The sequence below is a fragment of the Antrostomus carolinensis genome, unplaced genomic scaffold, assembly GCF_000700745.2.
Source record: "Antrostomus carolinensis isolate BGI_N321 unplaced genomic scaffold, ASM70074v2 scaffold19021, whole genome shotgun sequence".
Taxonomy (NCBI): Eukaryota; Metazoa; Chordata; class Aves; order Caprimulgiformes; family Caprimulgidae; genus Antrostomus; species Antrostomus carolinensis.
Genome location: NW_010292290.1, coordinates 79,231 through 151,319, shown reverse-complemented (window position 1 = coordinate 151,319; position 72,089 = coordinate 79,231). Strand labels below are relative to the sequence as shown.

The 72,089-nt window shown below is 38.8% G+C and overlaps 1 protein-coding gene across 1 annotated transcript; it reads right to left on the bottom strand.

The window, feature by feature from the left end:
• Positions 1-36,304: 36,304 nt before the first annotated feature.
• LOC104531887 (AF4/FMR2 family member 2-like) lies at positions 36,305-64,162 on the bottom strand (the record flags this gene model as incomplete). Its single annotated transcript, XM_010176913.1, has 4 exons — positions 36,305-36,502; positions 36,696-36,809; positions 55,867-56,757; positions 64,042-64,162. Coding segments are annotated over 4 exons (1,324 nt in total), but the record flags the coding sequence as incomplete, so codon positions are not given.
• Between the last annotated feature and the right edge of the window lie 7,927 nt (positions 64,163-72,089).

Genomic DNA, 72,089 nt, shown 5'->3' with positions numbered 1-72,089 from the left:
TCCAGAGCCAGGAGGTCATTGGTTTAAATCTCAACTAATCTGATGTGTCAGACCAAAGGCTCAGATTAGGCAGTTGGAGAAAATGGAAACATTCCTCTGCAATTTAATATCATAATTAACTACAGATAAAGGATACAACCACTTCAAAAGAAATAAAGCTTTAACAACAAAAGATAGTGGGTCAAATTCACTGTTGGTATAAACTGCCAGAACTATGCTGATCTCACAGATCTCTGCCAGCTTTCACTAGTGGCAAATTAGGCTGCAATTAATGAATTTCAATGATCAAACTCCAATTAATTGTTGAAATAATCCAGCTGGAGATGCATGTATGCAGACAAACACTTTATAATATAATTGCAGTGGTACTTCAGTTATCAAACAACAACAGACAGTCAAACTGCAGCAATAGTTTGGGAGTAATAGGTAAATTTACGTATTAATTTTGTTTTAGTTAAAGTTTTAAGAACAGTCAGATGCTTACTGCTACCAGAAAAACACTCTGCACTTTGGGGAGACAGAAGGGATATGTATTGTAAGGTTTTACCTACAAGTCCAAATACTTCTAATAACTGAGTGGCTTTTATTGAAATAGGTTGGACTATGTCCATCTACAAATGAATATTGGCTGCATGTGCTTTCCTGGAGAGCATGAAATAAAATGACTGGACCAGTGATTAAAAGAAACACATTAGTTAAAATGTCTACCATAAATTTATAATATACCTTTTTAAACCAAAATATCTCTGGATCATTATAAACAACATTAAAAAATGAACAGTAGGACCAACTTCCTACCTTCTCCTGCAGACCTGATTGTCTGAGCTCTTGCCTAATCAGAATGACCATTAGAATTCATTGGAGTTTATCTGTTAGAAAATACAATCTTCGGAAACGAGGTCGTGATTCAGGAAAGACTTTAAACACAGGCTTGAGTGTTCTTCCAAATAGCTGTGGTTTCTATGTTAGGACCTTGATTTCGCAAGTACTTGTAGACTTTTAACAGAAATATAGCTTGCTTGAGTTCAATTCAACAACTTAAATACTCCAAGTCAAGCACTTATGTGGAGTGTTTGATTGGAGAGGGGTCTAACATGTATTTTTTCATTCTGCAAATGTTTGTTTTTTGAGGATATGATACTTGAAACTTTAGCAAATGTGTTAGTCAATTTGTATGACAAGATAAAATCCAGTCTTCTATAGAGCCCTCAGTAAATCCATAATTCAACATCATGCATTTCTGTTCAAGAGAGTACCTCTGGATTGATACAAATAGAATGGGAATAACATTGACATGTTGCCCCTACTTTCTAAATATATTTTGAGGGGGAAAAAAAACCCACCACAAAAGTATCTGGGACTGGCAAAGGTTGATTGCTTCTGAATGACCTTAAATGCCTCTTCCTAATTCAACAGCATTGCCCCCTGCTCTGAGCTACTGCATTGCCTCTTAAATTCATTCTTATTATTTGCAGCAGCAGTCTCCTCTGGCAATTTATAACCACACTTAAAATTTACCCCATAGCGTGTAATTTTCTGTGCAAAAAAACATGAACTACAAAGCAGTCACAGAGCTAAAACAACTAGTGAAACAGTTTCTACTCATGGTTTCTCTGGGAGAATTTAAAATAGTGTCACCCTGAGGCAGCTTTATTTTTTTTATAAAACAAGAAGTAAAGAGTCTCTTCCATGACTTCCGCATACAAAAAATATAATTAAAAATGCATAGTGTAAAAACCGTGGAAACAAATCTATTTCCTTGATTTCCAACTTATTAAATCCTTATTATCCTAGGAGCAAAAAGCTACATCACCACCACCTCCCTGATGTAAGCCAAGTAAGATGGCAGTTACTCATTCCCTGAGCTATTCCATCTCTGCCTTTTGTGGCTTAATAAAAAAAAGGAGACTGTGCTTCCCAGGTAAATGGGTGACAGGACAATTGTTCTTGAGATGAACAATATTAACTGCAGCACAAGGCAAGGAAGAAAAAGTGGATTTTAATGCTGTTGAAAATTATGGCCTTAAGAAATATAGTGGATGACTAAAAGTCCTCTATTCAATGAAGAAATCATTGAGAAGTTCTTGGCAGGATGTCAAAAACTGCATTTAAGAGGACAATTAAAACAGTATAATGCAAACGCTATAATTAGAACCATATCTGGTTGAGCAACATACTATTTGTCTTCCAGGCTGTTAGAGGAAAAATTCCCCATGAATTGTTGCCAGTGTTTATTAGGGTATATACCAAATAATTATTTACCAAATAATTTCCAATACAGATTTAGCAAGAAGATAAATTTTGCTACCATAAAGATTAAGTGAGAAATTGCACACACCCTAGTAGCTCAAAAGATTCTTTTCTGACACTCATTTACCTCCCACAAATAACTTGACTTACATACCCATATATTCATGTTATTTTACAGGGACAAGGACTGAGGTCTCCCTTCTGATTATGCAAACTCAGGCCTGCTCCCATTAAGGTGTCGGAGTTCTGTGCAGTTTAAGCTGGCACAGCTTAATTTGCACCAGTTGAGAAACAGTCCAGAATTTAAAGTAGAACATGGGAAATCTGCCAGAAGTGCTGCAGGGAGCCCAAATTTCATCTGTAGAAAACAAAATAGGGCATCCACATCATGCACTATGATGCAGAAACCATGGAAGCAGCAAAATGAGAAGAATTTGCCTCAAAAATAAAGTTTGCACTTCCCAATCAGTGAGCGCAAGATTTAAACGGGATTTTCATAACATAGGAAGTGTGATAGTTCCACTACATGTAAGAAGAACAATTAAAACCAAATGTGAATTACTTTCACTACAAATCTCTCTCTTTGGGAAGCAGTGAAGCCCTGATTCAGCACGACACTTAAGAGTTAACCAGGTGGTTCAGCTAGTAACTAAATCAAGGACTTGCAAAGCTGCGAACAGTGTGAGCAGTGTCAGCACTCGGAGAGGACCTTTCTACCTGCTCCTCTGAGAAGTCTCTTGTGGGCTGACACGAGCGGGGCTGGCGCTGACAGAGAGCAGACAGCAGCCACGCGTGGTCATCTCAGATAGAAATGAGCCAGATTCTCCTTTCACAACTGACACTGGCAGACCAACCCCAGAGCTGCCTGGAGCACGGTGGCACTCCGATTATTGCCAGCCCAGGCGGGAAGATCCGTTACACGCTGCAATGTGTGAAGCACCTATAGAAGCCCACAAGCCATTGAAACTCCATGTGCTCTGGGGCATGACTAATAAGAGACTTCAAAGCTTTTAAAAAGCTGAATTTCTTGACGATTATCCGAACCAAATTTCAGAAGCTTTTGAAGATGGTTTGTCTCTCAGGGGGTCCGTTTTACAAGGCACTGGGAGAAGTTGCAATTGCTTAACCTCATTTTAGCATGCAATAATTTTACAGTGTGCTTTCCCTTCTTTCTTAGTGCTCTTGTCCCAGCCACAGAAGTTAGGGATCCCAACGTGCTGGGTATATGAGATGGGGGGAACATTAGAAACCACAAGGAAACCGTGAGGGGAGTCTAGCTTTCCACCCTGGGCCTGGGAATCCTGCAATTCAAATACGCTACCTTGTGTTCGATACTGCCTCTGTGGAAAAAATGCTGTTACACATTGTGAAGTTCAATTGTTCAGAGAAGCTTCTGATCTGATTTTGGAGGATAGTTTCTCTGAATTTAAAATCAAATCTCATGGAGGATGTCCTAATATGGAGTTTTATTTTCTATGGGAACACTTCTGTGGAGGAATAGGCAGGGGAATACATAAGAACTAGATGCAAATTCTAGCGGTACGAACAATCATAACGTTCAGAACAGCAATTCTACTGTGCATGATGCAAACTCCAGCAGAGAAAACCCACACATAGGTAGAAAGAAAAAGTAAGTGTAACATTGAAGCTTAAACCTTGCTGGTTTCCCTGTTTCTCCCACACACTGGACTGCATAAACTCTTCAGCATATTTTACTTTTCTTTATAGGTCCTGATTAGTCTAGGTGAGATAGAGGGTTTTTTCCTAAGCCCAAGAAATCAGATATTATTCTCAGAAGTAACACATTACAAAATTAATGGATTGCCTATTAAGAATACATCCCCATCATAAGTAGTGCTGCCCTTTAACTCAGCCTACAAAGAAAGCGAGCAACAAATTTCACAGATACAGTAAACACCAAACTAAATAATAAGTCTATTATCTTCAGCAATGTATTGCCTTATACACATGAACTATAATAGGTATCAGTTAAGATACTTCTCTTTGTACATGACAGGTTACTTCAGATTATTTTAGCATTACTGAGACATCTGGAAGACCATACCAGTTAAAAAAAAAAGAGAGAGAGAGAGAGAGAGAGAGAGAGAAAGAAAAAATATAGCCCAAATTTGTAAAGGTCAGCGAGTAATTGTTAACCTTGGAGGGGGAAGAAATCAGAATTTTTACCGACAGCACTCAGAGCCTCTTATAAATCATATTCATATTCATATACTTAAACATTAATTTACATACTTAATTTCTGACAGGTTGACAACTGCAGTCCTTCTATCCTCTTGGTGTAAAGTAAGAAGTCAATTGTTATTCAGTGTATCAGTTACAGTGGTAGTGCCACTAACTGTATTTTATATAATGTGCTATCTGCAGAAAAGCAGATAAGAATTTGATTTAACATCCAATTAAAAGCCGTCATTGAAAAATTACTTCAAATAAGCCTTTTATTTTCTTTAATCAGTGCTCAATTCAAGCCTTCCTTGGACCTACTGAACCAAGAATCAGGACTCATGAATTTTGATTAAAAAATTTGAGCCCATTTCTAACTTAAGCAGATTTTTTTTGTTGCGCTGTTTGATAGAAATTTAATAAATCTATGAATCCATGCCAGTGTCATTTATCATCTTTTTTTCCGCAAGACTGGCCTATTATGCCTCGGCAGTAAATTATGAGGAAGCCAGCAAACCAAAACTTTTCAGTCCAATACTGAAGAAGAGATATAATCACTTGCATTGAACCATATAATTATAGTAGAATATGAATCTCTGAAACATTAGGTCCTGTTTTGAATATGTAATGCCCATGCTTTGAGAGCCTACAAAGATTTCTAGCTGATCTAATATAGCTCAGTTTAGCATCATATTGAACAATTTGCTGTTAATGAAAATGACAGCAAAAGCCATAAACAACAAACTAGGAGACTTGGTAAGAATTACTAGGGAAATCTCCCTGGTTTTGGAAGAACAAATCAGAAAAATCTAAGTTACCTTTTAGGATTCTAAGTCAACCATGTTCATTTTGAACAAACACAGGGAGCTTAACATGGGGCCATGTTATGGAAGTTTTGCTGGTTTAGGGTCGAAGCCAGGCCATGACTGAGAACGGGAACTTCTCAAAAGCCTTGATGCCGCGGCTCATACGCCTACAAATAGGCATTGCTTATCATTTCCCCTCTAAAAGGCAACCTCACCCACTTCGTGCGTGTGTAGCTCTATTAAAAGCACAGGGAGCCACGTGCTTGGCTGCAATGTAACATCGGGGTGCTATTATGCTGTGGGAGGGTTCATCTAAAGTGTCCCTAAAGACCACACTTTGGTGCCGTGGTTTGACGTTGGTCTTCCCACCTTCCCTAGAGAGTTGTAGGAAGAGAAGCCCCTCCGGGGATGGATTTGGATTAGGAGCTGAATTAACTGCTCCAAATTCACACTGCAGAGATACCCATCTCTTGTTGATACTGATCTCTGGGAGTCAAGGAGACTTTCTTCCTAATTTAGCCACTAAATTAGGGGAGTGAGGCTTAGCGGTGTGAATGTCCCTGCCTCCAGCTGCCCACCACTTTAGGTTGGGATCTCTGAATTTACAGTGAAGGACAGATTGCCCTGAGAACACAAAGCAGCCAGGTACATACATGTGAACAGAGACACAAGACAGAAAAGAAATGGTACTTTGGAAATAGATCCAGTCTAGGTTTTCCATTATTTTTGAAAGGAGGTCCTTTCTTCAAAATTTTTGTTTTCCATCAGACACAAGCTGTGGAAATACCAAGGGCTGGGTTTGTGGCCCCCTGGTCCTTGCACAGGAGAATAATCCAGTATCCCCACACTCATCCTGGCCAGACAGGGCACATACAGTACTGTGCATGGACTACCCTAGAGATCTCTGGTCAGCTAGTTAACACCAAATGTGTGCTACCAAAAACATCGCTCAACTGCTCCAGTTGGTTGGGCTTTCCAGAGGTCTGACAGTATCTCTTCTCTCCCTTAAAAAAATTAAGCAAAAATATCTTTAATTTCTTCAGCCATCAAAAAAAGTTGTTAGGTCCATTTCTGATCTTACCTAAACTGGTTCTTCCACCATCACTTGGGAATGGAATTCTCAAAAACTATCTTAAGACTGACTCTGTAAAATAATCACACTTGTGCAGGTTTGAAGTTTTTTTCTTAATATGAAAATGACCTGGGCTCTAATCTGGCTAATGCAATGAAACACATTGTGCCAGAAGTGCTGTTCGCTGCTGCAAAGCAACATCAGTTTCTTATTTTACTTTCAAACCACATTGCAACTTTTGTGTGACAGTCTGATGATACAAAGTATTAATTCAAAAAAGGAAAAGGCTTGAAAAGAAAGGTTAGGCTGAGCTGTAAGAAAATTAAGTACCAATGCACAAACAAGGACAGATATTCAAAGAGGGAAACCAGAATTTTAAATGAAAAAGCCTGTCAAGTATTGAAGAATTAATTAAGAATAGATCTAAAGTAGATTAATATTCTACTTGAGTGGCTGTAGTATCATCAAACTTTTGCTAATAAAGCAGCCATTTCTTCTGACACTATCTCCTAAACATTTATATTTCTTACATTATAGCTGCTCTACCACTTCTTAATGAAGGAAGTATTTTGTGATCCTGTTGTCAGGGGTGTGCAAATGTGTGTTATTTCAGTACTGTCCTACAACATAAAAGACTTTGCTAAAACTGATGCACTTCTTTACAGCCTGGAGATTCTTCAGAAAACTGAGTTGCAGGAGACCAAAATGTCCCCGTATACCAGCTAGTTTCACAAATTTGTATTATGACTTCTTTACATGTATGTATGTCAAACTCCTGGACAGAAAGCAGTAGGTATGAAGTTGGTTGACAAATATATTGCTTATTCCATGCCACCAAATTAATCTTTGAGAATTCAGCTGGTGTATGAACACTGAGGGTAACCAGATCCAACCATTCTTATGGGACTCCCGACATAAATCACTCCAGCTACCAGCCCCAGTTTATTTTACAGCACTTTCTGATCTCTGTCCGTCAGGTAGAGCTCGACACAACAACAGAGCCTCAGAGTGTGTCTTAGAAAAGCAGTCCAATGGTTCCAGATTTCACAAATACCTGTTCAGGAAAGCATGCAAGTATCTGGCTGGCGGAAAGCTGCCAATCAGCTCTGCAGTTTTAGATATTTTAAGAGCTTCTTAATGTAAAAATAATGCAAATTGTATTTCCTCTGATCCATGGCAAGGAACAAAACTTTTTTTTTATTTTTTTCCTCGTTTAATAAGCTTGCTAAACGAAGTGTAACCATACCTGCTAAATTACCTAACTGATGATCTCCTGGCACAGAGAAGAATTTCTGTCTAATAAAAACAAAACTGCCCATTGTGGGACATTTTGCATTAGACTTAGAGGAGCACGGGGAATAGAGTTTCCTGCCCTGATTTTGATGCTCTCTACAGGAATTGCCCTCTGGCCCCTTGGCAGGAACTCCATGACCCAGCTGAGCTTTCTACTGAATAGCTCAGCAGGGTGCAGGAGCCAGTTGCATGGCTTCACATGGTGCAGAAAGCTGTGGAGCTTTTCTCCTGAACAGCACCTCGGCCATTTTGAAACATCTGCAATAGCTACTATTCATGGGACGGAGGGAGGGGGGAAGAAATTCTCCAGCTGTTACATCTCTACTGAATCTTTTTTTATTCCCATCTACTGCCCTCGTGATGATTTTGAAGGACACCAAATGGTTTCCATTATTCAGAATGGAATAACATCTGCTCAACAAATATTGTTACTCCTTGGGAAGCACCTCATTCAAGCAGCAGCTCTCTTTACAACTTTACAATACAACACAACACACTTTATTTTATGTAGTATTCAGAAGACAGAGTCTCACAGACACACTAGAGAAAGAAAGGGAAGGGGGGGAAGTAGAAATAGCTGCAAACAAAAAGAAAAATAAGATGGTGTTTAAATGAAAGATCTTGTTCTATAGTTGAAGGAGATGGGTAGACCACGTCCTATACTTGTAGGGCAGCTCAAGAGGAAAAATGACCTCTCTTCAGTGCACCAGCTAATATACCAAGAAGGAAAACTGTCACAGGGAGGTGGCCATGCTGGGAGAGTGTATGTGAGCAGATGGACATGAGGTCAGTAGCATGGAATAAGTCCAGAGAGATCAGTTTTGCATTTTATTTAGACTTGAACTGAAAGCTAAGAAAGAGAAATGGAAGTTACAGAGACCTGCTTTTTTAGAGCAAAAAATAAATCATCTCAAAGCACTGAATTTTAAAGATCAGACTTCACATTTCTGATAGGCATGTACCGGGTAGGAGAAACCAGCACTAAGCTGTTACTGACACCAAAATGTCCTTTTTGGCTGCTTGTTCTTTCACAACACATTTGCTAGAGCAGACTAGCTCCATAATCCAATAACTGGGTGGCATCTAATAAAGTAGTTTGGGTGCTGACAAACCACAGCTCAGATACTCGCTGGACTGTACCCCAGGACTTAGCCGAACACACTCACATATCCCTTTTATCAGTTTAATTAAAATGTTAAAAAAAATCACACAAGGATAAGAACATGCCTGTCTGCCTAGCACATGGACACCTATATCTGTTTATTTTCATTTTACTACTATCAGAATCCTTTGGATGAGGAATTAAAGAAAGAAATATGATCACATGGAGGCATATTCCAGCATTAAAAAGATCTAGGGGCATATTTTTTCGCTTTAGAATTTCTTTTTGTTCAGGGGATGAGTGAATTCAGCAACATCACCAACATTTCAATTTACTGAGGCTTCACTAATCCTGCAGTTCCTCAGCACCTGTCAGAAGGGCACTGAAGACTTCCCAGGACTCTGCCTATGGAGATGCAGTCATCAAATTACAAGAGAAAGCACAGACATCTGTACAGCTGACCTCAGAAGAGATCTTTGTAACAGATAAGCCCAGGAGTTATTTATTGTACTTCTGGTGAATAACTATTTAACCAGATTTAGGGTAATTTTTGGACTAGAGATAATATCTATCTAATGCTTATACATATAATTTCTGTGTGATCTCAAGTTGTATCATTTGTACGTATTTGTATAGTCATTATAAAGCGCGTATGTTTAATGTTATCTACACCTTGGTGTAATTTGCCAGATGATGTAACCTGCAGTTTTAAAAGATATTATGACATTTAAAAGTCTATTTCCACAGCTATTAAAAACTGTTTAGAGGCACATAAAGAAAAAAAAGTCTTTCAAAGTTTTTTTTTTTTTTAAATGTTGATTCTATGATGTTTTGCCAATTCTTACAGATTTTGATTAGTGAACAGGGGAATAATAAGTATTTTACTTGGTAATTCATAGTGTTTTCAGCCTCAAAAGGAAAGCAGAAGACATTCTCAGCTGTGTGAAAACCACAAAATTTCTAACAGATATTCTACAGTCACCTCAAGCTTTTGTTTGTTTCAACATCTAAATTGTATTTTGAGGGTGGTAAAAACCCTCAGATGCTTTATGAATTTTCAAAATAATACTTTAAAAATGTTCATATACATTTCTGCTAGCATTTCATAGTCATATTTCACCTCAGATTACATTAGAGTATATATCTGTGCCACATTATTTTAACATTACCGCTGTGTTTAGAGGAACAGCTTAAAAATGATGTGTTCAAGGACAGCCTACTGCAAAGGAAGAAACTTGGCCCCACAAACACATAACAAACTAGGCTGCTGGAAACCTCAAATTCAACACCTAAACAAGGCTCGTTGGCTGGCCCTACCAGGAAGGCGTGTGCCTTTATCGGCTTCAGCCTCTCCTCCGTGCAATGCATACAACAGCAGAGGAACCTCATTAACAGCAAAACCTGGGGACAGTGCTGCCAAAATTCATCCCGTGGTGCCTGCTTGTGCCAGCACACATCCTTTAAGTCGCGTACTAAAGATTTTTCATGGCGAATGACTATTTCAGGACAAGACAAAACAGAAGAAACAATAACTAAAGCAAGGGCAGGAACCACAAAAAACCCTGCAGAGCAGCAGGAGCAGCAGGCACAGCAGAGGCAGGAACAGTCTGACGTTCAACTCTCCGAATCATTCAGATTAATGAGCTCTAGAAATGTGGGGTCCCACTGTATTAATATCCATTACATAATGTGCTTCCTACCCCAGTAAATAGAGGATTCAGGATGCCTGGGGTAAAGGCAGTCTTTTACTGAAGATAATGGGCCCAAACTGATTTTAGACACAGGTCCCTTTCCCTGGAGACAGTTCCTAATGATCTCCAATGTTACAAAAGCATGACAAAAATATAAAGCAGTCACATCAGCCCAGATAGATCTTTTACAATTACCTTGACTCCTGAAAGTAGTCCATCATATCTTATTCATAAAATTTGTATTTTTCTCTGTTTGCACTTACATAGGCTTTCCACTTTAGTCCATTGTCCTATAAATGGAATATACATTTATTTTTCATGGGCACACCTAACTGTCTTAAATAAAAGAAGCTAATGCTTCTCAAAGGCTGTTCTTAATTTTAGATTTCTTTCCTAATAGTTAATTGTACCATGAGTGTTTTATCAAATTATACTGCTTGAAATTGCTAATATTACAAATGCATAATTATAATGGATGTGGATGTTTTCTAAACACAGGTTCCAATCTGGTATTTTCTCCTGCTGGAAACTCTGGAAAAGCTTTGCTGCCTATTTGCACTCGTCTCCACGCAACTAGGTGAGGGTCTGTCCCAAAACAAATTAGTATTTTGTCAGCCATACTGTCAAATTAAAACATTTCTTTATGCTTGTGAGACTGGAAGCCACAATTTTCAAACATTAATTACATTCACTGGTGGTAGGGAGTGCATACATACACACTGATACATTAAGAAGATGGCAGCTTTCCAAAAAAGCCTAGCAGACAAAAAAATTAAACATTAGTAATTTATAAAGAATGACGGAGCTTTAAGAAAATATGAACTTTTTGCTCAACTGCATTTTTTAAATATAGCACGAAGAAAAATAACCGTGTTTCCTGGCAGAATCTGAAGAGGGAAATAGAGCTTTTGAAACATCCAGGAATGCTCTGGGTTTGATAGCTCTCACTCAAACAATCAGTGTCTGATAAGAAGGAACACAACAAAACCATTATGTTTTTTCTCTGAAGGACCCTTCTCATCCCTGTAAAACTCAGCTGGAGCTTTGCCATCTACCATGGGGGAAGCCAGTGACGCTGCCTGCAGGACATCAACTGCAGGACTTCATGGATATGCACCGTCTGAGAAAGTTCAGACAGAAGCTCACCCCAAAGCAAGTGTGCTTTCCCATGCCACATTAAAGAGCACTAAGTCATGCCAAGCACAGCCAGCCAAGCAACCAGCACATCATCTGTCCTCACTCCTGGTTGCCTGTGTATGCATCCACCTGCATATTTTTCAACATCACTTGAATCCAGTTGAACCAGTACAGCCATTGAATAGGCAAAGGGGAATGATGGTTCCAGGGTGATAGGAACAACAACAAAATCTGTTAGGGTCCTGCTGTTTAACTGAAATATCTGGTAAACAATCTAGTAATAAAGTGTGGAAGGACAGTGAAATAAATTAATAAAGTCATGGACATGGGGTGAGTAACATGCTGAGCTGCTTTGCTGAGTGATGGGATGCTAAAGATGCAGAAAATATCTGTCTTGTAAAGGTCTAGCAAGAAGGACCCTTCCTCTGTTTATGTGAGGGCTTGCTTAAGCCAATTCTCTTTTGTTCTCTTTTCTGCTAGGTCCCATACAAGCCTCTTACTTCATAACTTAATCCCACTGCCTGCAGAGCCCCCTCACTGCAGCCGGTCAGGTGGAGCCCACCGGCAGCCACCCACAGGTGCTCAGCAGGTTTGTCAGGCCACAGTGACAGGCCAGGGACAACTGACAAGCAGTAAACGAAAACTTCCTTGGTCAAGATCAAGAGAGTCAGCTGTGCAGCCACAGCAGCCAGTCTTCGGGGCAAGAGAGACAGCGGTGCTGTGAAGGCAGGAGTGTGGCTGTTCAGTGGTCCTGCCTGGCCACCCTCGGGCCACCTCTCAGTCCAGGAGTCAGGAGCCTGGAAGGGCTCCCGAAGAAAGCCTCAGCATACCTGCCGGCCTTCCCTGTTGCTCGCAGCATGCGGGGCTGGGTAAGGCACATGGAGGATCCATGGTTAGCACCTAACACGGGTCTTGGCTCCACCCAGATTCTGCTTTTTGTTCCCTGTGTTGCAGGCAAAACCTACCAACAGCCAAACGATTCCCACTGCACCGGTACTGGCTTCTCCAAGGTTAATCATCACAGCAATTAGTCTTGGGCCCTATTTGATTGTGGAACAGATCTGGATTCCCTGTTCAAGCCTGATTGAGTCAAAGGCATTAATATCAACACAGAAAGATTTGGTCATATGTTTGTATATTTTGTTCTAATAAAGCTCCAGGACAAACTTGGAGGAATGACATCTGCAATATTTCCAGTGACAAAGTGCTAGCATAATGTGCTTCTCTCTGTGCTGAACAATTTGTAAATGTCTCATTAAAATGTACTTTTTGTTTCTTCCCTCTTCACCTTAAACTGGTTTGTCTCCTTGGTTTTCACCATTTCCTGGGAGAAAATGTCAAATTGCACAGCATCAAAACAGCCACTCTAGTTTGGGTTTTTCAGATTTTTAAGACATCCTTAGCTGTGTTATTCTGACACATTCTATGGTCAAAGAAATGCTTTTGAAATTCACGTGTTCAGAATGATTTGACATTTCCATTTGATTTTGTTTATTTCTAGGACAGGCTACTACAGGTGTCTCTAAGGGCACAAATCAGATATAACTTAATATAAGCAAATATTGTACCTGCACAGTTTGCTGTGGTAAGATATTCTACTACTACACGCTTACACTTAAAATGCAGGAATATGAGTGAAATGGATCTTCAATCTATTACAAAACAATGAGAGGAAAAATGATGTCAGATGCAATATAAACAAACTCAGAATAATTAAAAAAGTTATGGAGAAGAAACATACATGTCTGGTATTGCACGTCCAGCAATACCTTTAAACAGCTTTATTACTTGCCATCTGTTTTACCATTTTCCCTTAGTGTTTATATACTTATATAAAAATAGTGCTTATATATATGCAACATATTAGTATTTATGAGAACAAATCATATGTCATAGGCAAAAGAGACTTTATTTTTATATTTTTATATGAAAGGCATGACCAAAAATAGAGTGTAAAAAAGGTAGGGATGCAGGACTGTTCTCGTCCATTGAATAATCCTTTTTATACATTCAATAAATTGACCAAGGAAAGCGAGCATGCCTCCAGCCAGGCAAAGTTTTACTATTCTCCCATGGAACATCCACCCACTCTGTTCCCGTTATATTTCTTTGCAGCTTCTGATTGCAGGAGAATATAAAAACTGTAACTAGGTAAGACTGAAATGAAGCAGGGATAGAGCAAAGCCATAAAACCGGGATGCAAACTTTCCCAAAGTTTGAAGGTGTTTGAACCCAGGATTTTGGCTCAGACCCATCCTTAATTTGAAGCAGCATCTGGCAGGCCAAATGCTCTGCAAAAGCTGGCACTATGAAAGATGAAGTCTCATGCGACACAGCGTGTTGGAAGAAATGCTTCCTCCGTGCAGGAAGCCGGGTCGCACAGGAAGGGGGAATGCAGGAAAGCGGGAAGTTGCAGCTGCACGGAGGGACCCAGCTCCCACCATCCCTGTGGTGCTCACTTCAAAGGAGAAAAGACCTCCTGCTTTGGTTCATCTAGCGTTTGTCCTCTCTGCTGATCCTCTTGTTCCCACCCCTATTCTCTTCCTGAGACCTAAACCCCATCCAACTCAGAGACACAACTGCCAAGAAACTGGGTCTCTGGTGCTGTGGCCTGTATTGCTGCACCGAACAGCCCGGCTCCTCCCAAGCCGAGCGCTGTGTCCTCAACTAGCACAGCCCATTACAGGATCCCAGGAGTCTTTTCACACCCGATTTTCAAAAGCATTTAGGTGCCTAAGGATGCATAGGGATGTCTAAAGGGATTTTCCTCAGGAACAGAAGAAATTTCAAAAGTCCCTTGAGTCTGGTGTTCCCAGTGGCTGGGAAAGTCCTGAGCATTTCTGAAAACCTCACCCACATTATCCACATCCTCACACCTATGCACAAGTCTTCTATCCTTAAACTCACAATTTTTCATCCAAGACAGGCAGATGCTTTATCCTGGTATTTATGGATTAGAGTTAACTGATACTTAATTGTAGCTGAAAAATCTGTGTATTTTAACAGTTTGGACATGGCTGAAAATAAGTGGCTTATTAACTGCTGTGAGGAACATTTCACAATAGGATCTGCATTTTTCTAGAACTCTGTAATTAAAGTATGCGTTAACGTGACCACAACATTTTTAAACAGCTGGCACATGGAGCTGAAAAAATAATTAGTTTTCAATAAAAAAGTTGCTTTTTATTACCCAGGCAAAGTTCTCCAGTGACTTTTAAGGATCTGCCAAGTGAAATTCAAAAATGAAAATAGAGTCTCTATGCTGGCTGTTAGCCAAGCTGAATGAAACACGAATACGCTGATTTGTGCCAAGTATTAGACATGCTGAACTGAGGCAAAGTGGTTAAGTATCTCCCCAGGTTTAATGTTACACAAAACAGCGTATCTGCCCCCAAAAACGCTGTACTCGGGGGGCCCACCTCTGTGGCTTTCACTTGTTTTATCCTTCTTCTCCCACCAGTCAGGAAATGAAAAAGTGGTTCAGAAGACAACTGAAATATTTCTCTACAAGAAGCTGAGACCCTTGGCAGCAAAACTTATATATCTGGGTTTAACTGTTCCATAATTAGGGGCAGGGGATAGAAAACCTGGTCACAAAGAAGAGGTCGCAGCCTAATGACACTCTCTACAACAGACTTGTGAAGCTGCCCTGGGATCACCCCGCTGTGAGCGGGCCCACAGCTCTGGGCATCCTCCGATGGCCACGCTGCCCTGCGAGGGGACAACGGCACAGCTTCTGCGCGTCGAGGAGGGTTAAGCCTCGAATGCAGTGTCTCTCTATTTTACCACCTTTGCTTTGCTGATAAAAAAGGAGCTTGAAAGACTTTTTTGTTTTATGTTAGCAAATCCATAATCCCTGTGGCTGTACCTGAGCCTATGGATCTTACCCACTCTGGTAATGGCTCTTTATCTGATTCTTCCCACCACTAGTCCAGCAAACTCTCTTTGTATTTCTATCAATGATAATGTCTTTAAATACAGGCAACCTACACACAGTAGTGGACCAAGAAAAAACAAGTGATTTCACTGATGTGCACTAAAACAAGAGGCTCTACAAGAAGCTGAGACCTTTGGCAGTAAAACCTGTATATTTGTTTTTAACTCTTAAATTTTAACTACGATAAATTTTAACCCAGTAACAAATAAAAGACTGGAGGCTAATGGCACTCTCAGACAACGGGCACGTGAAAGCTGCAGCAATTTATGGACGTACTGAAAGTCTTTCCAAACTTCCTCATCACTTGACAAAAGGTGAAAAGATAAAAATTAAAAGAAGTTGTGGTTTTTTTCACAACTCTCATTTTATCATCACCATTTAATTTCCAAATAATTAAAGAAATTATCACTTGAATGCTTATATTATATCATTCATGGCTATTGGGAACTCACAGTGCCAGTTCCCCCTAGTTCTATGGTGGAATTACAATTGGCAACTGAGTGGTTATCTGAAAGCACCAAATACCCTGTGATTCAAACCAGGACCTAAAGGTACTTTGGCTCACTCCACTCCACTTACAGATGCTGTAAGGGTTATTTTTATAGTACAATTTGTCTACTGATTTACTACTATTATTAAATGAATTCTAAAATTTGCTTAACTCTTTGTGTTTGAAGTTGAGGGAAAAATAGCTTCATTAGCATTAGGTTGAGTCTAATAAAATGGAAATAAGTCATCTGTCCCCCAACCCCCATCTACTAGCTCTTAACAATTAGGCAAATTGTGGCAAATGAGTTCCAAGGACAGGGGGAAAAGAGGCAGATTTGTATTTCATGCTCCAATAAGGATAATTACTATGCCATTGTTAATTTAATAAATAAATAAAAGCAGGATGGAAATAGATTTTAGAGTTCGAGTATTCTACCAGGTTCCCTTTCATAGCACAATGCTGAAGCAAGCCAAACCTGGAACCAGTTACTTCAAAATGTATTTTAATTAAAACACAAGGGCTATTTTCAGGTGGATAAAATCACAGTGGATTCAATGGCAAAGGGCTGGCTGAAGTTGCATTTGTACACTGAGTAACCTGGTGTTAAATCATTGCAGCAAAGGTGCTCTGTCCAGAAGGCTTTCAAGTATCACAAGTAAAATAAGTCTGGGTTGCTTAAGTTCTTACAGCTGATCCCCTTTCATGGAAAAAGCCAATTACAGATCACAGATGTCTAGACTAATCCTTTTAAATATCACAGAGACAGGAAATAACGTGAAAGTGCAATAAATGACAATTTGGATAGCTTGCGTAGTGGTGGAATAAGATGGCACATGAAAAACAAACACAAAAAGGCTCAAACATACAAAGGAAAAATAAAGGCTTATTATTAACATTCAAGCTTAGTATGGTAAGCCTGGAGACCATGGGCTAGATTCTGTTCTGATTTACAGCCTGCAAATCCTTTTCAACTGCATGGAGAAAAATTAAGCACAGAATGTCTGCCTGTGCTATTGAATTACTTGTTCCTTCTCCTTTCACCTCCTTCCCCTTTATTTCAACACTGCATTTTTTTCTAACTTTTGTATCATTTCTGAAGTTTATTTTAATCAAGTGAAAGGAGAATTCCATTTTCTAATAGTGTGTGCATCTTTCCAAGGCATATGTCTGGTAATTAGCATGGTGGGATCATTAGCATAAATATACAAAGAAATTTGATTTTAGAACACGAATACCATTTTTGCTATGGAGCAATATAGGACAGGTGACAGGCCCAGCTGGGAAACCTCTTTTTCATTTTTTTGTGACCACAAATCAGACATCTTGGGCTCACAGCAGGACAGGCTCTACTGGCAGTAATTGGCACCATCTGTAGCTGTCAGAGCAGTGCCTGGCATTCCAGCATTTCATCTTTCCAGTCAAGGCATTCATCACTAGTCCAAAACTCAGCCAGCTGACACTGAAAGATTAACTTGCATTGATTTGCTTGGATAAGCTCGCCTGTGCCTCAGTTGGTACTGAACGTTCCTGTTTAATAGCCATCACCATCACAAGATGTTTACAAGGTGATTGTCTGCTTAGCTTTTTCCATTCCCCTTCTTGATCCTAATGTGGTTTCAATTATTACAATGTAGGAGATAGTGAATTAAAAGAAAGTGAACGTAGCCAGCAATCACAGAGAGTGAGACTTAATTAAAGGATTAAAAATGCACAGCAGTAGCTGTTTACTGGTCTTAAATGAGCACCTTCTCCCACCCCCGTGTGTGTCAACAGACAAAACTTGTTGATTTGGGGTACGGCAACAGACCAAGTCTCCTCCAGCTGCCAGTCTGCATGATAAAACTAAATGAAACTGATATTATTTCCAAATGCAATGTTCCAGTACTCAGGTAATTTGGTTTACATTTTCCGGGAAAGCTTTATGCTAGCTACACCAGATGCAAAGTTCAACCTCTTTCTCTTAATCACCTAACACTATATACCTACTGACCAGTGTTTTTAAGCCTCTGATGTGTTCAAAGCCCAGAGTTCAATCTTTCAGAGTCATACAAGGGTCATTACTGTTTCAATTAAGAAACCTGATGTGTTCTATAGAATTTTTGGGGTGAACAAATTGCAATCTGAAGGTTAAAAATTCATGTCTATTTTAGCAAATGACAGCCAAATACAAGGACAACATAGGCAAACCTAAGACAGTGAAAATTTGTGAGCCTCACTTAAATGACCATCCTCTTGAAAATGAAAGTAAAGGTTCTTCTTCTGTGAGTAAATAAAGGGGATTATTGGAGGGTTTTTAATCACCTATTATAATTCTGTCAAAATCCTGCTCAAAAAACCCTATTACTTTTCTTTCCTTGGCATCTTCTCATTAACTGCTTATTTCTCACAGCACAAGGTGATGTGTCACAGCCCATAGAACATATCTGCATAGTGCTCGTTGGTACATTTGGGTATTTGGGGTCTTCTCTGTATACTTATTTCAGACCAAAAGCTCTGTCATCTCAGACTTCTTTCTACACCTGTTTTGGGATGAAACTGCAAGGGGTGATTAGTTGGAATTAACACTGAAAAGCACCTGTTGTATCCATGTGGTGTATCTACAGAGCGCAATAAAAGATAAAAGTTATAAAGCAGAGTGCTCACAGATAGCAAGCGTTGGGAGCATGCATGAACACACTAGGACACCATGGAAAAAAGATGGGTGAGAAAGGGACCGTGAGGTCCTGTGGGGGTAAATGGCATAGCAGATCCATCTATCAAAGCCCAGGGTTTGGCTTTGGGGATGGCAACCTCATCTGGGCACAGGAGCTCTGAAGAGCCAATAAATACCAAAAGCAAATGTAATTTTGCATGAGAAGGTGGGCATGAAAGCAGACACAACAGAGGCTCAGTCAGGGGCCGGTGGCTCCCAGCAGAGCTGAACTCGCGCTCCTGAAGGTGATTCGTTTTGCCCTGAAAACAGGGTATTTCAGTTGAAAGGGAATATTGTGGCTATGATTAGCGGTGCCTGTCCCAGTTCTGACATGGACTGCCTTGAGAACATCTCACCTTAGAGCCACATGTTGAACTAAGCTTACAACTTAGTGGGGTTTGTCCTTTTTTGCACACAAAAATAGCAATTTTCTCTTTTTTTACAATGAAAACAGGATGTACAATACTCCATCAAACAGAAAAGAACAGCAATATTTAAAATAGCTTATATAAATTACATATATTAAACTATCTTTGTTAAAAGCATTTCATCCACTACAGAACACTCACGAGTGAGTGCAACACATCTGTGGAATAAAATAGAGTTAAGCATAAAAGAGTATTAAGTCATCTGGTTTGGAAGCATTTTTGTATTAGATCTTGTTCATTTATTAAGTGTAACGTGATAGTGTCCAGATGATTAATACAGTGTGGTGTGAGTGACTTACCAGAAAAGAAAAATGGGTATCGTAAGCAGAGAAGAGGATGGAGAAGGGGAGGGGGTATGTAGGGAGGGTTGGGATAAGGAGGTTAGTGTTTACAGTGTCGGAGCGTGACACACGTCCTTTGGAATGGGCTTCAGGGAAGATTTACTCTTCCAGTTGGTGATTATATTCCACAGGATGTCCTACGTGAGGGAAGAGAGCACAACGTTACTCTGTTTTGAGATGGGTACGATCCCTACCACCAATATGTTCAAACCATTTTCTGCCTCTATGAGGAGTGAGATTTTGGCTGCCTCCAGTTGTGCTGAATGGTACCCACTGGGTCATCCCACTGTGAACGTGTCAGGGACTCGGGGCAGACAAGTCAGAAGGGATTTTCTGCAGGTAAGGAGCAGTGCTGAGAAGGGAGTGACTGGAGGATTTGTAAACCCTGCTATTTATTAATGGATACAGCTGCCTTTGGCAAGAAAAGCCTGGAGAGCAACCTTAGCTACCAATAGCATTGACTGACAAAGATCTAAAAAAGGTAGAATTTATTCAAAAAGTCTCACTGCTTTCAGATATGTATTCCACCATGGCTGTTGACACCTCTCATGTCTAACTGCAGTTGGGATGCAGCCTTTATTTGGCTTGAACCAGAAACTAAAACTCAGTGGCTAACCATGTGTCCCATAGGACAGCACTAAGGAATTGAGTTACACCTGTGCTCACAGTGTGACCTGCTGATCTGGACAGCAAAAGAACCTACTCACTACACCAACACCACATCACAGAGTACTTCTACTCTAGGGCCTGTGTGTTTCTCATAAGGGTCAGATTTTCAAAAGCATTCAGCATCAGCACATTTCACTGGGATGGTCTGGCCAGATTTTCAAAAAAGATCTGATCACCCAAGAATATCTATTGAGTACCTAAACCTGAGGGAAATGTGCAGGGTATTAGAAGTTGATCAGATTGTTCAACCACAATTTTTATGGTATGGTCACGCTGCTGTGTAAGGTGATGGCAACACACAGGAGAAGCAAAGAAGAAAGGAAAATGCTCAAGGTCAGCCATGGCAGCACAGTGCACTGATGTGCTGAGAGCCAACGGTTTTATCTCTAGCAAGCATACTTGACAGGTTTCACCCATAATGGCCAGGAACATAAAACAATTGCTGCTTAGAAGGAGACTTTCTCTTCAGAGTGGGAACTGCTCAGGGGACTCAGATTTCTGTATCGACTTTTACATATACAGAAGGTGACTAAAGGAATTAGGCCAGCCTGGATTGCTCCAAGGGGATAATAAGCCCCGTGGTGAAATGGAAATGCACATGGATTTTTCTAAACCCCTCTCTCTCTAAGCATTTTCACATGCTATTAAAACAAACTGTACTTTTGTTTCCAAATAAAGGCTGTCTCATTACTAGAGTTGCAGCCGGGCACAGACCCACAGCAGAAGACCTGGCACCCGAACTCCCCCACGATGCCAAACAAGCACCGTTACATGCAGAACTCATTGCATGAGCCAGAGCACTGCAGGATGTCACCTCAGGAGAGCCACCAGCTGAAGGACAGCCATTGCCCTGCCCAGGGATGAGAGAAGGTGCAGAGCCGAGCCAGTCTCTGGCCACAGAGCAATGCAAGAGAGAGAAACCAGTAGAGCTCAGCTCTCCACTGACCCCAAAAAACCCCAAACTGACCTCTTCTCTCTCTGACTTAGCTGGTACACTACTGGTAGCTCAAGACTTGTAATAATTTACCAGCTCAATTAACAACAATAACTAAGGTAGTATGACAATAAAGCCTACACAGAGGAGGAATCCCAGACAGCATGGAGTGGTGGGAGCTGTCAACATTTCTTACAGTCTTGTCAACAAGGTCGGTGGGTCTCTGCAGTGTGCTCCCTCTCGCATTACAGCACAGAAGGCTCTGCTGCTTCTGCTTCCCTCTTCTGACCCTTCCAGATTCAATGAAGCAAAGCCAGGGCCCGGGTTTTAAAGCCCATGAGCAGAACTCAAGAAAAAGAAAAAACTCCTGGCAAAAAGTCAGAATTATGTGGACTACCGGTTTAATGTTTCTAAAGGGCTTAAAAAGACACAATTCAGTGAGGCACTGAAGAACTAAACTTGGGCTCTGTTTTTATGAAGCTTAATAGTTATAGGACTGGAAAGCTTTATACTCAAAATGTTTCATCAAATGGTGACTTCTCTCTCTACCTTGCCCTCCAAAGTTCACCCTGTACATGCATGCCAGTTCCTCTCAGAATAGCCCAGAGTACAACAGCTTTTGGGTTACAGGGTAAAACAACACTATGTTCACTAAGATTAAGGTAATTATAGAAGAAAAGATGCATTGTGAGACCCTTTATGAAACAAAACATCTTATTTATGGAATCAAGTAGTATGTTTGTTATCACATCGACTACAGGAGGAAGGGCCTTTAAATTTTTAAGATAGCAGCAACGTTATTTTTTTTTAAGGTATTTACCTTTACCTAGCATGCATTAGAATAAATCTACCAACTTTGAATAAACAGTGCTAGTCCACCAGATTTACATAGATTTCTGAGACATTTGGTGCTTCTCCTAAAGCCTAAGCTACTACATCATTTATTCACATGAAGGACTTCGTTTCAATTTATTTAAGAGCTTTCTAGCTTACACAATCCCAGAGAAAAGCTTCAGAATGTTACCCTTATTCATTTGGAAACCAGAAAGCAAATAAGAGCACATAAGACCTTATTACTTTTTTAAATGTCATGATAACTATGCCAGTCGCATGATTTTTTTGAGAAAGATCCTTTGTCTGCCTTTTTTTTTTTTCCATCTTTGTTTTTTTTTTTCTAAGTGCTTGTCAATGACAACATCCAGTTTGATAAATGGTTGGTTGTAAATGCAGACTAGGACTTTTGGCATTACAAACCACATTTTCCAAAATTATTATTGATCTGTGTAGCTTAATTAGAGGAAGTCCAACTTGAATTTCAAAATTGCTGAATGTTCTCTGTGAAACTCAAACTCTTTTTAGGGTCCCTTAGCTTGTTCTGCTCCCTGCTAAAATAAGCATTAGAAATTTCCCAGTGTATGTGAATACACGAGACAGAAGCGTGCATTAGAGTACAGCTCCTCTCAGCTACACAGCTCAGGAACTCTGAAAAAACCAAAGTTCCCTAGAATTGTTGAATTAATCTATTCCAGGTATATTCTGGAATAACACAGCAGAATTTGCTTCTCTTCCAGCAGTAAGCTTCTACCACTAAAAAACACTATGGAAAGATAAATTAGGAAAATCCATAGCACAACCCTAATTTATAAGACATGAAGACCTTATATATGTTAACCACAGTATAATGATCAGAAAATATTTGAAAACAGAGAGTCCGATACTGCATTTTAAGTGCTTCACATGGCATAAGTTTTCTTATGGAGTCTTGTCTGCTTTTCACTACATACATGTTGTCCTCATTAATGTCAAAAGGATTTATGTGTGCATATGGAGAGAAGAATGTACGCCTATGTGTTTGCAGTCTCACCTGTTATCTTTCTCTTGTCATTATCTAGAAACTTCCCTTCCAAAGGACAACATTTATAGCTAACTGATAAATATAAGGCAGATAAATTTTATGTACTAAAGCAACAAGAGTATGAAGTTGGTCTGACTCAATTGTACCAAGCCAGCTGAAACAGATATTGTGTATACATCTGACACATCTCTGGTTTCAAAGTTTTCATAAGGTAAAATTCCTCTGGGCAAAAGAAATCAAAACATAAGGATGAAATCTCAGGATGATCTCAGGAATTTCCCTTGCAATTATTAGGATCTCCACAAAAATGAACCATTAAAAAGCAATCCTTATTTTTCAATCCTATCATCTACAGCACATCATCAAAAGTTTACATAATTCTTAAAACCAGGTACAAAATGTTAACAGACTGCAGCTAAATGCATCATAGATACAGAATACTCTGCAGAAGGTTTCATTAAGTCTAACGTGATTTACGGGACTTAAGACACATTGCTTCAAGATTTTTATATCACTGCAGTAAGTACTCCAGGGATGTTTCGACCCACTCAAAATTGTTTTAGCTGTGCTATTACCTGGGTCAGAACTGATGGCAGCATATATCAATTAGATTGTAGCAGTTTAATACCAGCTCCTATGCATCTGGTCACTCAGAGATTCACATCCTAAGATCTCCATACCCTAAAAAGAATATTAAAACAGAGCTCTGGAATGGGCTAAGGTTACCTCATTTATTTTAGAAGCAGCCTTAAAGAAATGACATCAGGAGACTATAGCCATTCAGATTACAGATGTGCACTTCATTCACCAGAGACTGGTAATGCTTCTTTTTTCTGATTTGTGGTAAATGTTTGCCCTGAACATATTGAAGATTCTGGTGCAGCGCTGTAACTAAATAGGAACAGCAGACTGTAGACTTTTTGATAAACTGAACTAGTATCACTGACATCAATTAACTCCAGTTTAGGATCTGATCCCTCATATTTAACTATTTTGATGCCTGTTAAATAGACATTTAAAAAATAGTGCCACCAGTATTTTCTCATACCTAGAGTCAGAAATACAAGGGTGTTATTTCTGTATAGAGAGGTAACTAGAGCTAATGACTATGTCAATGTTGATCACTCTGTATATTTTATGTGACACGGCAGTAGGGTACCTCTGCTTTACTGCAAGTTGTTAATGACCAATTTGACTGGAAGTGAATTTGTCCCTGAAACTTACTCAGCTTGAAGGTAAGTGCCGCTGTGACATAATTTTTACTATTCAAGACCAGTTTTATCCACAAATTTTTCATCAATGCAGCACAAAATGGTTAGAGATGCCTTTTTAGCAACACCTGAGAGGCTTAATCTCTTTTGTCTGGTGTTCAAAGGCTGAGGCATTTGAGGAACATCTGTTGCTTGCTTCTCTGCTGTAGGAGTGCAAGGTTTTGAGATTACTAGAAATACTGGATTTAGTACTGGGTGTATGCAGTATGAGACAGTTTACAGCCAAATGACTTTACACTGACTCAGGGAGAAACCTAAGGTCACTAATATACTGTTTGTGGTTATGCCCTTACGATCTCTGTCCTGCTCTGTACATGTTACTTCATACAGGTGCCATTTTTAGCATAAGAAAAACAAAACATCAGCAAAAGACAGTAGAATCAATCTCTACAGAGCTCTTCTCTGCCTCTTCTTCAAACACTCTGCATCTCCATAACAGAGTGCCTTATTCTGGCAAAAATAATATGAGCTTTCAAGACCTCTTGCTCCCTACCTGCAAGTACCAAGATGTGAAACAGGAATAAAGACAATTCAGTGTAAACACTAAAAATATGGTTAAGCCTCATGACCAAGGAAAAAAAAAATTTGGCTTAATAATATTCTGTTAGTGCAAAGGACTGCACATCCAAACCAACTCAGAATCTAACTTGCATATTATGTGGCAGTAGCATTTTTAAAATAAAGCTGTCAAAGCTCTGCAAAATCTTAATAAAAGAAGAAACTAGGGCTATAAGAGCTGAAAGCTGCAGGATTTGCCCTCCAAGCTTTCCAATGGGGGAAATCCATCTCTTTTAGCACAACCGTGTGCAGTTTCACAGTGGTCCTGCTTCTGCATGAATTTCAGAATACATTTACTAGAAAATTCATTATATGAAACATTTATCCCATGAATACATTAGAGACCTTGAAATACAGTGCAATAAAACTTTTGCTGCTAGAAAGATTTTTATGGGTGAAATAATGTGAAAATTAGTAACATTAAATATGATTCTCCTTAACCCAGAATAGTCACCACACAATTATTTTGACATGTTCTGTCATACATCATCATAGATCTAGTCAAATAGTGTTATGGAACAGATTTTGAACCCTTTTATAAAGCATCAAGAAACACACAAAAAAGGGCAGTGAAGAGGAGAATTTTCAATCCTAAACTGCTGAAGAGAGCAATTTTTGCCCCTATGTTCAAGAAAAGCAGAATGACTTTTTTTCAGATTGGTTTTATTCAGTCTTTGAGTCAATGGGAAAACAGTTTTACTTCTGTCACTGTTGTACACTAGGTATGATACTCTAGCATGGGGTAAATGTATTTAAGGCAAGCCTCCATATGCATTAAATGTAAAGTCTACGTGCTGTGTCGACACATTGGATCATTTCTCTGTTTAAAAAATAAAAATTTAATATGTATACAAAGCTGCTCTGTGCCATTAGGTTAACCACAGATAAACCCCACTAACCAAGCATTAGTGCTAGCCTTTTGGGGGCCAGATCCTGCCACCTTTCTTCATGCAGAACAGGTAACTGCATGTGTTGAAAGAAGACGTCACTTCCCATGAGTGAACACACCCAAAACTTTAAGCCCTTATTGGAAGCTATAGTACTAGGTCAACAAACATTGAAATGTAGTTTCAAGCTAGACTGACAAGGCAGGTGAGATCCCTCACCTACGCTTCTCACCTGATTACTGAAAACAACCTATTCTTGGATAAAATACCTTACATTTTTAAGTGACTAAAATCTGGTGGGATGAAGCACACTGTGAGGATTTAAATCTAACTTCAGATAGCAGAATTTCTCTATCCTGTACTTTCCCAAGTCTGATGGAATTGCCACGTGTCACAGAGCTGCTGTACTGTGCTCAGCTGCTTCAAAACACTAGTGCCAGGGTAGTGAGAAAAGTGTCTTTGCTTTGGAGTGCTTGTTGTGAAAGTCCTGGCTATTTTTGCTTTATTATGGAAGGTATTTTAGGGGAAGAGACACTGAATCCATGTATTTTTTTTGGGCATTTCCCTGTTCATAGATTTTTGTCTAGTTAGGTGGATCTTGGGTTTTGGCAGACTAACAGCAGACTTTGTTTATTGCCTATTCTGAAGAACAGACATTTGCATGGAGCCTTTCTGGAGGCTTAAATGATTAAATAAATGTTTATGAGTATTAAAGTACGTCTCTTCTTAGGAGGAAAAAAAACACTGATGCAACTGCAAGTGCAAGGCTGCAGAGCACCCTGTGGACACCAGCTATTTCAACCCAGAGTGCATGAACACAATCGTATTCAGAGGACTTAAATCAGACACCCTTGAATGCTTTATCTCCCTCTCTCTCTGTTTGGTTTCCCACAGCATAACTTTACACATTACCTCATGACATCTTTATAGTGGTGAAGAAAATGATTAGACTCCAGTCCTTGAAAAACTGCAAACACAGACTCATTTGTAGCATTTGGCTGCTCTAATTAGCACATCACTGAGGGGTGATGAATAGAAGTCTGTGAAGAACTTAAAAATTAGTACCACTAGCAATGTTAGAGTAAAAATCAGAACTGTGAGTAACAGTACTCAAAGGATTTGGGTAATTACTGGATACTCACAATATAAGGTCTGTCACTTGATCCTAAGGGCTTCAACAAGTCCCAGAAGCCTGATATTCAACCCCAATAAATGAGGCTCACCAAGTTCACTCAGAGTTAAAGACAGCATCACGACTCTATTGTTCTTGCTTTGTTTTTTTAAAAGTGGTTCTTAAACTGCATGGAATTAGACAATCTCCTTTTGTATGTTAATCATTGGACTCCTACATCTGTAATGAGATATAGTTTCCATGTGTGTGAAATTACATCACTCCAATAACCAAATGTGCAAGGACACATGGATTCCCAAAGCCCGACAAACAGCTGCGGTATTTGTGTTAGACAAGGTCCTTTTAACATTTCAATGGCCTCCAAGCAACTGAAAGGTGTGTTTTTGGAGGTTATCAGAAGGGAGGGAAATGTTACTCTTCAGGGGATGGAAAGAGACCTTCACCACGTAAAGAAAAGGCAGTGCCTTCAGCTGCTCCTGCCTGAGCACTCAGGCCACCTGTTCCACCAGCCCGTGAGCAATGACAGCACAGAGGCAAATCTGAAGCAAAGCATGCTCCAAAAAAAGCGTCACTGCAGGCCAGGGTACACCAGCCCACAGCAGCCAGTGCAGGCAGCCTCCAGGAAGACCAAGCTGGCTCTTTCCAAGCCCTCTCTCAGCTAAGCAAGGGCTTCCTCCTCCCCTACGGAGGGAAGCCTTCAATTCTGACCCATTCTCAACCTGATGTAAAGGGGCTCCAGACTGCAGTTTATAACATACTTTTTAAAAGGCCCCTTAGGATCAACAGCTTTTATTGCAACTTTCAGTTGCACCATGCACTTGTAAAGCTAGATTAAGCTGGGGTCTAAACATCATGACCCTTTCCTCTTGGCTACGGCTACTCCCCTTCTTTCCATCTTCCATCATTTTTTGTTTTCCTTTAAGTGATTTCACCCTTTAGATTAAAAAAAAAAAAAAAAAAAGAAAGAAAGAAAGAAAATGAAAGAAAAGAAATAAGAACCAAATTCTGTATATAAACACTGGCAGCTTTCAGGCTTGATCTTCATGCTGAACCTAATGGCCAAAGAGCATTTGCAAGCTTTTCCAAGTGAGCCTAGAGGGGCCTGTTTACCAGAGACCGAATCTCTGGCAAACAGCTCATTGCAGCTCTTCAAACAAGCTGAAATTATGACCTTATGTTATTGTTTCTCAACAACCCAAACCTTTGATGTAAACTAATGTTGACCTTTCCAGCACAAATTTGACATGAAGCCACTTTTGTTTAAAACGCCCTATGAAAATTCAGCTCCAGTCTTATTGGATAAAGCCTTTTTATGGGATAATAAATAATAGATAATAAACAACTGGAGCCAATTTAGTCATTGAACTATTTTCTTTTCCTGACTGGCTATCATAATGGATCTTTTCTACCTTGGTCTGTGTAGAGCTGTCTCATACTACACCGTGGGCCTATCCAACATAAGCCAAATCCTAGTGAGGTGAACGGAAAAACTTCTCAACAATTTCTGGTCTTCAGTTTCTGTGTGAAACCCAGATTACAACTAAATTAAACTGCATAACTCCCATGGACCTCCGTGGCTTTTATATATTAGGAGATATTCCCACCATCCACCTACACTTTAGCTGGGTGTCCAAGGTAAGCAGATATCTCCAGAAAAGAGATCATATAATTTGGGCAGTTAGGCTCCTAATTCAGCCTCAGCAAGTGGTTACTTCTGTCAGCTACAGCAAGCACATAGAGGTGGGCTCCTAATATAAGCGCTTTTCCTCTACTGAGCTGGTGACTCTATTCACTCTTGTTCTACCACACCCACCAGTAGCAATCTACACATCTTCTCATGCTGCCCAAGAGTCATCAATGACTGGTATGTGTAGGCAAACTGCACATTCTCTTCCAAATGTATTTCATTTTTTATTACTAATCACTAGCTCCTTATTGTTATTGCTTATTAATTTGCAAAGCAGGAAAAGGGAATCAACAGACAAAAAGGAAGATAATTCTGTTAATTTTTCAAAGTGCTGCTATTAATATTTAGTGCTCTCCTCTCCAGCATAGCAGGTTTAAATACCAGAAATGTAGTTGGAGAATCCAGATAAAAAAATGAGCAACCTTTATGTGGAGCCCATTAACTAATGCTAAATTAAAGTGGCATTGAAATGGAATTAGAGGGATGTGTATAAAAAAGAACATGTGACAAGCACATGGATACCACATGAATCCATTATGATAAGTATTCTTCCAGTAAGAGCAAATGAATTCATTCTGACCACACACTTAAAATAAAGCCAAACCTTTTTTTTTTTTTTTTTAATAAGTGTCAAAATATCATTTCACTGTTAAACTAAACATACTGTCTTTTTCTGGGCCAAAAGATTCATAAGAAAGTGCTTCAGAGTTAAAAATATAATTCACTACATATCGCTATAGTTCATTATATAATCACTATATCTCAAAAAGTAAGAGCCTCACTTTCTCCTACGGATTTTGCACTCTCAATTGGAGATTCAAGCGTTAGCTGAGTCTGTTACAGTAATCTGCTTTGCTGCATGACACTCTTAAAGTGTCTGAATTCTTTTCTCAGAAAGCTTGTGTTGCTTCCCTATATGCCAAATTGAGTAAATATGAGCAAACTGCAAAACAAAGGTGATGAACCCAAGCATTTAAGCTAAGCTCCACTGACAGCACCACACTGGCTAAACTAATAACCACTTTCAGAAAGGACCACAACTATCACTTGAAATAACTATCTCTTTATAATGGAAATATTAAGCCTTGGCTTACAGTCTAGTTTGGGAACCAGAGTAAAAGGATATCCATTTTTTGGAGAGAAGAGATCCAAGCAAATAAAACACACACTTGTGAACGTTGCCTGCTAATTATAAAGCAAGCCCCCATGTAAATCACAGAAGTATCAATGACAAATTTCATGGGTTGGTCATGGCAAAAATGGCAGATTCCACAGCATGACACTGATTAAAAGATATGGACAGAAAAATCACAAATAAAGACATATAAGCTGCCAAGAAAATCAGTTTTTTAAGTACAGAATGCTTTCTTTATTCATAGAATTCTTCTGTCTCTAAACCAAATCTGTAACATAAAAATACTCCCGATTTTAGGAGTATTTTCCAAAGAGATCAGTTTCTCTAATTCTTAATTTAGACAACTGCTGAATGATGAAGCACACAACAATCTAGGATGTCAAAATGAACTTCACAGAAATAGATTTTCTGAGTATAGGCTTTCCTGAACTATCAGCTGGACTCTTTATGTCAACATTAGTGTAAAGGTGCATTGCACCTTTCCACACAAGAAGAAATCTCAAAGGAAGCCATGTCCAACTGCTTGTCCAAAATTTACAAAAAATTCAAAGCCACACATAATACAGCTGCTTTAGGGTTTGCATAAAGAAAGGTTAAGTAGCTCAGCTCAGTGCAAACCCATCCTGTTTTGGTGTGAGGATGAAGATTTCATCTAACCTCAAAGCTGAACCCAGGAACAAACAGTTAAAGCTCAAGTCTCGATTACAGTCAAGTCCTTATTATAGTCCAGAAACTCTGATGGGAACCCTGAATTTCCATAAAAGAAAGTGGTGGTCTCCTGCCCCATCCAGTTCCTCCTGCACCACCAACTCGTCCTGTCATTCTCCTCTACGGTCTGTGAAAAAGGCTGGAGAGGGAAATTATGGTTCTAGAGAAAACCAACCAAAAAACGCTTACTATAACATTATCTTGCGTTCTGTGATTTGGTTACAAAACAGAATTTGCATTCCAAGGATATGGATTTTTAAGAGAGGAAAAAAAAAAAGTCTCTAAGTCAGAAAGGGAAATACATACCCAAGATCAAAATAAAAATTCCAGGGAAATCAGAATAATGTCCATTAATTTTAAAGAGAAATTCATAAATACTATGATATTATGTTCCAGAAAAGGATTTAAGAACTAGAAATATTCCTTTCTGAGAATGCCATATGTTTTATTTCCATTTGGAAAAACCCAATATATTCCATTTCACTTATTTACTAAACCACGTAATTCCAGTTCATTTCTTTACTATATTAATTCTTAATTTTTAGCCTTTCAGTCCCTTCAGTGCCTACGTCTGAACAACCAAAGGGGAACACAACAGCACAGTTCCTACAAGCACACCATGTCCCAGTGTAGAAGGAAGGTAAATCTCTCCACAGTATGGTTCCAGGGTTCATCCGAATGCGGTCCTTTAACACAAGTTTATTTTAGGACCAGAAAGGACATAGTCTCCTATGAGAGCTCAGCACCACTCAGGACCATGAAGACAATGCAAAGAGAATTTTTGAGGGGAACTTCAGGGACCTTTCAATTTCCATATGGAAGGATGTGTATGGCTCCTTTTAAAACAGGTCTCTTATGGGGCACATCTGAGCAAGGGAAACTTGGATGTCCTCCCCTCTAAGGAACGTGGCACCGTCCCCTCAGTTGAGGAAAGTTAATGCAGCATATTTGCTACAAAGAATTAACCTGAAATTTTTGCAGATAACTGAGTCCCAGAAAAGTACAACACTCGCAGTATGCTGGCTACTTTTTTTTTTTTTTAATACAGTCTCTTACTAATAAATAGTGGCACAAGCTGAAGAAAACTTCATAAAAATGAATGGTTCTGGCACTTGTTGAAGAAACACAGACAGTCCCTCATGCAGAAACAAAAAATGACCTCATCATTCATTTCTCAGAGGGAGGCAGCAATTTCACAGGGTAGTAGCCACACAAGGGACAAAAACTAAGACCATCATCATTATTATATACCTCCCAGTTCTGCTCATCTGTATCTGATCAGACATAGGTGTTCAAATTTATTGTGAACTTTAAACCTTTGTTGAGGTTTAAGATCTTAAGTCAACAGGCTGTTGACAAACAGTGGAAAACTACACCCAAGTTAGTTTAAAGTCATGTGTGGAAAAAAAGTGTACACTTCTGGGGTTTGAGTTTTCTCTGGTTTCTTACACAGAACAAAGATTAATTAGTATCTACTTCCAATCACTATTCCATCTGTCAGTCTAATGCTCTGATTTCTCCTATGATGGACCTTGGCCTCTAGCAAGGTGGATGCAAAATTTCTTCCAAGTATCAGCAGTACACATATGGACATTTTTCAAAACCTACCACACCCCTACATTTTTCTTGACTGCTCAACACATTGGTAGTCATTACTGTAGCAACTAATTTCAAGCCAAGAGATATAAATGTCTCTTTGTGCTGACTGGCGGGGTGCTGTAAAACAACGCAGCGAGCCAACCAAACACACATACTCTCTCTTCCTCCGTGGGGAGACAGTATATATTTCAGTGGTATAGCTGGGACTGATTGCCATCAATCAAGACTTGGATTCCCAGTCCATCTCCACATATAAGTAATCTGAGTGAAAGGCCAATCTAATTCACGATTATTATTTGGTAAACTCCTGAAACTTTATTAGATTAACTTTTTGGAGAATATAATAGAAATAATCAGTTCATCGATTCAGGAAAAGATCTCAAAAGTCGAAATGCTTCCAAAATTAGATCTTCTCTGCTTTCAAAGGTAAGCAGATGGAAAACATTTGATTCTTATTTATTACCAGTTAAATTTATGTCCCTTATTTCACCATAAACTACAAGACTTCACAGAAGTGTATCTTATTTCACTGATCTTTAATAACCTGAAAAGCGGTAACAGAAACCTATAATGAAGCACCCCATATACTGTAAATTAAAAATAAATAAGAGACCTCAAAGAGGTTTTCTTCAAAAGCTGCTTCATTTTAGTGTTTCATTTTATATATACACTAAGAGAGAGACATCTGTAAACATTTCTAAAGTATAATGCAAAGGAACTAGCTATGTTATTATCTATTCTAAGCACATGGTTCAACATTTGTTTATGCAAACCATATAATTGGAAACTCTGTCCATTTTCTGCTTGTGCTAAATATTCTGTGTATAAATACTTTTCATAGTAGATAAATAGGGTTTTTATTTAGGTCTTATCACCTTCATATTACATATTCATTGATTTCTAAACTGCCTTAAACAGCTCTGTAGATGTGAAACATTATGAATTCAGTTTTGGCACCTTGGTATTAAATTTGCATATCAGGTCACGCACCGCTTGACATACATGCAAAATTGCACTGCGGCTATTTTATTACAACCCACAAAAGATATTCAGAAACTGCATGCAGCATCAAAATAAATTAAAATGGATAAAAGACCCAATAGTGAGCCACATTTTTTTTATTGTTTAGTAGTGCCTAAAGCCATTTATACGTTCTAGTCAATAAACAAAAGTTAGACTAAAACAATTTTTAGTCTTTTTGCTATTATTTTTTAATTGTAGAGGTAAATATATTTCTTTATCCCTCTACCAATTGTATCATACTTGAGGCTTGAATTCTTTGAAATGTATGCTATAAAAAGTAATGTATATGGATCACTGGCAAGGCTTCATGTTTCTCTGCATAAGTTAGAATGTATACATCAAGAGTCAGATGTACAAAGCAATATATTTGTCCAGTTGATTCTGTATTTGAAATGTTTTTGTAACTTACTGTGTATGCCAAGACTGCATTTACATGGAGACTCCGCATTTAACCAAAGTTAAAAGTGCATCAGTGCTGTTCAGATATAACAGTGCCCTTAAAATGTATCAACTAACTACATTAGGTGGTCTGTCTGCAAATTACCCTCTTTACATTCAGTAAGCTGTAGCAAAGACATTTGAAAATTAAATAGTAGGGGACACATTTTCCAATTGCTCCTCACTAGGGCTACATTTCAATGCCTACAACATTTCAGGATAAATAATTTGGCATTTCCGTCACTTGTTCCCAGGCCATGCTCACTTGGCTGCTTAGGTACCTCATCATGCCTGCAAACTGGGGACTTGGGTGTCCTACGACCTCTCAGTGGGGCAGACCGGTGCCCAGGAGGCAGCAGTGCCAGCCCAGTGCAGGTGCAGAAAGACCAGGTGAACGTGGACAGCCCGGCTGCCTCTCCCAGCTCCACTGCCCGCACCCTGTGCTGCAGCCAAATGGACGGGCAGCATGAGAAGCCATCGTGCTGCTGGAAGGAGCTCCCGAAGAGCCAGCCAGAGCTTGCGCTGGGAGCTTCTGCTGCCTGCCCAACACCACGGTTGCTTTTATCACCCTGTGAAAAGCGACAGTTCCCTTCCATGCAGAATTAGGCAGTACAAGCATCATCTTGCTCTGTTTTGGGTAACAAGCACCTGTGAGCACAGGAATGAGCCTGTCTTCCTCAAACAGCTCAACTCCGGCCCCTGTGCCAGAGCATTGGGACCTGCTGCATCCCCACAGGCCTGCAAGGGGTCAGACAGAAACATGCTCCGAGACCCACAGCTGCGCACGCACCATCGTACCCCCCAACTCCTCCCACACGTGCTAGGGTGCACAGCAGACATGACTTTTCCTATGTGTTCTACTTGATCACTAATGACCCTTAAACCTTGAGAGATCTGTTAGAAAAAATGGCTGTGGGGGGTTGTTGAAGAGATACAGCAGTGCCTTCTAAATTGTATATTCCATCAAATCAGGGCAACAGCCCAAACAAGGGAAATCCTGTAATTAACACACAGCAAACTTGAAAGCACATTTTACTGAGTTGGTCTAACTCAAGCTAACAAGCAAATCAGACGACAGAGCACCCAGATAAAGTCAGTGACCAACCTTCACGCACACAAACGAAGTAGATGATGCTTACACAAGTTAGTAGCTGCTGTTGGGCCCTCAACCAAAACTTTGGGCTTCTAAGTTTGCTCTGTTTCTTCTCAAAACTTCACAAAAGGAACCTGAACTTCTACACTCCTCAAGAAGAACACTCACTGAACTCAGGAGAAGGATCAGAACCTTATCTGTAGTAGATGGCAGAGGCAGACAGGCCTCTTAAGAAACCTGCATGACTGCAGCAAAAAAATCTAAGCTAATCAGGATCACTATCTTTGTAACAAAAACCTTAAAAAATTGACATAATATAACAAATTGGTTCAAAGCATTACTACAGACCACCATGCTAAATTCCCACATCCTTAGCAGTTTGTAAAAATGTTTAATTTATGTTTATGTATTCTTATTCAAAATGTTAGTTAACAGCCTGTAGGGACCTGGTAATAGGATCCTTTTTTCTTTTTTATGTTTATTAGCTACATTAATGACTGTTTCTGCAATTCTGCTACAAAGACTTGCGTTAATGAACGCCAATTAATTCTGAAATTATTTTAAACAAAGGGTGATAAGAATAACCAATCAACCATGACAGTGTAAAGAGCAAGCAAGCTGCTGTGACCTAATTTTTCTGTGTTGATTCTTTGCTATCAGAGTGCATTGTTATTCATTAAGAACACCTATAGCTTTTGCATATATATATATATATATATTACAATATTATGATTTTGGAAATGCTCTGGTTCCTTTTCAACATGGGAAATTACTGCATTTAAACTACAGGTTTCAATAATACTGACTCACAAACTGCAAATACCTCAGAGGTCAGGCATGACTCCACCAGCATTAGAAGACCCTTACTAATTTCAGCTTCTTAAAATTTGAGACATGAGGGCTGGCTCAAATGCTTGGAACATTTGGCCTTCCAGACAGGAATATAACAAAGAACCATCTCCCTCATTCACATTGTTTAATTAAAGGCATAATATCAATCAATCTATTTATTTATTTATTTTCTACAACAAATTAATCTTTTAGCCATTTAATTCAATTCACAAGGACCTGAATATAAAAGAATTCCCTGAAACTGGCAACAAGTTGAGTGATTACACTCCTGAAATAACACATATATGTGTCAAATCTGACCTAAAAAGTAAGTAGACCATGCAGGCAGATATGACTTTTATGTGCCTATTGAGTGAACAAACATTTTAAAAGCCATCCAACACTATTTGAAATTTAAACAAAACGAACTGAAATTGAGACAAGCCATTTACGTTTTCACCTGGTACCCACTCAGGGTATGTGCTTCCACTGCAAGAGCCTTTCCAATAACAAAAGCTAGATTTTAAAGTTAAAACTTCTATAAATCATAGAGTGTACAAACAGACCACATTCTACCATTTCATTCTATAATGGTCAAACAGGAGGGAATGGACCTTGCTTATTCATGGTTTATTCATAAAATGTCCACTTTAGTCCCAACATACTAAGTGGCATTAAATTTATCACACAGTAAAAAGTCATGTTTATCAGCAGTTTTTCAGCTGGAGATAACACCAGTGTTTGACAAAGATGCAGAAAATCATTAAGCCTTTGAACAGTCAAGGCCTCTACTGAAGAAAGTACTAGTTTGTCCCATGAGTCTTACCACATCCAGTGCTATGGGATCATACTATGGAAGACAGAAGAATATGGCGTGGATTACAAAAGGCACTACTAAACGACAAAGTAGTATACACAAAAACCATCATTTTGTGAGTTCACTGTTGTCATGGACAGAGTATAAAACAAAAATTAGAGAAATTCAGCAGAAAACCACCACCACATCCTAAGTGACAACATAAACTGTATAATTCCTGACAGGCATATATATGTGATACTACTACTTAACGGATGAAGCATTCATACCAATGACTATTTATCTTTGTCATTCTTGACCCTTTGTAGGCAGGATCCAGAGCCACCCCGCTTCTCCGCTCCACCTGTGCAGTCACATCATTTGTGAGCTTTTTGTTCAGATCACCAGCCATGCTGGCGTCCCTCCTGAGCTTGTAACCGATACTCCACAGATGGACCTCAAAAGCCTAAATCCAGATAAAACCTAAGTCAATGCAGCCAATAAAATTCCTTGAATAAGGACCTTAAGCTTTGGTGCTGAAGCTGAGGTAACTGCTCCATCAACCCTTGCCTCAGGAAGAAGAGGAGGGAAATGTATATGGGAGTTCTTCTCTCGGAGAGCCACACCTGGAAGGATTCTTCAGGTGTCCACTAACCTACTTTGAATCCAAACCTGAGATCAGCATTTAGCCCCCTGTTTGCAACAGGAGATGCTCTCACTTTCCCATGAGGATGTCTTTTATCCCTCAGAGAAGCACATCTGAAGTAACTTCCCTGGAAAGAAAGGGCAGGAAAAGAATGAGACAAGAAGCTCTGGCATAGAAATCTTTTTGTTTGGTTCTCTATATGCAATACAGAGACTCTTCTATTCACAACACAGTATGAAAAACATTCTTCCGAAAGAGAGTGCAAAGGGCTGTATCAGTTTTACTGGGAGACACTGTAGTAGGCTTCATTTGAGTAAAGACAGTGGGCTGGATCCACGATGCCACAGAGGCACATAATGAGATGGCCTTTGGCACCTGTATGAAATACAGGCACAAACTGAGGCTACATTTAGAAGACAGCAATCCATTTCAACCTCCTTCCTTCCAAATGCAGTAGATGCCAGCCACCTCTGACCTACGGTGCTGGCTGATCTGTGATTAGCCTTCCTTCCTCAAACAACCAACAAACTACGTTCTGGACTTGTACCACCCCGGCAAACATTTTGGTTGCATGATGCCAGGGTTTTGAAAGCCACAGTATCACCATTCAGCAAATCAGGTTTTCTGATGTCCATTTATCAAAGTCACTCCATATTGTTGCTGACTGATTCATATTTATAATGATAAAAGATTTGCATTAATATCTAGCCCTCTCCAAAGGGTTTATTACTGAAATGCCAATTCAACCATAGCTGTAATGACCCTGTTTTATAACGCACACATTTCAGGCACTTTTGCAAATGGTTTAAAAAAATGGAGCAGTAAAATTATGCTGCTAACATGATATGAATGTGTCATCACACCCTATCAAGCAATTTCATATCAAACAACGATGTGATACGGAATTTTGCTGTTACGATACAAAAGAAGGAACTTTGAGAAAAAAGTGCAGTACAAGTGCAGAACAATGATGCCCTACGCCACCTTACATTCAGCAATGTGGAGTATCTTTCAGTTATAAGAAAGTCTAATGGACAAATGAAAGATAAAGATGGACTGACACCTTATTATTTCTCTTTTCCTTTGGTTTGTAAATATTAAATGGTCTCAAATTTACCATGTGATTGTAAACAGAAAAGCTGCTGTGTGAAACAACAGATATTTCAACCTCAAGGAAGCTTTATTTTCAAACTCTGAGCCTCCAGGCTTTTCATCATTGTATTTCTGCATGCATTATACCACTAACAATGCAATATACAAAAAGGACAAAATGTCAGCCCTCGATGGAAACGAACTCACCACCCTTCAACATTCAACAATCAGACCTTGCTTAATTTAAATGTGTTAGATCATCAGTCTATTATTCCTCCAGCTTTTTATAATGATTTCTAACACTGGCCAGACATTGTACACCTGGCTTGAAAACGCTTCTTTTTTAAAAAATGCAAGCACTAACCAATATGTAAACCCAATAATTAAATTACATTTAGCTGCTGGCCATTGTTATTCTGCACTACTTTCCCACCAAGGGAGCTATAGTGATCTGATACAAACAGCAATCTAGCAGAACACTTTTCATTGCCCATGATTGTTGTGCAGAGTAAATTGTCTCACATCAGATTTGACTCTAATTTGGGTTTCAGAACAGTTAATTTGAACTTAAGCACCTATGGAAGGGCTGTTAACAAGAGGTGTCTGCACTTGAATTCTTCTCATAGCTGTGCTGTTTAAATCCAGCACCAAGAGCTCCTTATAGATCGTATATGCTTTCTAGCATGCCACTTGCACTGTTGTGCAGGGCAGAAAACAACTTACCAGATATTTAACAATATCAAAGGAAAATAGCATGGATGCACACAATAGATTCTTGCTATATGCATGCCAAGCAGAAGTTAATACATTTCTTTTCAAAGATGCAGCTACCTTGTGATTTAATAATCCCAGAATTAAACGCACCTTAGTCCTTTTTTGTGGTATTTTGGTGTTTTAGCAAAGCGTATATGGTCAAATTCTGCCCATTCATAAGTGACCAAGAGATCCATGGAAATATCTAAAGGCTGAATTTCATCATCATTAACTATTACATTAATAGCACTAATGTCTTAAATCTTAATATTCTGGCTCATTAGCTTAGGTAAAAGACCATTAATATAAAAGGTGTATTTTAGCCAATCAACAGAATTTATAAAGCCCCTGTTTTAAAACATTGTCTCTCTTGCAGTATTAGTGGTTAGTACAGACATTGAATAATAATAATTCTGTAATTAATAATGATAATACCATCTAACAATATAAATATCTACTATCACTTTGGCTCAGACAGAGCTTAATGTAATTTTACTGTATCATAAATTAAGCCAGTTATCCCTATCCATACCTAGTTGGTTGATGAACTCCTCCCCCCAAAAAAGTACAACAAATTTAGAAGGGGCTGAAGGGAATCTGTTGGTTTGTTGGTTTTGGATTTGTTTGGTTTCAAACATACATCAAGAAAAAAAATTATTCTAAGAAAAGCTCAGAAATTGGTCTTTTAAGTGACAACACTGCCTACAGAAGACAAAATTAGAAGTGTACAGAACATATCTCAACAACAAGATACTCCAGTGGTCAAAGGCAGACTCCTGATATTTTGGCCTCTCATTAGAAGTCTCCTATTATCTCTGGTGCCTAAATGTGATCACAAACAAGCAGTACAGCACTGACTGCTAAGCAGAAATCACACAAACTACTAGAAAGAAGAGTCCATTGTGACAATGTTGAAGAGATGTAAGTTCAGCTCACTGACATACAGTAAATCAGTCAGGACCTACACTCTAGACCCACATGTAAATTCTGTAAGGTTATATACAGAAAACACCATTGATTCTGATGGAATTGAGTCAAATCCTCAAATACCATTTCGAGAAGATTCTGGCTACAAAGTCAAGCATCATTACAGACGCTGCTGAGGCTCCCAGATCTGATTGTGCAGTTGGCGGGGGGGCCGTTTTCTGTTGTGTTTAGAATAAAAGAGTCGAAATGTGCCCAGAGTTGTACTTGAATGACTGGGAGTAGAAATGCATTTAAGAAATACATACTAGATGCATTATTAACTCGATTTTGTTTGAGTATTATCCTTTTGCATCTTGCATTGAATTATGAACTGTATTTTTAAGTTCCAATGCATTTAAAATAATTAGCAATAGCAACATCAACATTTTCTTTTACAATTAAAATATCTTCCTTACTGTTTATCTTGTGTACTTGTTCATTTCCCCCCAGACATAAGTAATGTGTAGACAGATACATTGTTTATTTACGACCTCAGTGACAGTTAATGTGGCATAAGTGTCTACAATGTTTGACAGATAAAATGAGTTATTTACAGAAGCTGGGTTTATTATGTATGAATACTGAAGCAGCTATAGTATTTGGAAACTTCTCCATTTATTTTCCCAAGAGCTTGTTTCAGTGAAAGTTGTGGTGGTTTGAAGTGCTACATAAGAGGACAGCACAAATACTCAGTCCCGTCTATAACACAGTTGTCATCTCTACATGCTAATTTCAGAGTCATTCCTTCCAAATTTATTTTTACAGGTCTTGATCAAAAGGCTACTGAAGTCAGAGATAAGTTTACTATAAGCAACAGTGGGTTTGGAATTCAGTCCTTAAAAATCCTTAAAAGTCCTCTGCAGAAGAATAGGTTCAGATCTCTGTCTCACTGTTTGGTATATTATGGAGTAGGTATAGATGTATAAGGGCGGGAAAAAATGGAGAACACTTTTCATCTATTAACCTAAATTACCAAGGGCCAAAAATTGTTTCCATTGAAACCAAAAATAAAAATTCCACTGACTTTGGCAGGAGCACAAATTGATCCTCCTGGAGAACATGCATTGATTTTTCTTTTTTAGTAAATAAGCTTAGACACCAGGTTTTGACATAATTACTTATACCTCTTTTACTTAAAGCCAAATGTGCAAGACTGATGTGCTGTGGGGATTTTTTTTTTTTCTTTTTCCCAATATTCTTTACTCCATTTTCTATCCTTCAGTTTTGGAATGGTTCAGAACATTGTCACAAAACGCTGCAGACAAAGGCAGTGATCACTACTTACTGCCTTGGGTCTAAACCTGCTGCCTGTAAAGCGCAGTGCTTGTTGTGCAAGCACATTATGCAAGATGCTGCAACTTTAAGAGCCCAGTGTCAAAGGTAACCCCTAAGGAGACTTGTCCAACAGCCACATGCAAAAATGCCAGTGTTGGCTTTTCCCTGTTTGTTTGCTTGAGTTTTCTTTTAAAAAAGGAACTCTAATTTTCCAAACATTTCTTTTTCCAAGAGCAATCTTAATAGACCTGTGTGCACATTTTGCTTGATTTTCATATGGCTTTATGCACATCCTATATGGTATATATTTTTATATACCCATACAAGCTCTTGCAGTAGCTATCCAGGCCTTTAAACTTTTGGAACCCTTTCAAGGAATATTATGCTGTCTGTTGTGTGCAGACCTAAGATATCTCAGCCTGTGTTTCAGGCTAGCAAAAATGGTGTAAGCCTGAGCTGAAGCTCTCAGCATGGTTTATTAGCTCAGACACAGACCTGTGGTAAATGCAGTCCTGTGTCTTTTTTTTTTTTTTTCCTTCCTCAGAGCAAAGAGAAAGCAATCATTCACAAAGGAAAACTCTGCTCCAAAATATCTGCTATGTTCTTTGCCCAACATGACACTCAACAATCTCACAAGGTGAGACTTCGCTACAAGGATGTAGGATTACAGTAATGCATATGCAAAGTCCAGTCATCACCACCATAAAAATACATTAAAAAATGGTGGGAGAACATATTTGAACACCTTCTCTTACACAAATACACAAATCCAGAAGCTTTGGTTCTACACCTTATATATGTGTACTGTCATCACCTTAAGGTTTAAGAGTGGCTTGCTAACTCAAAGCTTTCTAACAGAAGATCCTGAATTGTTTCTCAGGTACCACACACTCACTTAAAACGTTCCGGCTTTTCTATGACAACAGAGCACAGGTTGTGCTGCTATCACAGCCACAGCTATTTGCAATGCGCATCTGATGGTGCATAAGAGGAAACTGGCATTGGGCAGAAGTCTCATGCACAGCTTCTCTCTCCTTAGAGTGGATGTATTAGTCGTCTGATCTAAAAACACATTATTGCAGTTACTGCTACTCCCTGCAAACGGTGCAGACAAGTCACAAGAAGAGGCGAAGACAGCTGAGAAGTCAGTCAAGAGAAAATTCTCCAGGTTTTCCATTTGCCCAGGTGGGCACTCTTGCTGCTTACTCCTCTGGGCAGCCAGAGTCCAGCACCCTGCACCTGGGTGAATACCTGCCTTGTTATCCCCTTGCACTTTTCCCCTTCTCAGGCCCTTATCTTTCTGGCGCGTCCACTAAAGCATGCACTGATGCCTTCACTTTTTTGCTCTTTTACCCAAGGACTGCAGTGTCTTCCTCTCCTCCAGCTCCTGAGGCACACAGCTCTGCTCCCTACATCATGGGCAATCAGCCTAACTCTTCTGCTTCCCTCCTCTGGCCCCCATACTGCAGACCCGCACCCTTCCCCATGGCATGGCACTTACTGCTGGGAGCCATGGGACACCAGCACTGTGGGCAAAGCTGATCATGCTTAGCTTCGAGAGGGACTAAGTGTGAAAGTAGCTGCGGGAACAAAGAGGAATTTAAGAAGTCATTGTATCATCCCACTCAGCAAGAGACAAACAAGCAACGCCAGTAAATTTAAGCAGTGAACAGAACAGAGAGCATTCAGCTGAAAATTAATTCCCTTGGGTCTCACTTTTGGAAGGAAGACCAGAAATGACAATTGTTAGGGCCTGTGATATTTGTCTGTATTCAGGGCCAAAATCAAAAACCATATGCAGTGAAGATATCCACGTGGCTTCATGTCACAGGAGAGGAGGCAACAAAATGTGTAATTCCTTTCCACTTTCGTCATGTGTGATCTATTGTGAAACCACAGCACTGTGCCAGGGAAAGCCTTTTCAGCTTCTGTATTGCAAGCGTGGATGTAGAATCTAAGCAATCATACGACTGTCTGTGTTCTATGTTCTGCTTATCTCTGATTTTACATCTGGATTTGTACATATGCACACACGAGGAAAACAAACCGATGATATCGCTGCCAGAAAAATAATCATCTATGACATCCGCAAAAGCTCAAGTTCACAAACATGGCGCAGAAGTCAACTTTACTTTCAGTACTTTGAAGAATCAAGCATCTATCTACAGAAAGGGAAGTAAGATGAAATCTGCAAGAACCCCACAAAGAAGAAACGGCCTGGTTCTGGAGAAGCCCAGACAGAGGCTGCAGCAGTTAGGAAAGTCAGGTAGTGCACCCTCAGCAGGTTTTAGGTGTTCCACCATGTTCTCTGCCACAGTCTGCTACTGGAGCTCATGCCTTCACTTCCAGCTGCTCTTGACCAAGCCTCCTGTTCTGCCAACACACACTGCCACGTTTTTACTGTGAGAGTTGCCTTCAGCCTGGACTTCAAATCCACTGGTGAAAGCAAATCCATTTCTCCTTCTGTGCCCAGCTGTTCATGCTGCCTCTCTGCCTGGGACAGTCATGGAAGTACCCCTGCTACGCTCCACTGCCACAGGCTTGGTCTCTCTCTGGAATTCTCTCTCCCTCCACCATTACAACAAAATACCGCTCGTAATCCTGAAGAGTGCCAAGTAAATACCCTCGCCATTATACACAGGTTGGCTATCAAAAGGGAGTTATATTCAAGCAAACTTTTTATTAAGGGCATGCCACAGAGACAGCATCTCTTCTTTCTGCCTCTAGCTGTTGACTTTAAACCTGGAAATCCCACTCAATAAGGATTTCTGACAACACCAAAGTCCCAGTCAGCTGCAGTAAAGCACTATATTCTATTGAAATGGTTTAAAGCTCAGCTCACTGCAATCACATCTTTACTCACCATGCAGCATCCCATGTTAGCTAATGGGAAAATAATGAAATACAGGGCCTTTACATAGTCAGGATCCCAAGTAAACTTGGCCTCCTTAAAGGACAATCCTTAGAATGGTTTATCTGCGAACAGTATTTCCTATGTATTTGACACAAATAGTCTTTTCTTCAGCATCAGAGCTGCACGTCTTCTTATTCCAGCTATTTGTTCTTGAACAAACATATTTATTGTGGCTAATGAAAGGGAAATCCCTCTCTCTGTTCATGCCTCTGTTCCTTTCTGTCCTTCAGTGACCTGACATGTGCCTCACCCTAGAAACCAAAATGACTGGAGCAGCCAAGAACATGGAGAATTGTTCTGGGCTCCCACTTCTGAAACCACATGCAAGATTTGTTATGGAAAATCTCCCACGCTAGGCTGTAAAAATCAGCTCCCTTTTAACATGCTTAGTTATGGAAGTTGCCTCCATCACTTATAGAAGTTTTCTCTTCTCAAAGAGCTAGACTTAGGCTGTCCCTGCAAAGTTGCAGCCCATGGTGAGGAGAAGGCAGAGCTTTCTCTGTTTTGCCACCTGCTCAAACAGGTATTTAGAGATCTTATAGGCAAGCTATGGAAGTTAGTCACCCTTTCTATAACACTATGACAGTTAATTTTATCCCAGGTCACTATCTGTCCTAGTGCCACAGAATTAAGCTGTATCTACATTAGTAAGAAGGGCAGCACAACAGGAGTCAATCTGTGGAGCAAAAGAGTTGGTGCCAAGAAGCCAGCAAACACAGCGTGTAGGTCTTGGGGAAGAAGACGCGAGAGAAGGGGCAGCATGGTATTAGTCTGACTTCTGAGCACCAGAGAGCATCCCAAGCACGTTACAGGCATCCCTGCAGAGCTCCTCTTGTTTCCCTTTCAGCCTAAAGAAATTTCGTTCACATATCCTGAGACCACTCCCCAAGGAACCAAAGAGCAGCAACTGGGGAAGATCAGATTTGTTTCCAAGGTGTGCTCCTAAGATAAAATAAAATGCTAACAGTAATGCACCTTTTTTCTTTCTAGCACCTGGCTCTTGTAACCGAGCAAAGTCAATAGTAATATAATATTCCTGATTTAGCTAAACATCTGAAATCTGGTTGCTTATCTGAAGTCTTCATTACAGCTAAAACACTGGTTTGGAAAAAGTGGGATCAGAATTACAAATAAACAGGCCATCTCTCAAAAGATCTGATACTTGAGACTAGAGACCTAAAGTATGTAGAATACTAATAAAAGCAGAAAAAACATTATTATCAAAATAAATCAAATATATTCAATATATCAAAGTATATTAAAAACTGTAGCAAACAATTTTCTTGATGAAATGCAGGTGCAGTTACATCTTAATAAAATGTGTTTACAAAAACAGCATTTGCAAATTTTAATTTTTCTTCTCCTCTGAAGAGCAGTAATTCTCTATATCCCTGTTACATCCTACTCTTGCTGCTAGTCCTAAATAAGTCTTATTCAGACTGATCATTTATGGTCCAATTTTGTTACTTCTAGTCAAAATCAGAAAGTCTTCACCCTCCTGTGGAATTAGTGGGATTACTTGCACAGTAATGCCAACATCACAGAGTAAGACAGGTCTGTATTTTACAATCACCTCTGTATCCCTTCGAGAAGGGTCTGCTTCTCAGTCTGGTTTATTTTTTTTTATCTGGAGTACAGTGAATCGGGTATTTTATGTTTTAAAGAACCGGCAAGAACCGGTTTATCACTACATGGAGAAGAAAAAGCAATAGCAGTTGTTAGTACAAATTTAGGGGGATTTAAATATACTTCTTTGTGTTCACACACAGAAACTTATTGAATGCAGCCCCATCTCCATTCCACTCTGCACACTCATTTTCTGTCTGGTGATGGAAGAAATAATTTATGACAATGAAAAAACGTCAGCCATCGGCACAGACAGTGCATATGCCCTCATTGGCTTTTTGTGACTCCACAGACCTTAGAGAAACTTTAATGGTAACATTTGCTTTCAGAAATATTGGCAAAGCCCTAAATCCCTGATTTCCAAACTTGGATCTGCAAACTATTTGTGGTCCATGACACCACAGTGCATGGTCCTTGCCATGAAACAATGTTAAATGGTGAGCTCTGTGATCATGGTATTGTGCAGCAAATGATGTGGTTGCTAGAATAATTGCTTTGAATAAAAATTACTCTTTTTAATATTCCCCTAGCTAAATTTGTGCCATATTTCATGTCAATGTGCAACTGCATGCGTTGGCGGGAAGATGTTAAAATCTTTTTCTTTCCAATGCAAAATATACTGTGGAGTTTTACTTCAAAAGCAAGTTGCTTAGAAAAGCTACTCCTGGATGTAAAGAGAGGTTCACAATGAAGCATATTCAAGTGTCACTAGCATGTGCCAGCAGAAATTACATATTTTTTGGGATGTTCTTAGTTTCTGATGACATGGAAGTTAGGGTTTCTTGGCATTAAACCCCACAGCTGTAGGTTACTGAACAGGACATGAAGCCTTCATTCGGGATGATCTCCAAGTAATAAAATCAAAATCCTGACTCCTCCAAGTGACCTGAGGATCTTTATGGTTTTCAAAATTTAGAAAGGGTATGTGCCAATGTTTTAACATATTTAAGAAAGAATTATCTCAATGTTAATATTTAAAATACTGGCAAATGTAAACGGGTGCCTGGATATTTACAAACAGCAAAAGTAATTGCCAGCTTGTCTTGTGGATTTAAGTGTCACAGCTTGCAGCTCAGTGAAATATAACCCAATGAGTTTACACATCTGGGGGATATAACAATGGGAAATAATTCTGAGGAAGCGTGCGAGGGAAAGCAGCCTGTATTAACTGAAATATATTTAGACTGACAGTATTAATTGGCAGTATTAATGGGGACTGAGGCTTACACCTCTGGTCACTGACTCCTCTCAGAGATCTTTGCAAATCCAAGCAAAAATAGGCTCATTAGCCTGGAAAGTGACTGCATCCGTACTTACCTTGCCTCTTCCTCCCTCTGCTTCCCAAACCTTTTCTTCATGCTCAATGTTATTTTACAAATGGCTACTTGAACAGCAACCATAGAAAAAACTGAAATCAACACCTACCTTCTTCCCAAGTTCCCCGCACTGGATGTACACAAAATCATCCCCACCAGTGTGCTCATGTCAGATCAACCCCGGGATGCAAGTTCAGAAATCCTCTTGGATGTGGTTTCTGCATAATCTTTTGTCATGGAAAGGAATGGTCATTCCCTCCCTAGGAAGAGAAATAGGTCCTCCCTACTCTGTGGGCCAACCATGGCCTCTGTCCTCAGTTAGGAATCCATAATGCTTCCATAGATACCTCTACCTCCCTTGTGTACATTAATTTAAGAGTATGAATATACCCATTTGTTCAGTTTCATTTACATACCTAACTAAATTTATGCTATTCTGCTGCTCTCAAGACTCAGCATGAGGGAATGAGGCACAAACTTTGCAGTGACCCAGCAGCAATAGAAAGGCAAAAGTGAATTCTTCTACTCACAACAGGAGACCTGGTGTTGGTACTTGCTACATCATGGTTTTCAAAGGAGAAATTTTAAAACTTCCTTTGGCCTGAGATGAAACTCTCGGCATTTTTAAACTGTTTATCTCTTGCTTTATTATATGAGGGAACGATTTAATGTTTCTTTTAAAATGGGAAATGGTATCTGCCATAACGAAAGGCTGTTTTGTTTTAGATTGGTTTATTACACAGTTTTTAAATTCATTTCATAGGAGTGTATTTACATTTACCTTGCTAAAACACACAGTATATTATGTTGCAATTAAAAGCCCACAAACTCAATCTGATATTTCTTCACTAATTTATTCCCAAGCCAATATGTATTTTAATGTTCCAAACTGTTGCTAATTAACACATGGAAATATTTTAACATGGATTTTGATTAATTCCATTTAACAGTCTAACCAGTGCTAAAACATATGTGGTGTGTCATTTCTTTCTTTTGAGGAAGGCATTGGCATTAAATCTTTCAATCTTCCTGAGCACCAAATGCTAATTTCAGGAAGATTAAATAACAGACTGCAGCTACAGTTTCCTTTCTTTACTTCCCAGAAGGTGAAATGAACATATTTATGTGGGAGGAATTTCTTTACTGCACAAGCCAAAATACAGAAATTAGATTTTTTTTTTTTTCCTCCCAACATTGCTAATACACTAGCAATCGCCTGCCAACTAAATAACTTCAACCTACATCTGCAGTTCATGGAGAGTTGCCAAGTTATATGTTCAACTTACTTTTGCTCTGTCTTTTTTATTAAAGTATTCCCATATGATGTTTTCACCTGCAACTCCTAAATGCTTTTCCATACTTGAATCAGACACTATTAGCTTATAGAGGGGTGGCTCTGGCCATAAAGCCAGAAATGTTCATGTAAGACCCTCCTCTGATTTTCACACTTTGAAGTTATGTTATAAATATGACTCATATGGTATTCCTCTAATGGTTTAAAATCTGAGTGTAACTCTGCATGTCAACCAATTAAGCGTACGAAATACCCAGAGGTATGCATGCAAGTAAGCATCTTACACATGTAAAAGTGCAAGAACACAGAGCAGGAGGTGGCTGCCTTCAGGATCATGGGTTAATTGCTTGCATATCACATACAGCTTTTCACAAGATGGAGTTTGATGAGCTTAAGAACAGTTAAGCACTTCTGCTCTTGCAATTCCCACCAGAAAGCTGACTGCACCTTAGTACCGCAGTTCTTCTTTCCCCTACTGTGAGTCCAGTTTCCCTGTCCTCACTTCCACTGTCCATCCTCTGCTTCAAGGTCAGCAAGTTCCTACAGAAAGCTGAAGCAAAGGTTCACTCTATGTTCAGATCACACCTACATCTTCATGTCTACCTCTGTTGCATAACTAACCCTTTCTTCTTATTTCCCTAGGCCTTATTTGACTTGTTGCAGAATCCTTTGTAAATCTCCGTTCAGCTTGGCAACATATGGTACTGTATTGGGTTTGGGTGGCAAGGTTTTGGTAGCAGGGGAGCTACATGGGTGGCTTCTGTGAGAAGCTGTCAGAAGCTTTCCCCATGTCCGACACAGCCAATGCCAGCTGGCTCCAAAACAGACCCGCCGCTGGCCATTTTCATCATGATTAGAACTTTCTTCTCCAAGTCTATATTTATGTCTACTGATTTTCTTGTATTTACTTTATGCCTCTTTTTATATGTTTAACAGGAGCATGTTGGATGTAATGTTTTAATCATATTCACTAAACAAGTGGCCCTGGTAAAAAGCCAATTATAAGTACTAGCAAGAGTTCTCACTCTTGTTCAAGAAGCAGAGGCTGTCCTAAGAAGCCCCAGGTTCAGTCCCAGTGATGATTCACAATAGCTGCCATTGCCCATGCAAAAACGTGTGCATAGTCTCTTGCCTACGCTCTAAAAAACATGAGACTTCTGTGTTCTCAGACTATTTAAACCCTTAATTCCTGTGCTCTCTACAAAGAAAAGAATGGAAGAATTTGTGGGAAAAAATTGAAAGTTATGACAGGAAACAGCAGTGAATCTGTAAGTAGGTTCTTTCAAATTAGCTGCATGTAACTTTAAAGGTTTGCATCAGATACAATAGTATTGAACATAGCTGATGGTAAAGTTTACCAATGGCCATTCATTCTAGCACAGAAGGCCAAATGCTGATACCTGCCAATCCTGTTCTTGGAAAGAAGCACGTGTGCTGTTCACTTGAGGGCTGATCTCAGCCCAGAGTGCAAAGGTACAGCATAAAAATGGCCTTAAGTTACACCAGGGGAGGTACAGATTGGATGTCAGGAAATACTTCTTTACTGAAAGGGTTCTCAGGCACTGGAATGGGTTGCCTAGGGAGGTGGTTGAGTCACCATCCCTGGAGGTGTTCAAAAGATGGGTAGATGGGATGCTTGAAGATATGGTTTAGTAGTGGACAGGTACGGTTGGACTCAATGATATCGGAGGTCTTTTCCAACCAGGCGATTCCATGATTCTATGAAAAATTCAAATACCTGAAAATGACATTTTCTCATCTTTTTTTTACATGAGCATTCTTTGTTTTACAGTTGACAGAGAATATAATTACTAAAGCAGGTCACGTTCCAGAAAAGTATTAACAAATAGTGCAAAGGCTCCAACTTGGTTACACCTGCTGGACTGGTCCTAGAAGAATGTCCTTGTTAGCTGACAACTCAGTAGCCTACCAATATCCAAGAACATCCTTCCTTATGCATTTGCATGCCAGATGGGTGGAAACAAGATGCTGAAAAATTAGCTCTACTGACTGCTGGCCATTATTCAAAAAGTACATTACCAGTCTACATGAAGGTATCACAGCACTTAACAGTTTTTATACGGCTTGTGATGTTTTCCTCAAATTAATTGAAGGAAGCAGAAAATATGCAGTTTTAGTTATGGAAAAGCAGACATAATAATGCTTTTCCATCAGATACCTGAACAATATTCCTTTAAAGGTGAAGAGTAAATACCATAACCCCATTTCCTAGTCAGATGCACCAAAGCACTGAAGACCACTCATCAGAATGAAAAACAGGATTGATAGATTTCTGCCTTCTGTTTGATAAAAAAACCTCTACAAATTAAACTGGCTATAAGGACTTTGAGAAGTACCAAAGTGACTGTCCCATATTAACACAGCGAATGTATTGGCAGAGTTATGAATACACCCCACAGTCCCCCTGCAGCTGTTAAATGATGCCTCCACATCTTTGTTCAAACAAAACAAATCCTACTACTGCACTCCCCAAAACCTTTGAGGTCATTTCACTTTGTGGCATTTCATATGACACAATCTAAATAAGAGTATTTCTTACACTTAACTTGGACCAATAACAAGCCATTTATAAGCAGTTACTTTGGCATTGGGAATTTAAAAAAGATTTAAAAAAAAAAAAATCACTTTTCAAGACACCATGAGACTGACTCTTAACAAATAGAGGTACTCTAATTTCACTGAGATTTTTTTTCTTCCTCCCAGCAAGAAAAGATTAAGAGTAGCTTAAAAAACACCAACAAATGCACAATGGGAAAGAAGCCATCTAACCCTTCCTTCCCCAAACCAAATATACATGGTCAGCATTTTAGGTCACACCTGACCGACTTAAAATGTCCTGTTCTGCAGTCTGATGTGAAATGTTCCCATTGGTAACAGTGGTTCAAAATCAGATCCTAAATATGCTTATTTATATTTGATTTAAAATAGGCAAGTTGTCCCCTTGCTTTCCCTGCAAAATAGCTTTGCTAGCAGTTGTCCAAGCAATCGGACAGTAGCCTTAGAAAGGCCACAATAAGAGGTCTTCAGTCGAGCGGTGTCATATGGTCTTCATTTAGAAGTATCACAAGAACATTACTTCTCACAGTATTTACAAATGAAAAACATATGGCTGTAACCTTTAATACTGCAAGAAATACTGCTCTTTGGGTTTGTTTTTGGCCTCAGACTTTTGAAATATGAACCAAGCAAAGGGATTTCAGCTTAATGTGTGATTCAATCCATTCTTTTTCAGAGCTCAGAGTGTGGGGGACAGCTAAAGCTTCCATCTGCAAAAAGTGATTTGCCCACAACTATGGTAATGTACTATAGTTGGCAACTAGAGTAGCATGTATATCAAAAAGGTATGGGGGTGGTTAATTAAAGACATCTACTTTCCATTTAATTGAAAAAAAGAGAGGTATTAAAATGGCTTTGGTTCCTATAAAGAGTTTTGCAAGTCATGTATAAGCCTCTTGCATTTACTATTTAGGTTCAATCAATATGGTTATCTACCTGTCAATTTTTCTTGCTCTTTAATGCAGAAAGAGAGCAGCCTTTTTTTACAGCTAGCTCAGAAAGTACTAAGCTAATCAATATATGCAGTGATAACAGAATGATTTGAAACATGTAACAGAAGCTTATCACTCTGCAGTATACTAAACCCGTCAAAATATTTTCCTAGAAGTAAAGTGAAAATAGAAGTTCTTCATTTTTTATTACTTAAGTGGGTGGTGAAATAGATATTGTAGGCTTTTTGGATTTGTTCCTAGCTTTGTATTTTTGGGAAAATTTGGTACATGAGCATTTGCTACTTGGTAGGAATGTGATGCCAATTTTACAGTGAGATTTAAAAGCTCTGCCTTGAGAATCAAACATTATCTCAATTACCCTTGATTTCCCATCCCTAAACATTTATTGGGAATCTACACATTGTTCTGAAAAACTGTGCATAAGATTTTCCAGGAACATATCTTCTGATGTTCCCATAGACCTTAAAATCCTTTGCTTTACTCAGTACTCTCAATAATTTGTGTTCAAGCCCAACCTGAAAAGTTCAGGCTTTCTTTCAGCTATCTCCTGCTGAGTTAGTCAATTTGAAATAATTTGTAAGCATCTGATTCTTAGAGGTTTAAATATACATACACGTATCAGGATTCTAGATTTTAATGCAGCAGAGAAAGGATCAGATGTTATTGTGGTCTCTAACATCTACTTTTTTGAAGAAATGCAATGGATTTAACTATGCACTTCTCTTTGAGTGGTAAGTAACAATCATCTACCATCATACAATTTAAGCACGTGGAATTCTACATAATACAAAAGCTCTTTGCAATGTCCAAGGCTTGCCACAATTTACCAAATATTAAATGCAAGCTCAAAATTAATATATATGTATATAAGTACGTATGTAAATACAGGCTAAAGAGGTGAGAGTTAATAAGAAAGGAACAGGAAATAATGTTTACAGCTTGAGGCTTTCTATCAATTTTTCTATCAGTTTTAGCTCCAGGGCCATTGTTATCAATTTTATGTCATGATATCTGGTGCATTTCTGCATATCCCCCTGAAGTCACATGATGGCCTTATGGCCTCCCAGTTCTGAAAGGTCTGCTTCACAGTTTCTGAATTTCAGAGGCTGGCAAGCCAAGTTAGTGGTTACGCCGGCTTTTGCTCAAGGCACCAGACTATAATATTTTTTTATCTTAACCCTTAGAAAACAATACTGATAAGAAAACCAAAGCAGAAAAGTAAAAGAAATCCAAAGCATCACAAAATAATAAAGAAATCCTTACAGGACACAACTAAAAGTCTACAGAGACTCTGCTGTTTCTATTTCTCTACCAGAAATGGCCGTGCATGGTGAACACAGGTCTGAACTTGCTCTGTGTCGTGAGTCAAGGTCTGGAAATAACACAAGAGCATCCACTCAGAGGCAAGGATTAGTCCACAGGTGTGTAAGTGCTGTTAATGCTACATCCTGACCCAGTCTGGTCTGTCGGTGTGAACTTCTTGTGAATCTCTGCAAACTAAGAAATCACTAAACCACAATCCATTGCACAGCAGAGACATGCCAGCAGCAAGGCATTAAAAATGTTGTCCATTCCAGAGGAGCTGAAAGATGGATGGACATCTCTTAGGGCAGAATTGGGCCCAGCAACCAAGCAAAGATTCTTAGAGCAACACCTCAAGTGACACAAATTATGTTATAAAATTGATCACTTCCTCACACATGGCAAAATGCTTCCAGGGCACTCAACATCCTATTCCATTAAGCCATGATAAATGAGACCATATTTCCACATCCATTTGAACTCATCTTTTAAATCTGCTTGTTCAAACATTTGGTTACTTAATCCACTCCCTTTCCTTAAGACAGCAAAAACTGTCTTTTTCTTTTCCAGCTTTACATGTCTTAATAGATGCCATTATTGCAGGACCATCACCTAGGAATTTTATTTCTTCACAGAATTCCTCATCTTAAGAGCATACAAAATGTTGAGATCAATCACTGGGAAGACATTTGGTGTGCAACCTCTATGTGCACACTCAGCAGCTTGAAAAAATGGACTCAAAGATAGAGGACAGCCACAGAACAAATTATGGAGAAATGCCCCAAAAATGTAACTCTCTTACTGCTGGTTTGAAGGTCACCACCACCATCACTTAGAACAGTGTTAGAATGGAAACCTGTGGAGCAGGAGCAAAATTGTTTCAAGCTGATCACTACAGCTCAAGGTGGCTTGGGAAGGTTCATAAATTGATAAGCACCACCAAAGGATCATAAGCCTCCACATCAATTGTATAAAGATTACAACAGAGCCACTCGCTGCAGTCATTCTGAAAAGGTTACGGGTTTCACAGGTGTGCACTGTCAGTTCTGATTAAGCTTAAACTAAACCAGTTATCTATAACATTGGATTGGAAAGAGTTTTATTGCTGAATGCAGGGTAAATCAAATTCAGGATACACATCTGTGGAAAAACACAGAGGGTCAAAGTTCACAGTCCTGACACAGGCAAAAAAAAAAAAATCCAACTCTTCAAACTCAGGAGATTTGGCTGTAAAAGATCCATCAGTCTGGCTATCATATGTTCTGTATCAGAAAGGAAAGTTATTCGTCACCTTAACACAGCTTTCAGTTTTCTTTCTCTCTTCAAATTGTTGTTCGCTCTTACAACACAGATTGTTTTAAGATTATTACCTGCATTCATCTCTAAAGTGTCTAGAGTTTACCATTTATCTGATCATAAATGAAATTAATTAGACACCTATACTTTTCACTGCACAGGATATAAACTAAAGCAGCTATAGCAACAAATTCACAATGTAATTTTTCATCTGTGTGACTGGGAATCTTTCCAAAAACAACATTTCACATCAGAGGTTCTTAGAGCTACGCAAAAAGACTGTAGGCGAAGCCCTGCACCCAAAAAACTCAACTGATCTCAACAGCGCCAGGATTCACTCAAAAACTAAAGAAAGAAAAAAATGCATTCTTAATAGCTGATACAAGTTGCAAAAGGTACGTTTTATTTCAAAAAATACTTCATATTAATGCTGCACTTTAAAGTGCCTCTATTGACTCATAGTGCTAGTAGATGGGAAAGGTGAAAAAATGTATTTGCTTTTGCAACATCATTATTTTCTTTGCATGCAATTATTTACTTGCCAAACAATGCTAGTGACAAATCGCAACAGACTATGAAGCCATCTACATCAGCAGATTTTTAACCTAAGGTAAAAATAAACAGAAACATCTGTAAAGTAGTCTTGTACAAAGCTACGTTTATTAACAAATACATTTTCTAATAAAACACCATCTGCAAGCAACTCTTAGCTTCCACTTGATATAAATAGGCCTTTTACTGTTTTCAGATGCAGTTCCCAGAAAATTATTCCAAGCCCTACTGCAAAACACATCAGTCTTTGTTGCTGCCTGGAATGTTAATAAATAACATCAAGTTTTTAAATAGTCAAACAAATTATTGGCTTGAAACAATTATTCCAATAGAAAAAGTTGACCTTTTGCAATAAAGTAGTTTAAGAATGCATTGCTCCTCATTCCTAGTATAAAAATATTACCAAGCAGGGAAATATTTTGGGGAAAACAGAAAGCTATGAAAAACCCATATTGCAATTCTGTTCATATGTACACTATAAACCTACCTCACAAAGGTTACTGCTTTAGAGAAATTCAGAGTAAGATAAAAAGTATACCGAGTATAAATAGTTCAATTAGTATCCTTATTATACATCTGTTCTTGGAATGGACATGAATATGAACCAACAAAAATGTTCCTCACAGGACTACTGTACTGACCAGCAATACAAAATTCAACAGCTTAAACTGTTGGTAGCAGAGATTGGGACTGAATCCCAATATTAAGAGCTCTTCAAAATGCATAAAAGCTTTAATGGGACACATTTTCATAAGCATTACTCAGAACTTAAGCCACATTAATTCCATTAAAAGCAATAGGAATTTAGCAAACTCTGCAAATAAACTCCTTGCTGGTAGAACTATTAGTACCACTGAAATTTGAACGCTGCCATTTTACCTTAGTGTTTAAAATGGTAATCTTTCTATCCAACTAGCTCCTAACTGAAAATGCAAGAGTGAAAACTGCAGATGAGCTGAGATATTAGAGTTCTCTGTCCAGAATTCCAGCTGGTATAAATATATTACACCCAACAGAGATCTAGCCTTTTAATATTAATCAGAAACAAGCAATGTTATTATTCCAAACTGTGCTTTTAAAACTTCATTAAATATTACTATGGGGACTATCACAACAAACTTTGCCAAAAGTAGTCAGGCATATTCTAAAAAAAAAGGAATGTTTTAGACTGTCATACCAGGGAATGGAACTGTATATTTCCAGAGAAAAATATTCAGTGCATTAAACACTCAAGCGGTACTAGAGAGAAGATATTTTAAACTACTTACTTCACTAACAGGAGGAATGTTGAGCTTTGGTACTTTGTTCTTCGAACTAGGTGTGTTCACTTTTCCTTCCAGCAGTGTTCCAAAGGACTGATTTCCATATCCACTCTCAATTTCTATTGGAGGTTTCAGTTCAGGTGAGTCATTTGGTACCTGGTCCTGACCGTCCATAGGCCTGACATATGCTGTAGGCTTTTGCTGGACCATGCTGTTTTTACAGTGAAGTCCTGGTGGGAAATTCTGGGTCGAAAGACCATTGTTCGCAGATAACAAAGAAGTGGAAGGAAGTGGAGATCCAGGACCATGACCTACAAACTCAAGCTCTGTGGGTGACTTTGAATGACTGTTTTCTTTGTAAGTATGTTCTCCGGGTGCTGACTTTGAATGAGTATGCCTCCTCGAATGTGAAGATGCTGCCACAGAATTTGCTTCCTCAGTTCCTCCACTTTTATGCTGCTCACCCTGACAATTATAGAGGTCTTCATACCTGCCCTGCGGCTGGTCATGAGAAGAGCTATGCTTTGTCCGGCTCTGCTGACTACTGGATTGGCTTGACTGGGCCCCACTAGAGTTGTGACTACCACGTGACCAGTCTGTCCTTGACTTCCTGCTGCTCTGGTGACTGTGTAGCAAAGTAGAATTAGATGACAATGAAGAAGGTGGAGGCATTGATGTTGATGAGTGGCCACTGATTTGATGAGATGGGATCATCCTGTTTCTTGGTTCTGGGAAAAAGTTCTGTTCATTTTTGTCAATGGGTGTCTGTGGGACAGAATTCTTTGGGATTCCTACAAGGTGGCTCTGGTTGGAATGGTTGGTTAACAGGTCCTTCATCTCATCGTAATTTCCCAGTGTGTTCTGGACACGGTTTGCAAGGGCATCACCTTTATTTGTCTAAAATAACAAAAAATAAATAAAGGAAAAGAGTGAGTAAATTCCTGATTACGAAGTTACTGCTCAGAATAGTTGTCTTAGAAGATGGCAAATGTTAGCTATTTAATGGTGTCATGCTGACATTTAATTTAATTTCAATTACATTTTGCATATGTTATGTAAGAAAAACCTATCAATAACTGTTCAAAGACTCTCTTGAAACAGGCTTGCATGAGTAACATTTGTATACTGCTTCCCATTTTCTTAAATATGTTCTCAGAGAAGTGTTTAAATTGCATCAGTTATGGATGTTAGGAGTAAAATAAGCTGGTTATATGTCAGAGATGTTAGGCTTATACATTTCATATCATGCAAAACATGAACGTGCAATTACTGGCTACTGAGCATTTGAATTGCAATCACACAGTTTATTTAAGTATTTTATTGCTCTATCAGCCCCTTGACCCATAGTCCTGCCATAAATAGAAGCTGGGTAGTCTGTAATAAACATACAGTGCCAAACTCTTCACTCCAGCATAACTCCAATTACTTTTCTATAGAGGGCCTAGTTTGACCTGACGTATCTACCATCTGAATTCAGAAAAGAAAAAGCTTCTACTCACTCAAATGCTACAGTAGCTTCAAATAAAAGATAATTCAAAAATATTTTCTTATAGAACATAAATAGACATGATTTCCACATTCTTAAGTATTGGGATTCTTCCATTGGCTACGGGCTGGTTGTATTTGTGACTCGTACTCTTCTTTGAATTCCAGTAATTATTAAATAATTACTGACTCATCTATGTTCCACTGCCATTATTTTTTTTTTTTTTTTAAGCATGAAGTGAGTTTTTTTGGTCCTTCTTCCACTTCCCTTTCACTTGTAAAAATCTGGACAAATAAGCTGTAAGCTATAAATTAATACACAGCTCATTTCCACTCTCTTCTTTTTCTAACTCACCACACAGAGACTAATGTACCACCCTTCTTACTAAACTTTATGTTCCATTGAAACGACCAGCAGAGAACTAAAGCATCTTATTCCTCATGCTTATTGCTTTACAAGACTCAAAGGATAAAAACAAAGCAAAACTATAGTTCCTGTTCAAGCAGATGGTTAACTTCTACAGTCTGGAATTAAATGACAAAGTTGCAGTGTATGTAAAACACTTCAGGATATCGGCAACCATACTTTTACTTATGTTTGTTTTGGGTTTTTTTCATTCAATATAGCAAATAGTGCCACAGTCCAAACACACCTTAACACCAGGCTATAAAGATGGGGAGTAGCAGCACTGTGAGCTTGCGCTTGGTTAGTGTCACCCTTCATTCCTCAGTGAGGGATCCCAGCATGCCACTGTTCCTGTTTTCCTCAAGTATTATGCAGAAGTTTGAGTGATGAAAAAAATCCATGCATGGATTTCTCCTGAAATATCTACTTATATTACCCATTGCTGAAGTAGTCAGGAGATGAGAAGAATATTGTGAAAGATTTTTTTTCCCTAGTACTGCATATGCCATTAAAAATGTTGAAGAAGAAGATAGTAAATGCAAATTTCCTTTTGCTCATTTCTCAGGGATTGTAACATATTACCACTGCACTGAGGCAGTGATTTAAAAATTAACTGTTCAATGTTGTTCTCATCTATATACAATTTGCCAGTGCTCTTAACTGACACAGTTAATAATCCCGGTTGTGGAGAACCACGAATCACTTTTATTCACTAAGTAAGTCCCTGGGTTGGTCATTTTAGCAGCAAAAATTATATTCTAGCTAAGCCAAGAATAAGCTCTTTGTACACGAGCAGTCTCCTTCAACTGAGTTGCACAATGAGCTGTTTGGGCAGCAGCCAAAACCAGGCTCTCTCTGTTCAACCCCCAAATTTAAAACAAGGATATTCCATTGTGCTTAAGGGCCTAGCAGGAACTACGATTTGAAGTCTAAATACTTACTTGTTCTGTTTCCTCCTTCCCCAAACACTTTAACTCCTTAGGGGATAGCACATGGGAAACAACCACGTCAAAAAAAAGCCTGACCACCAACCTTCACCTCTGGTTCAGCAACACTTCCAGGGTGCATTTAGCTTACTTTCCAGAAAGCAAAAGTTTAATTTAAAAAAAAAAAAAAAAAGTACTGACAACAGATCCCTGTAACACTTCAACATCAGAGCACATTAAATGGCTCTTTTCTAGATCCTCACAGAGGGAATCCATATTTTTATTTGAATGTCGAGCTTTTAAATCACTTCTGTGTTGGAGGTATTTGATTCTCTCAACTTTTCTTTTACATGTCACATAATAATAAATATAATTTTGCTTGATATTAACTGTTTTATACAGAATGTTCACATCCCAGGGATAAAAAACATGGTATAAATATTACGTATTATCGTTTGTAGTCATTTACTGGGAGCATTAATAAAAAATACATTTCCTGAAAAGCATAGAGATTAAATTAATTTAAACATTCTTAGCATATTTTAAGTGCACTAAAGCTCATATCCAGTAGTTATTGAAGTCAATGGAAGGATTATTACTCTCTTCAATGGCCCTTGGACCAGATTGCAAAGCAAAAAACAAATAGCGAATGTGAGCGATAATTTGGTTTATGCTTAAATAAAACTAGAGCACACAACTAAAACCAGACTTGTGTATCACATCCTGAAAGAGCTCAGGTGTGTACTACCTGCATTCAAGACAAAGAATAACATTAACTTTTTAATTTTAACTCCTCAACAAATTCAGGGGTCTTGTGAGAAGCAGATTACACTTGATAATCCCAGATAGCAAGACAAACACAAAATCCAGTCATAATTTCTGGTTGCTCTTTGTTACTTCCAGATTGGGGACAATTTCTATTTCCATATTCTGGATAATTGGCTGATTTCTTAAAGGAAACCTCTGTACATCTTATTTTCTGAACAGCATATTGAATCGCATTTTTGCCGCTATCAAGGAAATGCAGCATTTTCTGAGTATTCCAAGGCATAAATTATATGTCTGGTTTGTGACTCATGGCTAGTAGCCTTCCCTCTCATTCCAGGCTCTTGTTAATTTAGGAAATGTACACCTTCCTATATTTGCTTCTCTCTCTTTCAAAAAACATCTGTAATAGAATCCTATTGGAAAACTAATTTGATAGCTAGCTATTGCATTATAGTTTTGCAAAGAACTAAAGCACTCAAACTTATTTTTACAAGTTTACAAGGGTTTTGTAAAAAATTGTATGAAACTTAAGGTTTTATAATTCTTTCACTTCCTTATACCTCACAGTTAACCTAACTTCCATGGATTAGAAGCTGAGATATTTTTTATGCTAAACCTGAATAGCATGAAGGGGTTATACCTGAAAAAGATAAATGATTTAACATTCGCCAAAGGCTCCCCAATGGAAATGCTGTGCATTGGGTTCTCTTTCTCAGGCTGAACTCTTCTGAGGCAATTCCTTTGAAAAGTAACAAAAATACTCCTACTGTTTTCTCTGAAATACTCATCTCAAACTCTTTACTAATTCAAAACATTAAAAGGTGCTAAAAAATTCAGTAGTAAAATTGCAGCTTCTCTCAGGAAAACTCCGACATCGCTTTTTCAAATGTCTGTTTTCATAACACTGCAGGCTCTTCTCTGATCAGTTCTGTAAAACCAAGCATTAGTAGGCACCTCCTACTTCTTCTTCATTGACCTTGGTTTCTGCATCTTTTCACTTCTCTCTCTGGCTGCAATTGCTCTTGTGCAGTTTTTCCCCCCCCTTCTTAAATACCTTATCCCAGAGGTGCTACCACTGTCACTGACGGGCTCAGCCTTGGCCAGCGGTGGGTCCATCTTGGAGCTCACTGGCATTGGCTCTGTTGGACATAGGGGAAGCTTTCGGCAGCTTCCCACAGAAGCCACCTGTGTAGCTCCCCCGCTACCAAAACCTTGTCATGCAAACCCAATACATGTCTATACACCCACAGAAATAAAGATCCCTTTTCATGTATGAGTACACATGTATATACTGAAAAGAATCAATGTAGAAACATGCACTTGTCGAAAACTATAATGATCACCTACGTTGTATTTGTCAGGATAGAAAGATGCTCTAACAGCTAGAGCAAAGAGATGATAGATGAAGGCAAATACTCCACATATCTCTTGATGCGCAACAGCAGTAAGCTCCATGAGAAAATCTGGGCTTGTTTCTTTGACCAAGTTTTAATACCCCCAACTTTAGAGTGATATTAAAACAGCTGCCAGTTGTTCAGTCTTTAAAACATCAAAACAGCAGTGGTGGTATTCCCTACCCCAGCAGTCCCTTCTCTAGGTTACTGCTGAAGCAAATGAGGAAGGAATGGTAAATAAGTAAGGACACCAGATCTGGGAATAAAAGAAAGGAAGAGATGTTTTTTATTTCCTGAGACCTGATATTCCCAACCTTCCTTTTGTCACTGTAGTCTCCATCTTAACCTTGCAACTCCAGATCTTTCAGAAACGCACCAGCCATCCCTTGAGCTGATGCCCATTAGAGCTAGCCCAGCTGAGTATGTGGACCCTGTGCCCATCACAGGCCACAACAGTTGACTTTGCTGGGCAGTGTTTTGTCTCTGCTCCCACTGAGAGAAACCAGAAGAGATAAGATGGGTGCACCTTGTTGTGTGCACCAGGTCTTGAGTCTCATCCACACCTCAAAATGCAAAAGGAATTCAAACTGAACATGCAGCACATTTGTTCTTACCTCATAGCCTCTTCATTTTATTTTAGAATAAACATGAACATGAACAGAACCCTGAATTTAGTTTTGCACTTGCTTAACAATAGAAATCTTTTCATATACACCAAGAGTTAGATCCAGCTTTCCTTAGTTCTTAGGAAACTGCATTGTGGCTGGTTCTTAGCAATGCAGAATTTACAAAGGAAACACCAGTCTATCACTTTGTCCTTTTTTTTTTTTCCCCATAGTGTAAAATGCAGGCAAGACCTAGCTTTCCTATTTTGTCTGGGTTCTCGTTGTTTTCCAAGCGTAAGACAGATGTAGCTGGTTTTGCATGCAATTTCCTTTTCATTTTTATCTTTCACAATTTATAATTACAATGATTTTTTGGACAGTAATACATTATGTTTTGCTCAGTCCCACAGATCTGACAAACTTCTCTGCCAAGCAGGTGAAAAGCAATTAAAAAAAATAAATAAACTTGCTCAAGAAAATCACCAGGAGAATTTTTTGCTTTTTAGTTGTTCAGTTTTTGACAAAAAATATGCCCTATATATGCTTTGTTTAAATACCTACACACTAAACATGTAAAATCAGATATTATCATTCTTTTGGTACAATAGGTATTGGAGGGAGGTATGTTTTTTACTTCCTGACACAAAATTTTGCAGTGATTTGCATATTGGGCTAATACTGAAATCCAAATGACTACTTTCATGAACAAAAACGTTTGCATGACCTGCAGGAAGTCAGTTCATTGTAAGTTATTATTCCCATAAATAAAGGTGCTAAAATACGATCCAATGCAGAAATAGATTTTTATAAAAACAAAAAAAGATCCCCCAAACAGTCTTAGTGCATAGTCCTTATTTGGCTGCATATGTCTGTCATGGATGAGTGGAATCCACCTCATTCAAAAGACAAAAGCAGCAGTATTTCTTATTGAGGTAAAATAATAATTTGACAGAGTTCAATAAGTTTGATGGAGTTTAACACAGTTTAACAGTGGTTTGACAAGGTTCAATAAGTTTGATAGCAAGGTTCACCTTATTAATTACTGCATAGAAGAAACATACAAAGGAAAATTGAGTTAGAATCAAGTTAGAATGATTCACATAGAGAGCAGAGATGCAAAGAGTAAGGAGGACCCTCCCATTGAGTCATGAGGTTCAGAGTGGACCCTCTTGCTTTCTAAATTCCTTTTGGAGCCTAGGTGCAGCTGGATCCCATCTTAGTCTCAGACATTGTCAACAGTTTATGTCTAATGGAATTATCTGTACAATGTTTACATAATATCAAGCAGCTATATGCATTAGTAATGTTTCATAGCATTAATTCAGCATGCTATCAGTCACTTAGCAAGGATCTGTTGTGGGTAAGGGATTTCTCTGCCACAGGTAAGGAAGGATCTCTCAGGTAAGGAATCTACCCTTGAGAGGCATCCCTGCTCAAGGGGAGAGTTACCTGGCATGCAGTCCAGTTGCAATTCAGGAAGAGCTGAAATTGGGCCCATCCTGATGGTAATATTTATAGGGTGAAGAATATTGGTGCTAGCCAATAGTACAGACAAGATATATGTCTTCATTTTAGCTCCAGTATCTTGTTCCATACTTTGGTTATCTTGCACTTTTGGGTTTCAAAACCACCTTTTGAAATATTTTTCAAGACCTTCACTCCCTTTTACATGAGCCAGGGGCTTTCCCACTCACAAGTTCACCCCAAGGACATGAGGCCTGTTGCTTCCTAGTCAGCCTGAACCAAAGTACAGCTAGGAGTCAAGGGTATCTATCACACTATCCCACTCTATAATTATTAGACACTATTTGGTAATAATGCCAGTCTTTCCTCCTCCTTTTCAGGTGATTTTCAAAGAGCCCTCATCCTCCCTACAGCTGCTAACAATGTAAAATGGAAAGATGAAGTCGTGGCCTTTCAGTGGATTGTCACTGATTGGGAGGAGAAAAAGATATGGAAATTTACATTCTGAGGAATTCTTCAGGGAATGTCTTACTGAAAATCAAAGCAGCAGAAATCATAAAGGGAGACATCCCTTGGTGATGAAAAACTCAGACAGCAAAGCTCCTTAGAGAGAAAAGACTTGTCATAAGTCCCTTTCATACCCTTTTCATGCTCCCCAAAGATTCAGACAGTCTCCCAAAAGACTTCTTTAGATGGTTATGATTGCACAAGAAAGCTTATGGACTTGTTATCTATAGAGAGGACATTGGTTTTAATAACTCAGTCCTTTTATTTTTGAGAAGAAAATATACCCAAGTGCCAGCTTTGTAGGTACGAACCCACTTGTAGAGATTATCAGCTGCACATACTTCTACTGCAGGACTTTGCTGTGTGTTTTGAAGAAGAAATCTTGAACTGGACTGTAACCGAAATTACTGATTCTGTCAGTGCTAGCATGGAATGTTGGGCACGGCATTCAGTTTGCTCTGCTGCCACAAGCTGATTTGGATAATCAGTGTATTCAGGAGCATAAGTACCAAGGCAGATGTGATACTTTTCATTTCTTACAGGTGATGAGAAGCTTTATTTGTATTTCTACAATGCATTCTGGTAAAAGACATTCTGAAAATGTAAAACATAACAATGCAATTTACCTTGTAGGGTTCTCCGAAGAGGTTAAAACCTGAAGCAAAGAGATCTTCATCTTGCTGGACTTCCTGGTTTCTTCTCTCCCATTCCTTCCGCTTAAGTGCACTGCGGTCTTGCTCATAGTGACTGAAGAAGAGAAAGACAAAAAAAGACAGCACATTATTTTCCCTAGAATTTAGTTACATGTTCATTACTATCAGTAAGAGTAGCAAAATATTAGAAATTATGCAACTCCTGAGGACAATTCTGAAAGAAAGAAGCAGCCACTGAATAATTTTCCCAAATGTAAATTTTGAATCATAATACTATATGAACTTGAGCAGCAGGAAAGCGAGTACACTTTTAAAATGAAAATAGACAAAAATGTTCTTTTTAAATTAACATATTTGACACATTTGTATGAACAGTCTGTAAAACACATGCCCATACACACAAATGCACACACATGTGCCCATAAAGAATGTGTCTGCAGAGAAAGAAAATGTGAAGTCAAGGAAGCACAGCATCTTCAAATCTATTTAATTGTGTAACACTTGTCTCCATCCACCCCAATGCTCCAGTACAGCCTCGTGTGATTTAGACTATCTAATTCTGTCCCGTGTACTTGTTAAAATTTATATACAGCTTCATTGTGGTTGTCAAGGGGGCTTTAAAAATTGTTTGTAGCAGGATCCTGGAACAGACTTTAGGATAGTTGATTCCAGTATCAGATAATTCTACACACATATAAATAAACAGAAAAGGATCTAGTGCCTCAGTGTAGCAATGGTGAGTGGCACTTATCTGTATGTCAGCTTACTTTGTACACCTGCCAGACCTAGATGACAAGCTGAGAGACCACATTCACTTCTCCCCTGAATAGCACTGAAGTACTTTGGTCTCTTGGCTTTGAAAATTACCTCCTGCTCCTCTAAGGGAAAAGATATAATTAAAACCCTCAAGGAGGGGGGGAAATAGGAAAGGAAAGAGGAAAGGAAAAGATGCATGCTTCAACTTGCACTGACAACCTCTCATGTGACAAGCATTAAGGGACACTTCTGTGCTTTCAACTCATATTTGATTTGTTATGAGGCTTTTGGCTCTGCTTTGTGTCAGTTAATTAGCTACCAAATTCCAGACGACAATTTGAATAGCAGATACAGTATATGCACTAACGTTATCTGTCGTAAGCAGTGTTTCCCTGACAGATTCTGGACATGCATGCACACATCCATGCACACCCACTATGTACTAATGCATACATAGAAACATACATATCACATATGTAACAAAGAACAGTTAATTCTCCTGCCTCTGGTGAGAAGGAATTAAATCTCCATAGAGCTCCACTGCACTTGGAAGATAACCAAATATCTACAACTTTCGCCTTTTTAGCTCAGCGTGATGTTGTATTGAAAGCTTCACACCGAGAGATATAATGAGGAATGAACTGCACAGTGATGAGGCTTTAACAGTGTATAAAGTCACTGATTTCTGAGTGAAACCACAATTACTAATTTGAAGCACCAGCTAATTAAAACCACAGCTATGTATTTAGCCTCTTGTTATACCTACTGCAGTTTATAATTATGAGGACCTCTTTATCTACTCAATTAAAGTTCTTATGATTCAGGCAGGTTGTGTTTGAACCTGCAAGCCCTGCTGTGGTGTGCTGAGAGCACAGGAAAGCATATGTCTGTTGCCTGATGACTCCATGTATCCTTACACTCATATACTTGTTTTTGTGCAGGGAGCGAAAGAACAAAAGAAAGACTAATGCTGCAATGAGATCCCTAAATAAAAAATATGAATTAATAATTGGTTTAAGCAATTCAAGATCACTCAGGCTTAACTGAATCAGGCTTCAGTATGGCTTGTAAACAGAATGCAAAGCCACCTACATAGGCTGAGCTGAATGATTTCCATCCACATTTTCATTTTGCAAGTCAGAAAGCGCTGAAAAGATGTCACATTTTATTTATTTATTTATACTACCTCCAGATGTAGTGACATCACTGGCACCAACTTTAAGCTCCAGAACATTATTATAAACATTCTTGGTATTTCTGCAGAAGCTATAGTACTATTTGCTGGTTTCTTGATAGAGATGGAAGGGAAATTGTTGTAAGCAACAGTCACTTCACTATACTATATGTGATCATATTGCTGACACAATACTGCAAACCACAAGTGATCTGTTCACTAAAAGGCTAAGGGGGCGCAAGTCTTCCCTCCTTTCATATTCTAAATCAAGATTAGAATCCACAGGTATGGGAATAAGTGAATACAAACTGTTCCCCAAATTGGTACACAAAGGTGAGGACAAGGCTGATTCCATCTCTCCCCACAACTCTTCTGGAGCAGAGGTCAGGTTTAGCCCTGGAATAATTCAGCCCAGGAGCTGCAGGAACACATTGTATTCACCTGTCTCACGGGAGATCTTTCCATGGATTTCTTTGGCATTTTGACCCATAGACTGTGTGACTCTTGCAGCAAGACCAGATCATTATGAAGTTATAAATCCAGTCTCAACACCAGCAGAGTGGATCTAGTGTAAGCAGGATTTTATATCCTGCAATAAGCAATCTTTGCATATGGGAGCAGTCCTATCCCAGCCACTGCCAGCATTCACTTCAGAAAGAATTATTCATTAAAGTTAGAGCTGTGTTTTACAGCTTCCCAATGGCAACTTTGGCCTGGAGTTTCAGGGTGAAATCCTGGGCCCATTCAAATCAAATTGAATCTGGCCACTGAACACACAGATCACAGAATCACAGGTTACAGCACAGAACAGATCTCACCCTTCAAGTGAGGTTCCAGCACTTTGTTATCTAAAAGCTGGCTCTGGTCTCAAACACGGAAGGTATTTAGGGAACCAAGTGAGGTATTATGCCATATCCTATCTGAGAAAAGGCAGAAAAGGCTCCAAGACTATTGAGGTATGTTTTATGACACATTACAAAACCACAAATTCAAAAGTGATGAAAACAGCAGTAATTCAAAATGGCATAATCACTTCAAAAGACACTCACTTAAACTAAGACAGTATTTACAATATTAACAGCTAAAGGTTGAAAAAAACACAGTATTTTCCAACAGAACATACTGAAGTATTTCTCTCTTAGTGCATGTGTTTATGAAAGATACCTATTCCATGCACCCAAGAGGTGAGCACAAAGGTTCATCTCATGCTCTGGACCCCAGCAATGTTTACAGATAACCAAACTGTGAACATCCATTTTACAATATAAGGGAAGTCCTAAGTGACTTGCTACCTCTGCATCAATCCAAATCTCTCTCTTACATATTCCCTTGTGAGGAAAAAAAAAAAAATAAAAAAATAAAAAATTAAAGGTTCATTTTGGTCTTTCCACTTATACAATCACATTGCAGCCCTAAGTGTTCAAAGCATCTATTCAAAAGGAAGTGGTTGCTCATCCTATCAGGTCAATTACTTGTCTTATTTCTCTGCAAATGTACTTTTGCTATGGGAATGCTTGACAGGGCGCTGATTGTGGCTGCAGAAAGTCAAATATTATAAGATCATACACAGATTAGAATAACAACTTCTATGGGTTCCTTGCAATCGAAAGAGGGATGCTGATTAGATCTTAAGGCTGCAGAGCACTGGGAACCTAAGGGGATGCTCTCCAGACACTCTTAATGCGGCCACAATGCAACCTCTGGGACTTATGTTTAATATTTAGTTTAACTAATGTTGTGTGAAATACAGATATGTGATTAGTGGTGAAGGTGTCAGTGAAAACTGTAGTCAGATTCCACGAGGAACACCAGAGTTCATTCTGTCTCATTAGTATGAGAAATACGTCATGACTCCTCTAAAGCCAAGAGAGTAGGAAATCATGAATACAGACTTTTGCAAACATAAAAAAAAAAAAAAAAGAAAAAAGATTTAGAAGAAAACAGCTGCCAGCCTGTTATCCATGAGGGCTGGTTCCACAGACACAGCTATTGCATGACAATGTAGTTTAAATACACAAGCTTTATTTTTTTGTTACCATTTATTAGATTAATAATTGAATTTGAATGGGGAATCTGTACATAAATCTGAGAAGATCAGGAATGGTGAGCAGTGAGAACGCTACAAGAGCACGTCAGACCACTGATCTACAAATTACCAGCGTGCTGGATATGGCAGAAAGAATAGTAACCATAACCATGTTATTGTTTTGGTGTAGTTACCATTGAGTCAGGCTGCAAATGCGTTTTGAATAACAGCATTTGATACTTAATCCTTTAAAATCAGACCAGCATACATCCATTTGTCATTCTTCTCAGCTACAGACACCCTAAGGGACAGCAGTGAGCTGGAGGACTGAGAGGCCAGGTACTCAGCCTGTATGAATCTGCAGAGTGTCAGCGAGGCCCATGGAGCTGCACCCTCCACACCCACTGCAGCCCACATGGCTGTGGGGATTATCCAGATCAAGCAGAGAATGGAGAAGGGGAGAAGGCAGCTGAGGCAAGAGGAGGTTATATCAAGGCAAAAGATTAACAGGCATGCACGTAGATTTTGGATTGGAAGCTAAAAACACGGATCTGGCAATAAGAGATGTAAGTCAGAGAGGCACTGTCTACAAAAAGGAGAACTAGAAGAATAAAATTTGGGGCATTGGAAAGGACAGCGCAATCATCTGGTGAAAGTGAGAGGATGTGGTGTAAAGGATCTAGAAGGAAAAACCTTTTAGGATAGATTGCAACAGAGCAAGAGGTTAGAGGGAAGAGTTAAACGAAAGCTGAAGAAATAAGACCAACAGCTAAAGGCTGAGCCCTAGCATTTGGGGTTTATTTTCAAAGATGTGCTAACTAAAGCCACAGAAGTATTCTCCCAAAGCACAGAAGACTAGGCAAGGCAGACAAGAGCCTGAAAGACATGAGAAAAAGTAGAAGAAAGTCAGACCAGACAACTTTGAAGGAGTAGTCACTGTGATATGAAGAAAAAGTAGAAGATAAAAAAAAATGATCAAGCACCTAATGTTGCAGAAGAATCATGAATGAGAAGAGAACACTGCTCTGTTGATACAGTGAAAACAACAAAAGCCCAACAAGGAAAGAATCAATAACAAAGCTGGAGCAGAAAGGTTTTATAGTAGTGACAGACTACATCCATGAGGATAAACGAACAACGTTCAAGAAAAACAGCATTTATCCAGAAGTTGGAGAAGAAGTAGTTGCTGTTCTAAATAACACGTCTGAATTCACAAAAATGCACACTATGATCAAATCAAATATCCTTCTGTACTAGTTCCACCCCCCTTAAAATATCAGATATGCCTAAATGATGAAAGAAGTTCTCAAACTGAAGTGTTTGTCATTTGTGGAAACAAGAAATAAACACAAGCTTCTAAACTAAGATAGAGTGGATATAAAATGATATACATTTGAGAACTGAAAGTCCTTTCCCAAGGTTATTTCTTCATGGTTCTGACTTTGGGACAGAATCACTGCTCTGACACAAGTTATCAGGAAGTTGGTGAACTAAACTCATAAACTGGGTTTCCTTGAAAACTAACTTATTTGCCTGCACAAGGTATTAAACATCCCAAATAAAAAACCACTCATGAACATTTGTGACTTACTTAAGAAATCCAACTCAGGTCCCTAAGAATATTTCTGTGCTTAAAATACATGCTTGCTTTTTCACACCTGGGCAATTATTTTTCAATGTGTGTGCAAATGTAAGGCAAAAAGCATTTCACCTGATAATCAAACTAGCTAAAAGAGTACTTCTAGCAAACACATTACAATGGGAATTTACCCCTACATAACTCCAGATTTATCTCACTATAACTCCATTGATTTCATGTAAAAGCAGAGTACTGCAATACTGTACAAAGGAAAAAGAACAGGCTTCCTTGGTATATTCAGACTCTCCCAGTATACACTCTGGTATTTCAATACATTTATTCCAAATTAAAAAAAAAAAAGAAAGAAAAGAAAACAAAAGTGCAGCCTCAGGTCTTAAATTTCATTACAGGTCCTAAAATATATTCAGTAAATGAGGGGAATTTCAAACCCTGATCTTTAAGCAGAAATATGGCCATATCTTCCCGCTCATCTGAAGTCTTTGTTTCACTTAATGATAAACATCATAAGCAGTACCACATTTAAAATAGCAAAATACCTCTTCCTCTGTTTATCGCTACTGAACTTGCATCTTTGTCCTGGTAATTTTAGCTTTACAACCTCTCATTATCTTTCCTATTTAATATTTACTTTAATGTTATGTTCTTTTTCATAGCATGAATAGTTACTGAAAGTATCTAGTGCAGAATGCATCTATCACAGCACTTCAAGATAAATGATTTATTTTAAAATATAGAATATTCTGTCTTTGATGTTCAACAGTTCCTTAGAGAAACACTTGAGATGGCCACTGGTTATCTATCCACATGAGCTAAATCTCTTAACAATTTGCATTAAAAACAATGCGATTCCTGTAGCACATTTGATAGAGAATACAGAAGATTAAAGCCTCCGAACAAAATAACACCCAAGAGACCCCCAGGCAATCTATGGAAATTTAAGCTAGGAGGCTAAGGGTTTGGCTTATATTTGTCATATTCTTCATTCTTTTTAGTAATTCTTCCCCCACCAAGTACCTAGAAAATGTTATTTTCACTCAAATTTCTCCTCTTTTTGGTATTATGCAGCCCCAAACCTTTCCCTAACATGAATTTGGAAGGAATGATTCCAGAGGAATGGATCACAGAGATAAGCTCCTGAATAGTAAGTGTATAAAGAATAGATGAGGTTTCAAAGGGGAGCATTTATTGTTTCCTGTATCATAGCACATTGTCTTTCAATATGATTAGTTATCAGTCTGAGTTATCAAAAACTGGGATGAAATAAAGCGCTTACGCAGTTATGCTTCATTGATGTCAGCTAGGGGAGCATGAAAATCTCCATGAAGTTGGGTAATTGATGTGTAAATCAGAGCTCAATCACTCTATAATAGAAATGGTCCCACTGAAAGTATGGTTGCTGAACAGTATTGCAGAGGGGTGGGAAAGAAAGAGAAAACAGAGTCAAGATAAGATTTATTTATTAAAAAGTATAATAACTGGCTATTTACACAATTTTCTCTTCAAGAGAGAAGTGCTGTCAGATATATTTAAACACAAGTTGCAGACCACTGTATTTGGATATCCTTATTTGGCAATAATTAACTGTTTCTGTTTTATTAAAATGCTTGGGGACACTTTTATGGATGTTTAAAAAGCAAATTAAATGAATATGTTCATCCTTTGAAAGGCAACACGTGTAAATGACATCAGCGATTGTAATTTGGTTAACAATGTGTGTTCAAAGTATATTTTGGAGTCCTATTACAGGCTTCTTGTCAGTTCAAATTTGCAGTATAAGAAACAAAAGCAAAACTGAAGGAAAGCAGGGGAAAAAAAAAAACCTAAAAAGAAAAATGTTGTAACCACAGTTCAAAAAGGATATTAAAAGACAAATAGTCATTAGAACATCAGTCACATAAAACAGCTTTCCAACATGCGATATGTCTAAAAGTTAATATCTGATATGCAAATAAAAGAGCTCGTTAAGATAATATTAAGGGGTTAGATTTGTTGTCATTTTTTTCTTTTAATAAATGAATCCACATTAAGGCATCAATATTAACTTCCCAGAAACACCTGGAATACAGTATTCTAGTTAGGACTTATAGTAAACCACTGATAAACTGTAACAAATTTACATAAATGTGAAATTTAGGAGCATTTTTGCATCAAATGAACAACATTCAGGACACAGGAGCTGGATTAGGAAGCTTTATTAGCTGGGTATTGTGCTGCGACTGTAAGGGGAGTCTGATTACTACAGGAGGGTTGAATAGGGAGGGAAGTTCAACCTAAATTACAAATTTCATTGCCCTTATGAGTTTAACAGGATATGACAGTGTCTTACTTTTTTAATTTTTTTTTTTAATTCTGTAGATCTCTCTTGGGATTTCAAGTTTCTTCAAAATTCACTGGTGGCAATAAACCCATTTCCCAAGGTTATTTCTTTTTTCTTCTTATTAAGTCTTTGCCAGAGTATATACTAT